Below are 71,623 nucleotides of genomic sequence, written 5' to 3'. Positions count from 1 at the left end.
AATAAATAATGCTGGGATAATTCATTATTCAAATGGGTGGAGGAGGGGAAGTAGATTCCGATATCACCCTGTATTCAAATGTCAGTTCTGTGTAGATTAAAGACAAAAGCAAAACTCTAAAAGTTTTAGGGGAAAATATAAGAAAATATCTTAGTGAGTCCAAGGTTGGGAAGAATGTATTAAGACACAAAATAACAACAACAAAAAAGAAGACACAAAATGCCCAAAGCATTTATCCATTAATTACTTTATTCATTCATTTTACAAATATTTACTGCGAATCTACTAGATGCCAGGCACTGATGTAAGCACTGGGAACAAGAAGAGGATAAGATAATTCTTCGTACCAGAGAACTTAGAGTCTAGTGGAACCGTAAGTCAAGGAATAATACATTTAATTACAGGAAGATGGAAAAGCTTCTAAAGAACAAAAGATGTTACCAACAAAATGACAATGTAGATCATAGGCTGGAAGAAGATACTTACAAGTTACAAAAAGGACTAGAATCTGGAATGTATAGTACCCTTTTCTAATCAAAAAGAAGAAGACAGACAATCCGATAGAAAAATGAGCAAATGATACAGGAAAAGAAAGCTAAATGTCAATAAACATGAAGAGATTTTCAGCATCATTCATAACAAGGGAAATACAAATTATACAATCACAAGATACAATTTAATGCAGAGAAGATTAGCAAAAATCACGTCTGACAAAACCACGTGTTAGCTGGGTTGTGGACCAGTGGGGCTGCTTATGAAAGGCTGAGGAGAATGCAAATAAATATGACTATTTTGGAGAGCAACCTGGCGATTTATATTAAGGCTAAAAATACTCCTGCCCTCCCATCCAGTAATTCTACTTCCCAGTACGCACCCCAGTGAAATTCTTGTACACTGGTTCAAGGGGAAAAACACTGATTATTGCAGTACTGTTTGTGAAGACACGAAAACAATAAACATCTTCACCAATAGGAAACTGAATGAATAAATACACTGTGAGATGTTCGTGCTGTGGAATAATATTAAATAGTTAAAATGAATGACCTTGAGTTGCCTGTACCAAAATGGATAAATTTCAAAAGCAGTTTTGAGTATAAAAACCAAAACCAATAATAAAAACAAACACCATATACTATGTTTTGGAGTTCTAAAATTTGTAGAACAGTGCTGTATCTTGTTTATGAATATAAATACAGATTATAAAAAGATAAAAACATACAAGTGCATGAAAATATTAAATTTTGGGGGCAGGGGGAGACAGGAAATGGGAAAGAAGAGGGATCTGTAATTGATTATAGTTGTTTCAAAACAATCAGAATGTTGCAGAAAAAAATTGAAATTATAATACAAACATTTTAAAATTTGACTCATTTAAGAATAAGTGGTTGATCTTGAATCTGTTTTCCATGAACCCAAATGAGGGAGCAGGGATTGTCTGCAAACAGACACAGGGGAATATTTTGGGATGATAGAAAAGTTCCAAGGTTTGGTTGTGGTGGTGGCTGTACAACTTTTTACATTTACTAAAAATTTTCAGACTGTTCGCTTACAATGGATGACTTTCATGGTATGCATTTATATACCTCAAGAAAACTGTTAAAATCTACGTATCTGAAAGGACCTTTTCCAACATGGTTTTAAGGCAGATTTTTGTAGGAGGGAACCCCAATATCTTGTTTCTCTGGCTGTGTTTCGTGTACGTATATGCCTAAGAACGTCCTCTTTGGGAATTCAGTTTATACTAGTTAATCATATGTGTATGTTCATGATATTAGCGTTTAACGGTAATGGACATGTTTGGATTTCCATGGATACTTCTGTAATAATTTCATAAAGTGAGAGTTTATGGAATACTGGGTTTCAGATCAAATTTTTATGACATTTAGTGTAAAAGTTAAGGAGAGGGGTGATTAAGCTTCATGGAAATTCGGAGTAATTGATTATTAGCCTTTCAGCAAGTAAAATCTCCATATTAGTGAGGAAAATTTTAATTATAATTAAAACTTACTAAAACTTTTGAGATTTGTGAAACCAATAAAAATCCATTTGAAAATTTCAAAAAAAAAGTGGTTGATGTTTTGTATACTTTCTATAAATAAGAACACTTTCCCATGTAACCACAATACAATCATCAAAATGATGAAATTAATATTAACATTATGAAGTTTACTGTACAGGAATTATGCTACAATAAGGGTGTTAAAAAATATTAACATTGCTGCTTTCTCATCTTCAGACCCCCTTCGAGTTGTGCCACTTACATCAAAAGGATTCGATTCAGAATCCAGCATTGCATTTCATTGTTGTGACTCCTAACTCCAAACTCCGCAGTCTTTTGTTGACTTTTATGACCTGTTGCTTTTGAAGATTTCAGGTCAGTTCTTTTGTAGAATGTCCTTTAATTTGGATTTTTCTGGTATTTCCTTGTGATTAGACTGTACATCTTTAGCAGGAATATCACAAAAGTGATGATGTATTTTTCTCATTGTATGTTGGATGGTGACAATTTCAGTTTGTCCTGTTACTAATGATGTTCATTTTGATCACATGATTACAGTGGTATCTGCCAACTTCCTCCACTGTGAAGGTACTCTCTTCTTTATAATTAATAGCTATAGAAATATCCCATTTCTCTTCAAACTCTCAAGTTATTCATTTATTTATTTAAGTCTATATGGACTCATGATTCCTGTTTTATTAAATAGGTTATAATTTCTTATTATTATTATTTAATTTTACCTTCAAATCATGTTCGTATTGACCATTGGGAGACCATTCAAGCTCACATATGGTCCTTTAACAGGTTCTCATCACTACTTAAGCAGTTTTTTTAGTTTCTAGCACAAGATGTTCCAGGCTTATCTTGTACTTTCCTTCTCAGTCCTAGTTCTAGAAGTAGCCAATTCTTCAGGAAGCCTCCATTGCTCTTAGTGGAGAATAGTGTGTAGAAGTCAAGATCTGAGCACTAGGTATGCTCATCTTTATTGAGGTGACACTGCTCCCAGCGAACAGAGCCAGGGAATATACATATGTACATGTGTATACACACATTTATATCTATATTTATTTTTTGTTGATCCATGCATATGGAAAACCATATGTTCTCACCAAAACACAACTAATTCCAAGCCAACACTATAGAATTTATTCTTGTTCTCTCTTTCCATTGAAACCTGGCTCCTGTTACTCTTACTATATTTGTTCCTTTGATCAATTCCTAGGAATATAGCTCATCTCCCATCTCCTCTATCACCCTTTCTCTCATGTGGAAGACCTCTCTCCTGTTTGGGCTCTGACTACCCATACCAGGGGCTGCCCTTCTGAGTAAGCACCCTCCTCACTGGTCCTGGGCCCTGACATTCCATGCCCTTCCCTTCATGTGGGCATCCCACATATCTATTGTGCGCAGACTTTGCTTCTCCGTGCTGGGCACTGTGGCTCCCTCTCTCCCAATCATGGTCTGTCCACTTAAAAGGAGAGAGCAGGGGAGGAGAAGGGAGAGAGGAGATGGGGAGGAAGGGAAGAGGAGGGAAGAGGGGAGAAAAGCAGGGGAGGGATATAGAGGGGAATGGAGGGAAGAAAGGGAAAAGAAAGGAAAAAAGGATGAGCAACGTGTAATATTTTATCTCATTTAAAAACACAAAGGCAAATGTGAAATGTTCAGACTTGACAAACTCTGGCTAATTAATGGGTATATGAATGTTTTCTACAGTATCCTCTGTGGTTTGCTTTTCAAACTACACGTGGTAAAGTTTTTTTCTTTTAAAATTTCCAATCCATTATAGCCTAATATCTTTGTAAATATAATAAAAATTACTATCTAGAAAAGTGAAACAAAAAACCCAAAGACAAAAAAATAGGTCCCCTAATTTTTATCATTAGAGTCAACAGACATAAGGTGACTGAAATGGCTATGAAAGTTTCTAAACGCTTTCTCTCAGTTTCCACACGCTTCTTGTTGTTGACCAGAGCACAGTTGTGTAAACAAGCAGCCCATCCTGCCCACAGTTTGAGTAGTGCCGTAGCCCAGACTTTTCTCCTGCTTGACGTGCAATATATGTGAAAAAAAAAAAAAAAAAAAAGATTAAAAAAAGTCGTAAACCAAGGGCCTGGCTTCTACTTTGAAAAGACACAGGTGTACTCTTGAATGGTGGATGTCTAGGTGAGGACTCTGGGTTGCCTTTTGCAGGCATTTATTCCACTATCAGAATACCTTGCCAAAAAATAATGGTGTTTAGGGACTGGTGAGGCTGCTCTGATCTTGATTTCCCAGAATCTAGGGAGGAAAGGAGGAAGGAGGGAGAAGATGAGAATGGCATGGCGGCAGGGTGGCAGACCAGAGCCATTAGAAAGCCTCCTACAAAACCGGAGAAGGTCTGTGTGGGGAGGAAGAGTGCACACACTTGGATTCTATTGGAAAAGCTGCCTGTGTGTCTCTGGAGCTTCCGTGAATGAGACCAGCTCCTTCCCAGTCCTGGTCTCAGTTCCTGAGTCTGAGTCACTGATGAGGGCTGGCGGCTGCTCTGAAAACCCCACCTTTGGCTCATTGGGATGCAGACCCCGCCAGTTCCCTGCGAGTCTTGTCTTCTGTCATCTGTGCAGAGATTCGACAGTCCCTGTTGTTCCTGGGACCCTTGTAAACAAAACCCTGGTGGAAGAGGAAAGATAAGGAACAGATGTGATCATCACAATCTGAAAAACAAAACGAACCAAAACGGTTTTCTCCACTGGCCAGTATGAATAGGGCTCAGGCCAGCTTGCTATGGAGTTTGACTTCCTGGCATGGGCGCTCTGAGTGCGCAGTGAGCGTCCTCAGCACAGAAAGAACTGGGCTCACGTCTGTGTTTCCTTTGAAGGTGTATGTTTTCAGAGCAGCTGTTTTCATTTTAAAAAGTGTCAGGCTTTCCCCAGGAGCCTCAAAGATTGTTTCTTTAAAGTGTGAGTTTTCCAGCAAAATATTTACCAGAATTTTTTTAAAGTACATTTAACTTGGAATTTTCCATAATAGTTGCAAGTATTTTTTTTTTAATGAACTTTTTAGTGCATCCATGTGGAAAAGATTATTTTTTATATTTCCTCTGCTAGAAGGCTTCAGATTGCATTTTCCTTCAGGCTAATGGTGTTGCTTGCTATTGGTGGCTGACAAGCCATCTTGAGTGGTGGCTTGAGAATCTTCTAGAGGCCAGGGTGAGGCCCGGACACCACTCCCAGGTGGTCTGAGAGCAGGGTGTTCAGAAGCCAACTCCTAGCATTTGGGTCTGGAATCATTTCTTAGAGCAGTACAGCTTGTTATATGGGACTGTTTTCCTTCCAATGTATGAACTGGGATTGTTGGCTGCATGTGCTCATTAAGAAAACCCATGTCACTTGTCACAAGTGTAAAAAGAATGTTTTAAATGTTGCTGGAAAACTTTCAGCTCGTTCATGTCCCTGCCTGGGTCCTCTCTGTGATTTTCCCTGTTCCTCCCCTGCCAAGGTGCCAAGTGGAGTTCTTTCTGATGCAGAATGATTGCGAGGTTTCAACCAGGTAATGGATGAAGTCATCCATGTGGATGACTAACATTGTAAAGTTCTTCAGGAATGGGTTGAGGGGGGTTCCTGGGCTGGGTTTCTGCTAGTGTGGCCAAGAAATGAGATTTATAACAACCCCTCAAGGACTTAATACTCTCAAGGCCATGCCCCCAGTGGAATTTATTAAATACAGAGGCTTATTCTAAAGCAAAGACCTTGATGGGTATAAAGGTAGAGGAGGGTAAAAAAAAAAAAAAAAATACCAGCCTTTATTTCTAAATATTTATTCAGGACAGGATTTTTCCTAAGGAACCTCAATTCATACGAAATTTTTCTGATGCTGTTTGAGCCTATTTATTTTAATTTCTAATTACAGCAGAAAATGTCTAATGAGATCCTTCTGCATTTGTAGCTAACATGGCTATGAACACCACCAACTGAAGACTTTGAAACTGTTCCGCATTCCTTAGGATATTTTCATCAGTTTTTGCCTCTTCCTTCTATGTTTATTTTGTGAAAGAAGCTAGCACTAGTATTGAAACAATGGCATAATGGAAAACTAACTCTAGGCAATAAGTATTAACTTGCATTCAAAATAATATGATTCCTAAGAGAGTCAAAAGACAAGCCACAGATTGGGAGAAGTTGTTTGCAAACATATTTGATAAAGGACTTGTATCCAAAAAATACAAGGAAATCTTAAAACTCAGCAATAAAAAAGCAAACAATCCAGTTAAAAAATAGGCAGAAAATCTGGAAATCCACCAAAGAAGATAAACAGATGGACTAAGCATATGAAAAGGTGCTTGACATCTATCTATACCATTAGGGAAAATTGAAAATTAAAAAAACAACAATGAGATATCACTATACACTTCTTAGAATGGTGAAAATTGAAAACACTGACAACACCAAATGCTAGTGAGGATGTGGAGCAACAGGAACTCTCATTCCTTTTTAGTAGGAATGCAAAACAGTACAGCCATTTTGGAAGACCGTTTGGCAGTCTCTTACAAAGTTAAACATAGTCTTACCAAATGGTCCAGCAACCACGCTCCTAGGTGCGTACCCAAATGGAAACTTATGTTCATACAAAATCCTGTACACAAATATTTATAGCAGCTTTATTCATAATTGGTTGGAAACAACGAAGGTACTTGTGACAGGCAAATGAATAAACAAACTGTGGAACATTATGCAGTGGAATATTATTCAATCATAAAAAGAATGAGCTATCAACTCATGAAAAGACATGGAGGAAATTTAAAGGTGTATTTCTAAGTGAAAGTAACTGATCTATAAAGGCTACATACTTTATGATTTAAACTATATGATATTCTGGAAAAGGCAAAACTACAGAGACAGTAAAAAGATCAGTGGTTGCCAGGGGTTGAGAGGTGTGGAAGTGAGGAATGAATAGGTGAAGCACAGAGGATTTTTAGGCTGGCAAAACTATTCTGTATGATACTATAATGGTGAACACATGACAGTGTGCATTTGTCAAAAGCCACAGAAATATATGACAGAATGAATTGTAATATAAACTATGGCTTTTATTAATAATAATACATCAATATTGGTTCATCAATTGGCCACACTAATGTAAGATGTTAATGATAGGGGAAACGGTTTGTCTGTATGGGAGGGGTATATGGGAACTCTGTATTATCTGCTCACTTTTTCTGTAAACCTAAAACTATCCTAAAAAGTTATGTCTATTAATTAAAAACAACAACAAAGATGATATGACCCAAAGTGGCCAGTTTTCATCATAAAGGAGAACTCTGTCTTCTGCTACATCTCATTTCTGTACTGGTTACCTGAGGGCTCTTGGCTACGAGGTGCCCAGTAAAGACTATCGAGTGAATACGTTCACCAAGGTGTAGGCAATAAAACTCTACTCTCATGTCTTTATGCTCTATTTAAACAGATAAATCTTGAACAAATGCAAACCACTGTAGTAACAGTTAATATGTGTGGACCATCCAATGTCTGCCAGGCATTTTTCTAGACCCTTAATATGCTGTAATTCATTCTGTCCTCAGAGCAACCCTGTGAAATAGTTATGTGTTTTACAGGTGAAGAAACTTGACCACGGAGAGTTTATGTAATTTGTCCAAGGTTACAGGACTAATAAGTGATAGAATCAGTTTCTGAACCCAGAAAGTCTAGCTCAGGAGGCCACGCTCTTTTGACAATTCTGCTAAAATAGGAGCTGTGGGAATAAGGACATGTAGCAGCAGGGACCTTTTATTCTTGTAGATACCTGTTCCTTAGCAACGGGCCTGGCACATGGTAAACAATGTAGAAACTATGTTTGTTGAATGAATGAGTAAATGAATGAACAAATGAGTGAGTGAATGAATGAATGAAAACCATAGTAACGTGAAGAGAATGGAAATCTGAGAATGGGATGTGATTCCGTGTGCCTGTTATTTTTGCTTGGGATTAATTCGCAGACCTTCTCCGCTGGGATCCTGGCTGACATACACTTGTGGGGTTGACTGGATTATATAATTGCTGTTTTCTGTCTCTGACTACTGTGATTATGACTCAAGTAGTGGATACATTTACGGTGCTATGTAAATAATAATTATTTTAATTATGGTTTGACCTGTACGATATATTCTAACAACATGGCTGACTGTGCATTTGTGTATATGCACTCTTGAGAGTGGTGGAAAAAGTCTCCTATTATGAAAGTACAAAGGAATCTCCCCTCTATGCCTGTGGTAATTTTAGAATTATAACATAGAGAAGTACAATACCACTGTAATTATAGCAAGTCTGCAGAAAGAAATGGCTTTGAAATAGTATATAATCTAAGTGTATTGCATTTTGATAATATAAAGTTTGATTTTATTGGCAATATTTTATTTTTGATGCCGGGAAAAACTAGTAATGGCAATTTTTCAGGCTCTCTATAATAGTATGAAAGTGCCTCGTAGGTTAAAGTGCAATTTAAGCAACATAGTTTGTGTACGGTGCTTAGCCAAGTGCCTGGCATGTAGTAAGTGCTCAGTAAGTACTAGGTATGGTGACAGCATACAGTCTAAGTAAGTGTTCGATGCAAACGATGTGCTGTATGCATTTTTAAAATGATCTTCACAAAGAACTCAAATTTGATCCACATGGCACCTGGGAGATCTTTATCAATGACAGTGACATTATTTTTTGCACTTGAAATGCACAAGGGACCATCTTAGACATTGGAGGGGGTGGAGAATGGTTGGGGCCCATGGGCAGGACCCAAAGGTGCACAGCAGAGTACCTGCTTCTGGGGAATGTACAATGAAGTGAAAGAGACAAGACACTCATGGACAGTCATAGAGCTCTCAGTACTCAACGACGTGCCAGGCGCAGTTCTAAGTGCTTTGCTCGTGCTGCCCCATCACGTCTTCACACAGGTGAGGAAATGGAGGCTCAGGAAAGGTAAGTGAGGTGTCACAGACAGCAAGCAGCAGATTCTAGTCTAGGCTGTCTGATCCAGAGTCCGCTCTCCTGACCTGACATTAAAGTGCCCTCCCCCTTAAGGGTATGCAAATAGCAGTAATACCAGAATAACCTTCAGGGACGGGTGAGAAAACCCACTGTGGGAACATTCTAGCCAAGCGATTGGGAAGACTTCTCCAAGGATGGGAATTTGAGTTGCATTTTGGAAGATTTGGGGAACAGAATATCAAGTAAGAGAGAACAGCTTCCTGGAGACAGACACACACCCTCCCACACACCCCCATTCTGGGGTAAGCTCCTCCTCTGAGCTCCTCTATCAACTCTGCTGTAACCCGAAGTACCTTTTACACCACTGCCTGTTTAGCTGTCCTTCCCCTTGTTAAATATAAGCTCTTTGAGGACAGAGATCTGCCTGCCTGGACATTCTCTGTATTCTATGCACCTAGGAGACCCTCAAGGATTTACTGATATGATCTCCCACCAAATTTTTTTTCCCTGAAATTAGCTACTTAACACAACAAAATGACTACATTTAATTTAAAATACCATATGCCCTACAGAAATGCCTGTTTATATAGTGTGAAGATATGTTGAACATGCAGCTCATTATTTGAAACATACTTTCGTGGCTAAATCAGTAGGATTACTGGAGCCAAAGTAAACCTTTTAAATGTACATGCCATGAGGGATGAATGCCTTCCAATTATCTGGAAAGTTAATTTTAAACGAAAATGACAATAAAGCCTGCTCTTGTTCTCATTTGAATACTCTGTACTTTCCGTTCTCCTCACATCCAGAGGGTGCTTAGCCTCTCCGGTCCAGCAGGAAACTTACAACAGTGGTTGTCAGATGGGTGCTATTAGATGAAGTAGACAATAGAGGGAAATCAGGTGAGCACAAGAGAGGCTGAACATATTTAAGACATGCACAAAATTACCAACTTATCATCATTAATGTATTCTCAAAATTCTTGCCAGGAACACTAATTTTTGCATTATCAAATTCTGTCCCCGTTGTTACTGAAATGTTAGAATATTTGAAGCATGTTCTTTCTTACACCAAAGTTACTGAGCCAGCTGACCCCTAACGCCTACACCACTCCCCAGGAATTATGTAAGCCCTTGAGAAAAGGGCGTTCCCTCTTGGAATACATTAGGATGCTTCTTGCGGGTATGGAGGGTTATTTGATTCTTTAAAACATTTTATTTCCTGGAATACCCACACCTTCCCCCAGGGACTAAGACATTTTACCTCTCTTTAGGTAAACTCTGTCTTTTTCTGGCAATTCCTCACTCATGGGCAAGCTTTGGGCTGCTTGCCTAAACGTTGTCGGTTCATCCGTCAAGCCCACTTCTGGTCATGTTTTTTCTGTGCACCTGCTTCCTTCAGTGGATGTCAAAAAACTCCACACTCAAAGATGATATTAAACACTACTTAACTCATAGCCTGAAATAGGCTGGAGTCATTCACTTGTTCTTTTGATAAACATTCGGTGAGTGTCCCGTCTGCCAGGCACAGGGGCTAGAGTAGTTTATGAAGCAGACGAGTTCCCAGTTTTCATAAACTTTACAGTCTAATGGGAGAGATAGAGAGAGAGGGAAAAAAAGGAAACACATGTGTAACAACAAACTGCTTTAAGCACTGTGTGATTAGCTCTGTGAAGGGAAGAGTATGAGAGAGGGGTCGGGGACTCACTAAGGACAAGGACAGACTTTAAATCTGAGATTTAAAGGGTTGTCAGGAAGAGTTGGGAAGAAGGTGGGATAGAGTGAGGTTTTGCAGGCTTAGAGAGAGCGGTATGCAGGTCCAGAGTGGGAAACAGCTTGATAAATTTTAAGAAGGAAAAGACTAGTGTACAAAAAGAGAAAGAGTGATATGCAGTGACACTGGAGGGGTTCGTGGGGTCATATTTATGAGTCTGGGTTTTGTTTTAAATTCAATGAGAAGACTCTTAAGTGGGAAGGGAAACTGGTCAGATTTATGAAAGAGCACACTACCCATGAAAATGGCTCAAATTAAACAAACATAAACATCAAGTGCTGGCAAGGATACAAAGCAAATGGAATGCTCACACCTTGCTAGTGAGAACATAAATTGGTACAACTACTTGGGAAATTGGCAGTATTTACTAAAACATGCACACCCAACAGAAATGCACACGTGGAGTCAGGCATGAGAATGTTTACAGCAGTATTACCCTTGATGCCTAAAAACTGGAAACTGTTCAAGTATCCATCAACAGTAGAACGAGTAAATAAATTGTGGCAAATTCACAAAATGGAACACGTCCCAGAAATGAGCATAAACAAATTACAACTGCAAGCAACATGGATGAATACCATTAACAAAATGTTGAGTGAAAGGAACCAGAAACAGAATGTATATATGATTCTCTTTATCTAAAGTTTTAAAGCCACCTGTGATGTTGGAAATTAGGACATGGGTACATTTGGAAGGCAGGCAGCATGGAAAAGGGTGTGAAGGGGTTACTGAGATACTGATCACAAGTGTGTTCGTTTTATGTAAAATCACTGAGTTATACAGTATGGCTTGTGTTCTTTTTGTATGTATGTTATATTTCAACAACATATATATTTCATTTGCATAAAAATTAAGAATTTACATTTTAAAAGGAGCATGCTGACCGTTGTGCAGAGGATGAATTGACAGTAGGCATGAGCAGATACAGAGAAGCAACTGGAGGGTGATTCCTAGTGAGAGGACTCTCCTGGGACCAGGTGGACAGAGTGGAGATTGAGAGGAAAGAACAGATTTGAGATACTCTTAGAAGGTAAAAATCAATAAAACTTGCTAATGGCCTGAATATGGGGATAAGGGAGAAGAAAGAAGAAAATGAACTCCTAGATTTGGGACCTGGGCAACTGAGGGCTGGCTGGCTGGCGTCATTATCTGAGATGGGAAAGACTAGGGGAGAATCAAGTTTGGGTGAAAATCTTAAGTTTTTTTTTAATTGCAGTATAGTCAGTTTACAATGTTGTGTCGATTTCTGGACTACAGCATAATGTTTCGGTCATATAAATACATGTGTATTCCTTTTCATATTCTTTTTCATTATAGGTTACTACAAGATATTGAATATAGTTGCCTGTGCTATATAGCATAAACTTGTTTATCTATTTTATACGTAGTAGTTAGTATCTGCAAATCTTGAATTCCCTTTTTATCCCTTCCCACCCCGTAAAATCTATAGTTTGTGAATGAAGATTTCCCACCACCTCTACTGATGCAAGGCTGGATCCCCAGGGAATTGGAGAAGGTCAAAATGGTTCGGAACACTTGGAGCCTTGCCAGTCCTGAACTCTCTGGATGGAAAAAGGAGGACCATTCCTACTCAGAATGACATACTCTCTTCCTGGGAGTCCACCGTCTATCAAATTTCTTCCCATCCCTGTAGCTCTGGATCTAACAAACTCCTGCCACCAGGAAGGTGGCAAGGATATTCTCAGCATTACTCTCCTAGCCAGAAAGTAGAAAATTCCCATCTCTTCCCCTAAGGTCATAGAAAGTTGAAATTAAGACTTTTACTTGGAAAGAAAGGAAAGGAACCCAAATACCCACCAGAGGACATGAGGGAAGAAAAAGTGAAAAAGAGTGTTTTCTGAGTTGTCCAGGTTCAACCCAAACAATGGATGTTGAAAGATCTGCAGAGCTAGAGTGGCTGGGTGCAGGCTAGGTGTCCAGGCAAGGCTGGGAAGCGCAACAGGCTTTATAGGCGATGCCAAGGATTCTGGAACTTGGTCTTCTTGTACTGGAGGACTACTGAAAGGCTTTGAGTAGTGCAGTCCGGTTTGCATTTTAGATGGCTGTGTAGGGCAGCAGATAAGCTAGCATATTCAGAAACACTTTCAGAAGGTGTAAAATGGCATGGCAGTATGGGGTCATTTACAATGGATTGGAAAAACAGAAATTAAAGAAAAGTGACGTGACAGTGTAACTGAATAGACTTCAATTTAAAAAATTAAATAGAGAATGTATTTTTAAAAAAATAAAAGTGACCCATCTTTCCAGTGGTTTGTCGGGATTTTGAAAGTTCAAAATAACTGTAACATTTATTTTTCATCCAACCTTCAGGTAATAATGTAGACTCAGGGCATTTGTCTTCTGGATGGTATATGTGATGGAGCTATAAGGGTGAGCCATTTGTCTCACAGCATTAGAGTGGAACTTGTAATGGTCACGGGAGGGCTGTGCATTTTAACCAGTCATCTGGGCAGGTCACTGTGTTCAGAGACCAGCAGCACCCATCAGAAAAGCTCTTCTCTCTTCCAGGTAGGGTGGGGGCAGGGAATTCTTGAGTGGCCAATTCTACTTTCTCAAGTGTTATTGGAGTCTTAAGGGAAAGCAAACAGAACTCAGGCAGATAAGATAACCACTACTTGAAGCATGAGCCTGCAGTTTTAAATTGTCTTTTATTGGGAAATACAGTCAATCTCATTTAAAGGCCAGGACAAAAGTTAAATATTTAAGCACCTTGCGATAGACAATTCACTTATTAAGTATGCAGAATTGATGTGAATTTCTGCCTGCAATAAGAGGCTAGTTTAATATGCTAGATATTAGGTTAAACTGTATTAATTCCTGATATCCAGTTGTTTGTGGACCTAGAGAAACAGCAGTTACAAATGCCAGAGTTGTCAAATCTAATCCTGATTCTGGCAAATTCAGGTGACCCACAGGAATCCGAAGGAATTTATATTAGCCATTCCTTACTTTTTGCATGTGTGATAGTCTGGTGTGTATTTAATTATCCAAGGAGTGTTGAAATATATCTTAAAAACAGATTTACTTTCATGTATTTTACAAATAAAATCATGCCATTGCACCCTTATTTAGCAGAAGATGGGTTAGTAGTAGAGAATGAAATTCAAAGATTGGAAGTCATCACAATCATATCTGAGTTCAACCAGAATGGAATAGGTATTGGATCTGAATGATCACGATTCTTCTTAAAGATGTGTGCATGTGTCACTTTAATTTCTAATGCTGTGAGACAAGTATTTGTGTCTGTGGTAACATGACTTAACCATCAAAACGTGAGTCTATCAGCTGGATATATCACTTTGGTTCAATTGACCTTAACACTCCTAAGTTACATAAGGGAGCTAACCCACAGTCACGATATCAGGTTTTTCACAGGTCTGCCATGGAAAATTATTTGATAAGAAATATTGGCTGGTACAAACTATTATGTACAGAATAAACAACGAGGTCCTACTGTACAGCACAGGGAACTATATTCAAAGGCTTATAGTAATGTGTAATGAAAAAGAATATGTGTATATATACGTTTAACTGAATCACTATGCTATACACTAGAAACTAACACAATATTGTAAAAAAATTTTTTTAAGTTTTTCCCTGATGCCTTCCAATTTTAGAGTACCGTCTTCCTGGGAGAGCCTCGGAAAGTTAAATCTTTTGGCTTCTCGATGCAGGAGAATTTTGTGAAAAATTTACTGTTTTTGCGGTAATAAATGCAGATCTTACTAGGACATTCCTCGCCAGCAGCTAAAGTTTTTGTTTCGGTGTTTGAGAATTCCAGCGACAGATGCAGACTGAGCATTATGAGGCACTGATTTTTGTTAGAGCAGCTCATTTTGGGCATTTCAAATTTGAGTTGAACTTACGTTCAGGTCTTGAGTTGTCTCTTTGAAGTTCCTGGGGGACTGCTGGATTTCAGTCTGCTCTAATGTTGGCCACAAAGTCAGGGGCTCTCAGCGCCTGCTTCTGATGGGGTGCATCCCCGACACCCGGATGCCTTTGCTGAAGCTCTTCCCTCTACCAGGGACATGTCTCTCACCTTTCTTCCCTGCTTATTTCTACTCACTCTTCAAATCTTAGCACACAGCTCCAGGAAGGCTTCCCCAGTCTCTGAGGTTTGGCAAAGTGCCTCGATTCCGTGCATTCACGGCCTTACATCCGTACCTCGGTGTTATCACTGAATTTTTCACGGAAATTACCTGTCGACCTAGCACAGAGCCTGACACTTGGTTGGGGATGCAAACTGTCCTTTGAATTACTTCTTGCGCCCTCCTCCCCTCCCCGTTGTACTGATGCGTAAAACTTAATATTTCAAGGATGACGCCAGACAGGGTCAGACCTGCTGGTGGAACCTCAGCTTGCTGAGGGCTGGACTGGAACTGAACCGCTTTCTAGGGGTGACTGGGGAGTCTTGGGGAAGGGAGAGGCCCTGATCTGGCTTCTTTCCAGAACACTGGGGAACACTTGGCTTGGTTTCAGGCACTAATTGTGGACGCACCCAGAGCAGGCTGAGATTCTGAGCTGGCCTCTTGCGCCCTCTGGTGGTTTCAAATCACAGCTGAGCAGAGATAGAGCTCAACGGACTGGCTGGGTTTTGGCCAAGCAGGAATCAGCATTAACCATTTAGGCTTTTACCACACAGTGAAGTCATTTCATAAATACGTTTAGGGAGCAATAAAATAATTAACCAAATGCACACAGTAAGGAACTTGGGACCTCTCATGGGATCCCTGTAGGGCCTTGGGTCCTTTATTTTGTAGCGCACACTCTAACAGTCTGTATCTACCCAGTGGATAATTGAAAATGTGCCTTAATCAAAGGCGATCACTCTGTCATTGTCAGCCTGTGAAACATTAGCTCCGGGAGCTGGATGACAGTATATGTTTCTCTATCTCCCCAAGACAACTCCACCCCCCAGATGACCAAGAAACCAGCTTTGCGACTGTCACAAGAGTCTCGATTATATTCAAATTTTGTGATAACCAACCCCAGGGGAAACAAATTGTCTCTTCTGAGCAAGGACAGTTCCTTAGTTGAGGGTGTTCAATCATTCTGTGATTCAGTTTCAGAAGATTACTGTTCCCTTGGGGGCACTGAAAACTGTCATTTTCAGAAACAGGAGGGTGTGCTTTGCTACCTTTGTAACCACCCAAAGCATATACTTCTTGTGGGACCTACCTTTCTGAATGACTTAAAATAAGCGCAGAACATAGCTACTTTCCTCAGACTTGCCTGCAGCTTAAAATATCACTTTCCCAGGGAAGGGCCTTTGAGGCACTGGACCAGCTGAGGCCTGGGAGGCTGGCCTCCCGCAGCACCACATGACTGCAGAGCCCTCGTCAAGCCTGCCTTTTAATCAGGGCCTGGTCTGCTCTAGGCCTGTCTCCCCCCACCCTCAGTGCAGAGGTCTCGTTTGTGTCTCCAGCACAGCATCCCGTGTCTCGCACAGTGCCTGGCACACGTGGTGCTGAGTAAACATCTGTGCCCTGACCCACACGATTCAGTGGGCTAAGTGCTGAGGAGACAGGCCACAGAAGGAAGCTGATTTTGATTCCTATTTTAGGGCTCTGAGGGACGCTTTCACTCAAATGGTGAGCAGAAAAATTATCTGATTAAAGACTCAATGACAGCTGGGTTGGAGGCTGAGCTGGGCACCCAGATGCCTTTGGACATCTGTAGCCACCTGAGGGCAGGGAGAGGACAAACTCTCTCAGAGTTTCGCTCATTAAATGCTTGAATCAATCAGAAACCTTCATCTCCTTGCTTCCTGGGGCTGCATCTCTCTGCCAAGAGCCTGGTGGAAGTTGGCCTAAAGTCTGTGGATGGTTTATCTGCAGGATTGTTCTGTGACCTCAACATGTGGGCATGAAGTTGACCTTTCTGAAGGCATATTACTTTTTTTTTGAAGGCTTATTTTTAAAGCACTAAAAATGAAATGAGGATGTAAAGATTTTGAGGATCTGGGATGCAGTAAAGACAGAAGGCCAGAAGCGTGCAGGCTGTAAGAATATAATGCAGGGTAAGAACAAGGTTATAATGAAGAATGAAAATATGAGACCAGGAGAAGGGATATAAAAAGAGAGCTAGTGTGGACTTTCTTTTGTCTCCTTCAAGTTTCCCTTTGTGTCACTGACTATCCAAAGACAAATTAAGTTGAACAAGCAGTGTGTCTGAGTGAGTGTTGTAAAATACACACACACACACACACACATGCACACACTTAGAATCCCACAGGATCATCGTAAACGTGAGCCCATGGGCAGGGAGACATCCCGTCTCGGCAGTCTTAATGGGGATGTTGTGCAGCTGTGTATGTGTTCTCAGCCCTTCTCTCCCCAGACGCTTTTCAGTTTTGAGTAAGCATGGTTGTGTTTGTGGTTAGAACGAGCCAACCCTTTCTGACTTCATCTGTTAGGATCAAGCTTGGCTGCAAGTAACAGAAAAATTCAAAATAAGAGGCTTAACAAGATAGGGTTTTATTTCTTTTTCAAGAAGACAATAGGTAGTTTATCAGGGGCTGTTTGGAGCTTCACCGGTCAGGGACCTTCCGTCTTATCGCACAGTGTGTAGTTTCCATTTTCAAGGTTGTCTTATCATCTAAGGTGGTGGCAGAAGCCTGTTAGGCCCCTGCATTCCATCCAGCAAAAAGACTGGATTGAGTAGGATGTGCCCTGTATTATTAAGGACACTTCTTGGCAGTTGCCCCTGCAACTTCTGCTTACATCCTATTGGCCAGAACTTTTCTTCATGACTACAGCTACTTGCAAGAGAGACTATGAAAGGAAGATTTTGTCAGGAGGCAAAAAAATCTAGAGGCTCAATTACCAAGTAAGAAGGGAGAATGATCACTGGAGGACAATATGCAATCTTTTTTTTTTTAAGGTGGCTATTTTTATTGATTTATTTATTTTAAAATTATTCTTTTTTCTTTTTTTTTTGTTTTGAATTATAGTCGGTTTACAATGTTGTGTTAATTTCAGGTGTACAGCATAGTGATTGAGGTACACATACATGAAATCTTTGTCCCTGGACTCATACATAATTTTTTGTAAAGTTGACTGAAAGTGAGTCCTGCCTCAGTCCCTCCAGGGCTTAGCAAGGGCCGGAAGCTGGGGGGTACAGAGCTAGTGCTGAGTATCCTTAGGACCAGAATCTGGAGTCAGCCCGTCTTGGGTCTTTGGGTGATCTGAAATCCAAGAGTGAATGCAAATGTATATTTAATAGTATGAATGAGGGAAAAAAATAATCTAGTATTGTTAGTCATCTAAAAAAGCTCTCATGTTTTCACAGAATATTTGTAATCTCTCATAAATACAAAATCACCAGGTATGTCTGGCCACGATTATTAGACCGTAAGGGCAGGCAACTCTTTAAATGCAACTAATGCCAACTGTGTGGATTCAGAGACAATAGCTGCATATTCAGGAGATAAAGATTCCGAGCTGTTTCTCAGCATCTTCTCTGCACACCGGGAAATGCTCGGGACACTCAAGATTCTCGCTGAATTTTCTCCTCGTTTTAATCCTTCCCTTCTTGAGTTTTTTCAATGTATCATGCTGAAGAGTAAACTCATCATTTTCCTTCACAAATTTGTGTTCCTTTTGTCCCCCAACTGAGTCAACAGCACCAGCTATGACCTAAGTCAGGGACTACACTTTCCCTCACAGCTCACAGTCCACATTCGACTTCCCTCTGTCTGATTCAAAACCCCTGCCCTCGGCCCTGGGGCCAGGGAAGCATCGCTCTTGCTAGGTTACTTGCTAGCTTCCCTGCCTCCTGGCATCGTCCAGGCTAATCTTGCCTGAATTTCATCCCCTCTCCAGTCCTGCCCCTCCTTAAATCAATTCGAGGACTTCCAGAGAATGAAGTCCAGACTCTCAGCGTGGCCTGTCTTCTCATTTTCGGTTGTTTTCTCTGATCCTTCCTGGCTCCTTCTGCCTTCCTGCCTGGAGTCCATCCTTTTGAGAGAGCCTGGGACATTGGGGGGGTAATAGCTGGGAACCAAGCGGGATCTGGACTTTCACAAGTGCCAGTCATTCCAAACCTCTTTCGCTTCTGACAGCCTCATGCTCTCTCACCGCCAAGCCGGTGCACGTGAGCTAGATTCTGTTCCTCTTAGGTTCACAGAGATGTCCCTTCCCTCTAAGAAGCCCGCTCCGACCTCCAGGCTGACTCCTCCTACGTGCTCTGCCATCACTGTGCACCCCTAACACTGGCTTACTGCACCATATTGCAGCTTTGTGTTTAATTGATTGTTGGCTCAACTAGTCTATGAACTCTATGCAGGCAGGGCTGAATCCTTAGTGCTTGGCACAGAGTCATAGGCATTTTAGGCTCAGTATTTATTATGTTGAATTGGATAAAGACAAGCTTCTCCCAGGCCAGCCTGGAGATCCCAATTGCACACATTCTGGAGAATTTGGGGAGATTCTGTGACCCCTGATTCAAGACTTTGCCTGGTCTGCCTCCTCGAGCTGTCTTCTTCATAACAGTCTCATGAAGAAATGAGTGTTCCAATGCAGCTCTCTCAATACTGAGCAGTGAGACTGCCATGGGGGACACTGGTGGCTAGACAAGAGGATTCTAGCAAATTCTCTGAAGGCAAGGACCATATCCATTCTGTTTCCTACTGTAACCCTGATGTGTAATATAGAGCCAGACACAAGGCAGACGATCAACGACTGCTTCTTGAATCAGTGAATCACTCTCCAAAGTGGAGAAGAAACTCTGACGGGCACATGCTTTCAGTTTTTGTTGAGTTGAAAACTGGAAAAAGAAACTCTTCCAAAATCAAGGCTGGGGGAAGTCTGGTGGGGGAGGGTGGCTATGTGTGAGATGCATGCGTGGGACACCTTGCCCTGCCAAGTGCCTCCTCTCAAAGTCTGGGGGTCTCGTGCATAAGCCTGCAAGACACATCTAAGGCTCCCTCACTGAGCCTCACCCCGAGTTCCTCGACTGAGGCCTCAGCTCCCCTTTCTCCTTGTTTCTTACAGACTCTCTAGTTGGTGACGCCAGACCTGTCTTCTCATTTTCAATTGTTTTCTCTGATCCTTCCTGGCTCCTTCTGCCTTCCTGCCTGGGGTCCATCTTTTGAGAGAGCCTGGGACATTGGGGGGTAATAGCTGGGAACCAAGATGCCATGTCCCACCCTTCATTGAGAATATGAAATAGAAAACTAGACTGGCCTCCACCCAGCTCTTAAGACCAATCCAAGGGAAGCAGGAAACTGGAGATGAGCGTGATTGGCTAACTCTATGGCAAAGCCTGAAGAAGGAAGAGAAAGATAAAAAGTATTGAGTACCTTCCCGGGCTTCTTATACACCATCTCATTTAATCTTCACAACTATCTATGAAGGGATGTAGTGCAGGCATTTTGCCCATTTGCACAGATGCGGAGACTGGGGCTCAGAGACATGACCTGTCTTGACCGGATCATACTGTCAACTGAAGCCAGGTCATGGTCAGGCAAATCCTGGCACTGCTACATGCAAATTGCTTAACCCCTCTGACTTTGTTTGCACATCTATTAAATTGGGGTAATCATGCACAACCCACAGGGTTGTCTTGGGGATTAAATAACAATATCCTGATTAAATAATGTGGCTCATATTCAAACTTATGTACTATAATTAATGTAGTTGTGGAACCCTGATTCTACTGGCTTTATACTTTACAAGGTTTCTGCTGGAAGTTTTTTGTTTTTTTGCATCACAGGGCCTTGCTGTACTCCTGTACTCCTGGGACTTCCAGAGGACAAGGCCCTTTCTTCAGTCAAGCTGACCTAAACAGAGCCAGCCCCCCTTCCCCTCCCAGGCCACAGCTGTGTGTTGGAGAGCTGGATGCAGAGGCCCCTAATAAAGAGCAGACCTCCCAATCGCCTCGTTCCCTCCCCCTCCCCTCATGTGGGTTTTCAAATTAAAAGTAACTAAAAGCTAAGCCCCAAAGAGAAGGAGAGGGGAGTAGGAGGCGCAAAAACCTCCCCAAACTGAGGGAGCAGGGCTCTCTCCCTAGGAAAAGGGTATCCTCCAATCCAGATCCAGAGGTGCCCCAGTCCTCCCCCATCTTTCCCAGCTCTGCAGAGCATGGTCTCCCCTGGGCTGGGCTGGCAGGAGACCCAGCTCACAGTCTCTGGTCCTCAGGTCAGCACGCAGGCTGAGGCGTTAGGAACCCTAGGAGAGGGTGCCTCTGGTCTCAGCTACAGGAAACTGCTTTCTACTGCTCTGGAGACAAACCCCTGGAGAGCCCCAAGGAATTCAGAAGAGACCCTACACCCTTAGCCAGCCAGCGACGGAGAAGTGGAGGTGTTCCAGAAGTCCATGAGGGGGTACCTGTCACCCCAAGTTCCACAGGCCAGTCTGGACCCTTTTGGAGAACTCTTTCTTTTTCTAAGACGTATTCCCTCTGTATTCTGAGCGTGCAGAGGCTGGGAGCAAGCTTCCAAGCGTCAGCTGGGGCAGACCCGAGGCAAGGGTGGGGTCCTCGCCGGTCTCCCCGCGGGGACCCCACATCTGTGCGCCACATCCACAAGTCTTCTCCTTGCCTCCCCGACGAAGTTCCCTTCGCTAGGCCCAGGGAGGCGTCTCTTCCAGGGTCAGTCAAGAATTGAAGGGGGTGGGGGAAGAGAGCGTTAGCGCCTCCCTCAACCCCAACCACCAAACGGCCCTTCATTTTCATTTCAGGAAGCTAGAAATGTGCCCCCACCCCATCAACTTCATTTGAAAAAACAACTGCAAATTTGTTTAAATGTGATTTTCGCAACTAACGGCTTTGGTAACTGCTGAAACCATAGGTCTTCTAAAGCCTAAGGACCTTCTGAATCCTCCGAGGAAAGCAGCACTGGGGTCTGGAGCTGGAGAGCAGGGGCGGAGTAGAGGAGAAACAAAAAGCCAACTCAGCGGGAAACGCCCACCAAAACCAAAGGTGTGACGCCCGGAGCTGGAGCGGCGGTCGCCCGGCAGTGGGGCGGGGGCCGAACGCGCGAGCCCAGGAGGCAGGGAAGGGGGAGATTTTGTTTTTTGTTTTTGTTTTCAGTGACCGTTTTGATTTGGTTGTAAAAACTTTGCAGGGCTGGCTCTACGATATCTCTCTATACCCTAGCCCCGAATTTCATAGTCGCCTGCGGGCCTAGACGCGGGAGGCCACGCAAGAACCGCCACACTCTCCAAACGTGCCCGCCCAGCTCAACTCCCGAGTTGGGACTCCTTCCCAGAGGGTCGCAGCCTCCCAGACTCCGGGTTTGGGGAGAAAATCCCAATTCTTAACCTCATGATGATGGCTCAAGGGAAAAACACAAGAAGTTGAAAATCAATACCCGAGTGCAGGCTGGGACCTTGGCACAGCTGCCCAGGCTGGCGAAGGTCACTCCTCGGGGCGCACAGGGTGGCCTGGTCCCCTGCGATGCCCTGAGCAGAAACCAACGAGACGAGACCCCCTCAGTTCGCCTCGCCCAGGACATGCTTCTTGCCTGCTGCGGCTCCAGGACCACCCAGGACCCTAGGCATCAGGGGAACAATCTGGAAGGATCTTAGAACACCGGGAGAGCGAAGCTCGGTTCGCACCACCTTCCTGCGACTCCGGGGGCTGACTGACGCGCACAGACCCGACCTCTCCAAGCCTTGGACCCGCGGAGGGCGGACGGCAAGATTCAAACCCGCCTATGAGCAGTGGGAGGGATGGGTATGCAGGACTCGTTTTAAGGAAAGAACCGCCTCTTTTAGAGGGCCTCCAGCCTCGAGGTTGCTCCTGACCACTGGGTTTATTTTGCTTTTGCAGGAGAGACAGATGTTGACCTCAATCCGGTTTTGCTCGCCCGACTCGGCGAAATCTTTCCCCAACCATTTGCTTCCCTGAGCCACCCCCCACCGGTGCTCTATCCCGGGAGTCGGTTCCCCAGGCCTTTAAACCTTCTGGAATGTCACACATGGAAACCTTTAGCAAATGTTTGTTAATGATCATAACAAAGGCATCATTCAAATTAGGCAGGTAATTACTACCAGAAGGACAACTGGGTGCTCACTTGCTCATCCATGCTCTCAGCTTTAAACTCGAGAGGAGTTATGGCCTGAAGACACCCCCGCCCAGGCCGCTTTTTGGGCCCCTTTAAGAGTCTCTGAAATGAACTGTGAAGTTACCATTTGTGGGCGGGGAGCGCTGGGGCCCTGCGTCCTGGAGACCCCAGGCTGGGAGTTTCTCATCGACAAAGCAGGCCTTCCTGGGTAGGCTTCGTGCCTCGCCTCCTACCCTCTTGAGCACTTAGTATAAAAACGTATATCTCAGCTTGTCTTTATTACTAGCATGAAAGCCGGCACCCGCTTTAACCCTGTTATTGCGCATTCCGATTTTTTTTGGGGGGGTCTTTAACTCTTGTTCATTATCTACAAACATTACGGTATCCTGTTAGCATTCCGAACAAGGGGCTGCTCATATATTTGCCTTCAATGATTTCCTGAAGGAACATGTGGAAGTAATAGTGAGCAGTGCAGTCATCCGAAGTGAAGATGCACGAGAGGCCGTTGCGCAGAAGGGCTGGGGGAATGGGGCCTCTAGCCCAACCTCAGGCGTCTTCCCGAGCCTGACACCCAGGAGCCCGCCCCAGTTAAATACAGCACTCTTTGGAGTACTTCTCTGTGACCATCCCCTGCAGGCTGTCCCGTGTCCACCTTAACGAGGGAGAAGGTGATGGCTGTCCCACGTCTCAGTCCAAACCAGGAGGCCCTGGCCATTCTCAAGAGTGAGTGTGTTAAGTTGTGGGGGAGGGAATGAGGGGTGGGGGTAAGGGTGAGCACCCCCACCCAACAAGAGCATTCAAAATTAGAGAAGGCGGGGAAGGTGAACGCGCCCCCTCCCCCTCCCTCGCTTGGAAGACTCATTCCATCCTCGTTTGGTTCCTGGAGCGTCAGCGCCCCCTTTCCTTCGTGAGCAGGATCGCTCTCTCCTGGCGCTGTCTCTTGCCTCGCGCGCCGGACACAGCGTTTCAGCTCCGCTCTCTACCCCAGGGCATTAGTATGGTCCGACCCCCGCGGCGGGAGGGAGCGCGGGGAGAGTCAAATCGCACCCTCTGCCTGAACGCGGAGGTGGCAGGCTGGTTGTAGACGATTCCTCGAACGCTCAATCTTAAGCCTTTTTGTGTGCGTGATAGAAGCCAGGACAACCTCGCCCTGATAACCATGAAAACAAAGGCATGACAAGATAAGTACTCCAAGGGAGTAAAGGTCGTTCTGTCGGAGAACGTGCCAAACCTCCTTAGACCCTCGACTCTCTGTACCCTCCTTCAAACTTGTTTTCAAAACTATACAAAACCCCAAACCAAAAAACACCCATCATCTTCATATTAGACTCAACAGTTTGCCTAATCCCGTTAAAGGATTAGCAACTACACGGCACTTTCCCTAAAAGACCCCAGGTTCAAAACGACGCAGCAGCTTAGAGCCTCTTCCGACGGCCTCATTTCTAGTTGGGCTAGGAATTTTACAGAAGGGACACTCTTCGATTCCAGATTTATATTCCCTCCAGGCATTGACTGCAATTTTACCTTTTTTTTTTTTTTTTTTTTTTTTTTTTTACTTTCAAAGAGGCTACAAAGCAACATAGCGTAGGAAAATCAGGAGGCAAACTCATTCTGGAAATGATGGGCAGTTTGTATTTTCACGAACCTCTTTCCCGGCAGAGCATCAACACCTCCTCCTTCCACCACCCCCACCCCATCTGGTCTCCTTCTCCCCGCCCCCAGTTGTTGTCGAAGTCTGGGGGCTGGGGCTGGACCCCCTGATTGCGTAAGAGCGAAAAACGAAGGCGCAATCTGGAGGCTGGACGATTCAGAGCGCACGGAGTTCGAGGGAAACTTTTATTTTGAAGAGGCCAAGGGGAGGGGGGGGGCTTCATTTCCTGACAGCTATTTACTTAGAGCAAATGATTAGTTTTAGAAGGATGGACTATAACATTGAATCAATTACAAAACGCGGTTTTTGAGCCCATTACAGTTGGAGCTAGAGGGAGAGAAACAGAGGAGGGGACTACAGGAGAGGACTGAAGGCTGTGGACACAGTTTTTGCTCCATATGTAGGATTATCATTGCGAATTGACATAGGAGGAGAAGGTAAGGGAGGAGAAAAAGGATTTTTGTTTCTAAGAAGCCCCTAAGCAGGCCCTTTGGGCTAGAAGTGAAGTAACTTCACTTAAACTTTAGGCGATGAGAAAAAAAATATTGGTGTCGAATTCCAGTTGTGTGTCCAGAGAGTAATTTATTTTGAATAAACTTCACTTGGAAGGAAGATAACCATAGAGTTCGAAAGTCTAAGGATTTTTAAAAACACATTTTCCAGAGCTATTTTTAAAAAGCAGTGTTTTTCTAACAACTCTATAGCATCCCAAAGAAATTGTTTAGGCTTACATTTTTGAGGTTTCTTTTGGGATTGGGGGTGGTATTCGTGTATACTGGGACGAGCACCAAGTAATGCTGGGAGTCGGAGCAGAGGTGTTTGTCCTCTTCTTGGCAGTGGGTCCTGGAAGGCGACAGGTTTTTAATGAGTATTTTCATTCCTGCCCGCGGTTTGGCGGGACCGCGCTGCAGCGGGTGGTGTGGAGCGCGGCTGGAGGACGGAGGGAGGTGGGGAGAGAAGAGAGCGGAGTGGGGCGCAGAAGGAGTTGCAGGGAGCGGAGGCGTGAAGGGCTTGGCTGGGGAGGGCCGGATCTTGGGTGCCGGATGGGTGCACATGGGGCTGACCCAGGGCGCGTAATTACTGGACGGCGCTGCGCCCGCTGCGAGCCGGGCCAGACTCAGCACAACCGTGGCGGCTGCGAGACAAGCAGAGGGGGCGCGGATATGGGCGAGGGTTTGGGGAGATCCCTAGTGGTTTGTGGGATCAGTGAAGTGTGAGGAAGAGCGGGCGCCAGCCCCGCAGTGCGCTCAGGGTGCGCGCCCCAGCGCGGGGGCGACGGCGGCGAGGGCGGGCAGGCAGGCAGGCGGTCTGGAGTAATGACAAACACATTTGGCCCCGAGTGAAGAAGTCGTCGTCGCCTCGCATTCCAGCAACTAGGATTTGAGGAATTCGAACAGTGCTCCAAGGGGATCTCATTGTGCGCGGTGGTCTCCACCCCCATTCATTTCTGCGCGCCCCCTTTCTCGGTGGAACCGTTTCTGCAAAGACCGGGACTCTGCTGCTGCCCAGTCCTGGCCGCGGGAAGGAAAGAAGGAAGGTCGCCAAAAAAAGTGCAAAACTTCTTGTGAGTGAAGTTAGGGACAACTCGAAACGGAGAAACTTGGCTTCCAGGTAAGACAGAAAGGTGGGAGGCGAGCCGCCCTCACTACCTCCCTCGGGGCAACCGAGCCCCGCACCCCTCCTCTCGTGCCCCTTTCAGACCGGAGATGCGTGGCACTCGCCGCCTGCAGTCGCCCTGCACTGCTTCACCCTCTCTAGTGTCCCTGTTCCACTCTCTGTTCCTTCCTCTCTGCTCGCTTCGGAGCCGTCTCCTAGCGCCCCGCCTTCCACCACCGTCTATCCCCATGGAAATCGGCTTTTATACGAGAGATTAACTTCTCCAGGCAGCGCCAGGGGAGCGGGCGGTGTCCACTTGGCTCGGAAACAACTGGGATCAGCGGTTCCGTTAGGAAAGGGTCTGGGCCAGCTCAGAGCGAGAGGGAGTGTGGCCCGACCGGAGTCTAGCTGCTTGAGTGGGCCAGGAACCCGGACCGCCTGGCCAGGTGTGCAGGAGCTGCCAGTGCCCTGGCCAAGCGTCTCGGCCGTGGAAGAAGCGCTGGGTTGTCTGTCCGCTGTCCGTCTCTCCCACAGTCAGAGCGCCCGTACCGCATTTTACTCCCCTAGCCCTGCTAGGAACCCAGGATGTGCAGAAAGAGTGCCTGGAAGAACTTGCCACTAACTCCGTCTCTAAGGATGAGACGCAGACCCGGGCTGGAGAGGGAGCATGAATGGCCCTTATCAGGTCCGAACTGCCCCGCGCCCAGCCCAGCTGCCTGGAAAAGCCCCGGGCTGCACAGTGTGGGAAATGGCTTTTTGGCTCCGCAACCGAATTGCTCAACGTTTTGGACAGACTCGCTTTGCCGCAGTCTCTCTCGACCAGAACTAGGCAGCTTTTTAGAGCGGGGAGAGACATCCAGGGCAAACGGGGCACGACAACGAGCCTCACAGTTCACGGGACTAACACCTCAGAGCCCAGGGAGGCCCAGGGCCGCCGGAGGGGAGCAAGAGGCGCCCCGGACGTGCGCACCCCATTCGCTGCTGCGCTGGCTCGGGTTTTAACATTCCCTCCCATCCCCAACCCCCACCTCCCTCTGACCCTCCTGGACCCTGATGCTGCTGTTTTGCATCTCTTCCCTCTTGGCTTCCTCCTTTCCACAATCCTCACGATGAAGTGGGCCCTTCCTCCACTCCCCGACAGGCTCAGGCCCGATCAGCCTCACAGACCCCCTGATGAGTCCCTGCTTCGGACTCTTGGACACTCTTGCTTTTGGTTTGACCCAAGTGTAGCTGGACTCCAGGACTGGAGTCCCAAGAGCAAGCAGGGTGGCGGGTTGGAGACAGAATACGAGGTGGGAGGAGGAACCGGGAAGGAGCCCTTAGCTGCCCCTCGGCCCTTCCACTAGCCCTTAAACCGAGAGGGACGCGAAGCGAAGCCCGACTCCCAGTCTCAGGTCCGCTTTCCTCCAGGGGCGAGGACTGGGAGGGGGGCGGGGGTTGGGGTAGGGGGGAGGGGCATCGGGCCAGGCTTTCCAGCTGCAAACGCGTCTGGCGCCGAGGCGGGCCCGTTTTGTGCCTCCTGGGGACCAGCCGTGGGCGGCGCGCAGCGTCGGGACGCGTCCTGGGGACGTGGTGGCCGGCGCCTTCCTGCAGACCCCAGTGGGTGGGACTCCCTCTGGCCCCTGGGGGGCTATGACAGGGTTATGTGTTGCTGGTGGAAAAGCGGCAATTCTGGGGGAAAAACCAAAAGCCGGTTCGATGACCGAAAGGTGCGGCTCTCAGCTTCCTTTGCATTTGGTCTTGTGGGGTCCTCGCGTATCATCAGCCGTCGGGGTGCAAGTAGGGGAGGTCCTGCGGTCTCGCCTCCCGCGCGGGATGCAGTCAGGGCAAATTGTTTTTTTCCCCACTGCTCTCTAGTCCGGGCTCGCTGGTGCTTGTCTTCTGCTGAAGTGGCTCGTTGGCATTTCTTTTTGTTTTAAACTAAGCAGTGAGCCAAGGATCCGTTGGAAAAGTAGACTGGAGTGGGTAGAGCACCTCGGAATTGGGGTGCTTCCTTTCCTGCCTACTGCAGTCTTCCCGGCGAAAGGGGAGTGAGGGGCGCAGGCGGCGCGCGTGTGCGCAAGGCAGCCTCGGCAAAGCGAGCGTCAGGCAAGTGGGCGCTGGGGAAGACTGGGTTCTTAAATGCGGAGGGGGCGCAGCCTTGGTTCGAGCGGCCTTCTCCGCGAGTAGCTGCCCGCGGAGCCCGTGGCGCTTTCGGGCCCATAGGAGGCGCTGGCGCGCGACTGTAACCCTAAACCCCCCAGTCCTTCTCCCTCCACCCCGTCCGGCCCCCTCTGAGGTCTCAGCCGAAAACAATGCAAACACTAAGCTTCGTGCCTGGGGCGCAGCGGCCACCGCAGTTCTGCGGCTAGGAGTGCACTAAAACCGGGAGCCGGCGGTCATTGCTCCCAGCCCCGGGGTGACCGAGCCGCCGAGGCCGTGGACCGGCGGGAGGTGGAGTGGCCCGCTCCGTGTTTGTTTGGGTGTGGTGGGTCCCGAGGCCGGACAGTGCCAACGCAGAACCTCCCCGGCGAAGGTGGGCGAGCCGCGGTCCCCGCTGCGCTGTCGGGGACCCGGAGCCTGAGCGGCCGGCGGGAGCTAGGAGCGAGCCGGGTAAGATTCGTGGGGCTGCCGCGCCCTCTAGCGGGCGTCCGGAGCACCGTCCCGCTCTCCGCCAGCCTCTGGCGGTCGGCGCCGCCGCGGGATCGAAGCGCAGCGCTGAGACCCAGGGGCCCCAGGAAGACCAACCTCGGTCAACTTGGCGCCTCCTGGAGGCCTCGGATACACGCCTGGCAGGCACTGCGTGTGCCGGGGAGGAGCTGGGAAGGCTAGAGGGTCGGAGGTTACCGGGTTTAGGGATGTGGGTGAGGGCGCCATAATAATTAAATGTGGGGGAAGCGGGGGGAAGCGGAGGAAGGCGGAGGACATAGGGTTCCGGGCGCGTTTAGGGGTGCGTGGTCACCGATTTTTGTTTTTCAAGCCCCTCGAAAGTTCTCCTGCCGAGCAGGCGGCCATTTGCTGTTTGTTTGTTTTACGACCCTGTGTTATTGTGCAACAGGAACAGTCCTTTCCAACTAGCCCTCATTTGCAGGGCTGCCCGGCCCCCGCGGGGGGTTTACGAGGGGGTGACAATGGCCTGCTAACAGATTGGGTAGCGCGGCCGGGCCACGGCGTCGCGGCTCCCACCTACCACGGCCCAGGTGGTCTCCCTCCCGCGAGTGGGCGGAAACTTCGAGGTGGGGAGAGCTTTCGCCAAACAAAACCCTGAACCACCCAACCTCCTCCCGAGTGGCTTTTCCTGCTGAACCTTATACGCGACCTGGGACTGGCAGCGCCATTTTCCTGGCTCCCGAGGCCCAGTCGCCCTGGCGGACCCGCTGGCAGGGATGATGGTGATGGTGATGATGATCATGATGTCTGTCTCCCAGCGAATTCTCCTGGGGCCCTATGGAGTGTTAGGCCTTTTTCGTCGGCAGTTTTCCTATTCCTGCATCTATTCTGCGGGCTTTGAACTGAGGTCACCATGAAACCCAAAAGTACAACGCAAGAAGGGAAGAGTTTGGAAGTAAGTATTTGGGACATTTTAGCACAGAACTTGCAGCGGCATCTGCGTCCGCACACACCCGGGACCGCCCATCCCTTGAACCAACACTGCCACCTGCTGGTCGCATTTGAGAACAGCAACAATTCTTTGCTGGAATGGGCTTCGCCGAGTTTCTAAGCAAGTCGTCGCTTCAGGAAGATGAATTTTTCTCTTGGTAGGATCAAGTGAAAGATGATGACTCATTTTCTTTTCCTATAAAGTTGCAAGAATCATTGAGCTGACAACATTTATTTTATGGACTTTTGGGTAGTCTTTCGCCTTAGTTGTTAATCCGTTGCATTTACGTAATGAGCAAAGCACTGACCTCCCATATCTGATTATCAGAGCCGACCTGGGAAGGAGATACGTGGGCATTTGCATTTCCTTTTACGAGCGAAGCCCTAGGGCTAGGGGCTTGGTGAGCTCAAGAGTACTGGAAGATGCTGTACCTAAGGCTGTCCCATTAGGAGTAATACCAGTTTGGTGACAGTTAAAAGGAAATGTCATTTTAATCTCCCATGGTTAAAATCTGTCCAGAGAGAGCAGAAAGGTTTATGAGCTCAGATTGTCCCATAAAATATTCCCATGTAAAAATACTTCAGCCCCCACCCATCACTGGAATGTCTAAGGGAACTCAAGGAGATAAAAACAAAACAGGCTCTGATGAGGTGCAGATCCCAGTAAAAACACCCTCGCTGAAGTCGCCACCAGGGTAGACCAGCGTTTGGATTGCCTGGGCTGAAGTTACAAGACCGAGTAGAACGTTTGTCACAGGGAAAAAACAGCATATATAATTTTCACAGTTAGAATTAACTTGGGAGAACTGAAATTAACTGAACCTTGGAAATCTGAATCTTGAAGTCGTCAGTGGCTTTTGGGACTGTGAGAGAGTCTTCTGTGGCCTCTAATCATGCCAGGGTGGGGTGAAATTCAATATTCGGTGGCTCTGCCGCGGGTTGCATTGTGCAGTTGGTGATCAGGAAGCCAGCTCTCTGGCTTTATGAGAAGAGTGCTTGCTTTCTCTCCTGGAAGCAGTGCCCTTGCATTGTTTGGCCTGTTTGCTCTCTGGCTTAGCACGTTGTCTTTGATTTTGGAGTCACAGTTAATGGCCCTTCACTTCTGTTTGCAGGGAAGAGATGGCAACTTGTTAAAGAGAAAGAATAGTGGCTGCAAACAGATTTGTTTCTCTGTTTACAACTACGTGACTGTAAATATTGGTTCAACTTAAAATGGTCTCGATAGCTACACCAGTCTCCACTGCATACAAGTTCAGATCCGATTCTTCAGTATGCAGGTGGTGCAGGGCTGGTCAGGTGGCCTCTGCTGGACTACCACAGTAGTTAGAATTTGAAGTAGCCACTCTGCTGTCCCTCTCATCTAAAACATCCTCAGAGTCTGGAAGAAAAAAAAAAAGAGTCAGTATGAAAAACAGTAGGGAACAGTTTCTGAAGCCCATTCAATTAAAAGCTAGAATTTTGTCTTTGTAGTAATAGTAATACAGTAAGGCCAGCCGGCAAAGTCAGGTGTTCTTAGTCCTGGTTTACAGAAGGAGAGACTGGGGTTCTGAGAGTTGGACTAGGTGTCAGATGTGAGATCAGAACCTAGTCCAATGCCATTTCCATCATGTCTTCTGAGAGAAGGCTTGAAGGACAAGAGAATGGGGGTGCGGGAGTGAACATGACAGAAATCTCTTTTCTCTGATGGTTTCTCTAACCTATGGCAATGAGTTGTGATTATAGAAGGTTGACGCTGAAGTCCAGTATATCCAACATATAGTTGGCATAAGAGCTATAATTACAGTTAAAAAAAAAAAGATTTGGATGAAATCCATTATTTCTCCTTGCAAAGTGATTTATTCTTGCCGGCTCATAATGTGCAGTGTTTTTCTGAATCTGTAACCTCAACTGTTTATATTTGCACATCTGACTTTTGGATAAGCTCTAAGACAGGGGTTACTGATTAAGGATGAGCGTTTACTCCAGGGTAGAAAAGCACTGGAAGCAGCAAGACAGACTCCCAGAGAGTCTCACTCCAGGACAGCAGGGAAGGCTCCATTCTGTCCTGTTGTTTCCTGTTACCTCCCTGTAGGGCTAACACTCTGCAGTTATTCACCAGTAAATTGTCTGAGTTACAGATGAGTAATGACACGAAACTTCACATATACGCCTGGATTTCTAGCCAGAGAACCACTCTTATCAGAGAAGGGAGTTTGAAATCTTAAGCAAACACATGTTGGTTCTCAGTATTTGCATCATTATCGCTTGCTCTGGGACCCTGTTTTCATTGCCCACTTTGTATGTCAGTAAGTAATCCTTCCTGGCAGCGGGTCTCCCCTATCTGGATGCACAGTAGGAAATCTGGTGGGGCCTGGCCAGGGCAAAACGCTTCTCAAAGCCTGCGCTGTAAAAGCAGGGAGCCCCTCTCTTAAGCTCGGGAATGCTTTAAAGATGCATCATTGGCAAGGCCTGCTAAAGAAATGCAGGATATAAACGTGATAAAACCCAAGACATCAAGCTGGCTCTCGAGGGCTCCTTTGAAGTTCGCTAAGTGGATTATCAGTGGGAGGCTGATATTTATATGCACAAATACACAGGCCGTTACTGCTAATTGTGGTAAATCAGGCTGGCTGGCCTGGCTCTGGGGCCCGCTGTGCCCATCACCACAGCAGTGAGGAAACCCTGTACCCCGGGTACGTGGCAGGATCCTCTGAAGCCATCAGCCAGCCAGCACTGTGCAGATGACATTTGGATTCACAGCACACAGTGCTTCTCTCATTGCAGTGAGCAGAGAAGGAAGGCAGGGCCCCAATTTGCATTAGGCAATAGGGGTTGGGGGGTAGGGGGGTAGGGGTTAGCACACAGGGCTGAAACACTGACCTTTCCTAGAGAGACCATATGGCGGATTGGAGAGAGCAAGGGCTTTGTATCACACACACTTGGTGTTAGAATCCTGACTTTATTACCAGCTGTGTGATTTCCGGTGTTTTGCTAAACTTCTCTGAGCCTCAGGCGGCACTTTTTAAAATCAACTATGTCACAGGGTTATTATTAACAAACATGGCACACACATGACAACTTTGGCTTAGGAAATACTGATTTCTCATTCCTGCCTTGGAGAAAACAGAATTATCATTTTTTTTCCTGTCCAACCCATTCCATCCCTGTTACCAGCATTCCATCTTTTACTCTGTTTTTCTTCCTCCTCCATTTTCCTGGTAGAATTTAATGAGGCTGATTAAATCTGATGTCTGCAAGTAGGCCACCTGGCCACCTCCAAGCAAAAATATATGCTCAGTCTCCACCAAAAACTACTAGGCTACTATTAATCTACTGGATCCTCTCCAACCAAAAAACCAAAACCAATCAAACAAACCAACAAACCAAAAAAAGGGGGGTGGGCAAACAAGGGCTAAACCCGGGCATACATTGAATTTCTTTTTTTGATTTTGTTTTTTACATAGTTTACTTAGGAAGCATGTACACACATCTTAGTTTCCAAAGTTAGTGATGGAACAGATTAAGTCCTACAAACTCATTCCGTAGCACGAGTTGGAGTTTTGAGCCACTCAGGAGCCTGGAACAGCCCAGGCCAAGAGGCTCAGTGGAGCCTCTTCAATTGAAACTTGCGTGTTCAGTGGCCCCTACACCTGCAAGCTCATTCTCGACTTGGGGAAGATCATTTTTTCAATGACTTCACATGGGAAGTGAAGGGGGAGATGATAAAATGTGTGGGGTGTGCATGCAAAGACAAGGAGAAAGAAAAGGGGCCTTTTCAGAGGGTGGACCAGAAGAGACTCTTCAGTGGTTTTACTGCAGGGCAGTAGGATCTCTCCTTCAATTTTTCCCTTCCTTAATTTCCATTATTCTTCCTTCCTCATGCACTGCTTTTCCCTGTTCGTGTCTTAGGGACATTCACTGTCCATCTCTCTGTTTCTCTTCCATCCCCCAGAATTTGTTGCAGGACATCAGAGCGGAGAATTTGGTTTCTGCAGGTACTGTGTGTTACCTGTGTGAAAACGAGTCACCCAGCGAATTTTATCCTCTGGTTTGCTGCCTCCCCAAAACACAGGAATTTAGTCACAATTTTCTCTCTCATTTCCTCTCCCTTCACTTCCTTTAGTGTTCCTCCTTCCACGCCTGTGCCCTGGGCTTTCTGTGCTTTGTCGAGCCAGACTGTGAGTGCAGCAGGTCCTAGGAGAACTTGTGCTGGGAGCCCAGGCCTGAGCCTGGTACAGGCCTGTGTATCACAAAGTGTATCCTCCCAGTGACACTGCCTAGTGTGACTTTCACAACCTCTAGACCAGAATGGCTCTTAAATATTAAGATATTTGTTGGCAGCCCGAGCATCTTTCCCAAAGGTGGTAGAGGATGTGACCTTCATGTACTTTCTGTAGTGAAACACGAAGCAAATGACAACCCATTTTGAGCGAAAGCAGCTTGAATTTGGAAGTTGAGTAAATACATAGGTTTATTTGTTTTTTGCATTTTTAATTTAAATGGTTTAAAAAGAACAGTTCTTCTGTGCTTTTGGACACACTCCAAGACAATAAAGTGAGACTTTGCGGAATTTGAAAGCTGCATGCAATCAAAAGGGTTTTGCCTTCAGACGGCTCCTGTCATGATCCTGGGGCTGCACCAGGCTATCCCATTCCTGCCTCTTAGGCATTTGACTGTTTTAACCAGGAATCTTTTTTTTTTTTTTTTCTTTAGTTGGAGTATAGTTGGTTTACAATGTTGTGTTAGTTTCTGTTAACCAGGAATCTTAAGCCAGGATGTGTGTGGGGGTTTTTTTTCAGTGGAGGTACTGGGGATTGAACTCAGGACCTTGTGCGTGCTAGGCATGCACTCTACCACTGAGCTGTACCCTCTTCGCCAAACCAGAATGTTTTTGACTAAAATAATTCTGTTAACATTTCTGCATAGTGCAAAGCTCAGAAAGAACTAGGCTCAGGGTTCGTTTCATTGGCTAATCCTGTTTCTGTTTGACTTTTGACTTTTTCAGTTTTCCAGAACTATGGGGACTTCCCATCAGACACTTCTGGTCTTAGGCTGTCTCCTCACAGGTATGGATCCCAGTCCTCTCTGAGTTCCTTGTCCTGGGGAAGGTCTTGATCTCTAGGTTCTGTATTTGGGCGGGAGTCGGGGCGGTGGGGAGGGGTAGCTTATCTGTACTCTGCAAACGGTCCAAAAGAGGGAAGAGACGTAGAAACTACAGGGTGTGATCTAGAAAGACCTTCAGTCCCCTTTGCTGTACTGCACTCATTCCAATTCAAAAAGAATGCTCTCCAGTGGCAATTTTCGTATATGTATAATCACGGCATTGAAATATTGTGAGGAATAATGGTCTAAATTTGCCCACCACCCTCTTCTGTTCCCTGGGACATGGATTTCCAGTAGCGATGGATCTGAGAAATTCAGGAATGTTCAAAGGAAACAAATGCTAGAAAGTTCTCATCCAGGGAATCATACCTGCCTTAAGTTATACCTGTCTTAAGTGGAAGATGCTTTAATTGCTGTAAAATCTCAGAGCCACTTTTTCTCTTGAATTGAATTGAATGATTATTTGACCCTTGGGGAATCTTAACTAACTCTTTTCCACCAGGAGATCGCCATTGGGGCCATTTGTTGAAATATTTATTGTACCTTCTTAGTTTTCATCCAGATATTTATGAATTACAGATGTTCACCATGACACCAATGTTTTTCTAGCTCAAGGAGTCAACTTAAGCCCATTAGCATCTTCAGGTCTTATCTAGATGGAGATGGTGGAGTCGAGCAAGATCACTGATATAATAATTCTGAACTCCACTCAGTACACTCCATCTACAGGACCAGATGCACTTACAACTTCTGTCTTAACAAGCTGCACAGATCATAGGACACACTGAAGTTGGGTGGGATTCCCACATCAGGCTCCGAGGGAGGTTAGAGAACATTTATTGTGAGTGAATTGAGTCACAGTATCTCTTCCATCAGTTTTATCTACCGGGGAAGCTGGACTGACATTTTAGGTTCCAAGATGAGCTTTGAGTTTTCACTCTTGGGCTCGACTCATTCTTTTTTGAATTGGAATCCACATCATCCAGCTCTGGTTTCTGGAAGTCATTAGAGGGGAGGCATGCCAGAGTGTTGTGAGAAATGGAAGAAGCGGAATTCTTGAGCACAAATCCGCCTTGTGCTTTGTTCAGCCAGTCTCCCGGCCCCTGTTCTCATCCTGTTTCTCTGCAGGGAACGTGGACAATAAAGAACCCATATGTGCTAGAGCCTGTGCTGTCTTGGGATATTTTAGGGTTACACGTAAGAGTGTAAAATATGGAATTGGAGTCAGATGTCCTCTATCCATTTGAGTGTTTGGAGGGGTGAATCCGGGGCAGGGGGCAGGAGTCGGGGTGGTCGGTGGGGCTGCTGAGGCTGTTGAAGCGTTTGCAGCACTCAGATGCAGTGGCTGTTATAATGGTGGGCCTTTCATGGGCATCCCGGCTAACGGATTTTTGCGTAGAAATGGTCATTGTTCATAGAAACTGCTCTGGGTGAGATCGTCCTTTTGGGCTGCATCCTATTCAGAGCATGTTTCCTTTTCCAGGGCCCAGCCTAATCCTCTGCCAGCTTTCATTACCCTCCATCCTTCCAAATGATAACGAAAAGGTTGTGCAGCTGAATTCATCCTTTTCTCTGAGATGCTTTGGGGAGAGTGAAGTGAGCTGGCAGTACCCCATGTCTGAAGAAGAGAACCCCAACGTGGAAATCAGAAACGAGGAGAACAACAGTGGCCTTTTTGTGAAGGTGCTGGAGGTGGTCAGTGCCTCGGCGGCCCACACGGGTTTGTACACCTGCTATTACAATCACACGCAGATGGAGGAGAGCGAGATTGAAGGCAGACGCATCTACATCTATGTGCCGGGTGAGCCGCCTGTGTCCCTGGGCCATGCTTGCTGTTGGCCCGTCCCACCAGTTAACTGTATGAAAATTTTTTAAAAGAATAAAAATAGTAAGTATTCATTGGAGGAAATTTGAAAACTGCAGGCAGACATACAAGCTAAAATCAAGATCACTCATAATGTCATAATCCCGAAATACTTATTGTTAACATTTTGGAACTGTATTAAGTTTTGAACATCATTTTTATTGTGGCATCTTTTATTGGCATGGTGCAAAAAAATCTGAAATATACTCATCTCTATTCAGTTCAATCAAATGCAACAAATATTAACTGTATTTACTGAGTGTTAGAAACTGTGCTGTCAGAGACACAAAAATTAATTCCGTAGGCTTTTTCTTGGAGTTGCTTATAGTTCATAAAATAGCTCCCAAATAACCACGCTGTTTTTCATATTCAATGAAACATATACAGGCATACTTTGGAGATAGCGTGCATTCGGTTCCAGACCACCGCAATAAAACAAATATCACGATAGAGCGAGTCCCACAACTTTTTTTAGTTTTCCAGTGCATATAAAAGTTATGTTTACATTATACCATAGCCTGTAACTGTGGAATAGCATTATGTCTACAAAAAGTGCATGCTTTAATTTAAAAATATTTTATTGCTAGAAATACTAACCATCATCTGAGCCTTCAGCAAGTTGTAGTCTTTTTGCAATAGTAGCATCAAAAATCACTGATCACAGATCACCGTAACAAATATAATAATAATGAAAAAGTTCAAAATATGACAAGAATTACCAAAATGTGACACAGAGACATCGAGTGAGCAAAAGCTGTTGGAAAAAATGGCACGGATAGATTTTCTTGGTGCAGTGTTGCCACAAACTTTCAGTTTGTAAGAAATGCAGTATCTGCGAAGGGCAATGAAGCAAAGTGTCAGTGGGGTGACACTTCTGGATATATGTGTGAAGGTAAAATTCATACCTGACATGATTAATGCCAAAGGGATAAACTTTTGGCATGTATGTATAAAGGTGAAATGGGGCCCTGATATATTTTTCTTTCTTTTTTAAACCTCAGACCCAGATGTAGCCTTCGTACCTCTAGGGATGACAGATTATTTGGTCATCGTGGAGGATGATGATTCCGCCATCATCCCTTGTCGCACGACTGATCCGGAGACTCCAGTGACATTGCTCAGCGGTGACAACGTGGTGCACGCCTCCTATGACAGCAGACAAGGCTTTAACGGAACCTTCACCGTTGGGCCCTATATCTGTGAGGCCACCGTCAGAGGGAAGAAGTTCCAGACCATCCCATTCAATGTTTATGCTTTAAAAGGTACTTGTACCCTCTTCTTCCCTCTTTAAATAAGGGTTACAGACAAAATAATTGGATGCATGTAGGATTGTAGGATTTAAAAAAAAAAATCCTAGTCCCCAGTGATGGAAACTCCAAATTCTGATATGGGGGCCTTGGGACCCCACCTTTACCACACAATGTTAGGCTGACCTCTGTGGCTGCAATATTACGAAGCTTAGCATTACCAAAGGAAAAAGCTTTCCTACCCCTGTGGGAGTTTGTGTTTCATCAGTTGACTTCAAAATGCTGTAAGGAATTCTTTTCTTGCCTAAGCCTCTTACTGTTTTGGTCACATTCCTGACTACAAAGGCCCTAACAACACACACACACCTGCGGGGATTGGACGTGTCGGTTAATTTTAGTAACTTAAGAAACATGATTTTGATTTTTTGGAAAAGCTTGTAGTTGTCGACTTCATCTCTTTGATGTGAGTGGTTAATGCGAACAGGAAAGTGTACACCATATTTGGGTCAACAGATTTATCAAACACTTATGTGTAGGTATGGCGTTAGCGAGAGTGCACTGCTTAACTCTTGTGAAGGGTTTATTTTAGGCCGGGCCCTGTGCTAGGTTCTCAAAGGGCTTAGAATAACTGGGGGGCAGTGTGGGAGAGAAGAGGAGAATAAATGATGGGGCAAGTCCCTAGAGGGGTGCAGGTCAGTAAAGACTGGCTGAGTAATGAGTAAATCCATCAATAAAGGTGATTGCAAAAGTCCAGTTGTAATTAACCCAAATGCTTGGGAATGAGATTGTGGTGTTCTGTCCAATTGGAATTTATTTTTACTACTGTTATTGTTTGTTTGTGTGTGTGCATATGTGTGTGTGTGTGTGTGCGCGTGCCATTTTTTATTATAGCTACCTGCCAAATTATGTATGTCAACACGAATCAAGGCTTCTGAGATTTTAATAATTTTGTCTTGGTCAAAATGGTTTGCAAATTATTTTTCAGGGTTTTCTTAAAAAACAAAAAACCCAAACTTCGTAAGATGCCAACTATACTATGAATATTTAGGCCTTTGTGTTTGTTCTTTTTTTAAATAGCAACATCAGAACTTGACCTGGAAATGGAAGCTCTGAAAACTGTGTATAAGTCAGGGGAATTGATTGTGGTCACCTGCGCCGTCTTTAACAACGAAGTAGTTGACCTTCAGTGGACTTACCCTGGACAAGTGGTAGGTGGCCTCATGGCTCCTGGTGGCATGGTGTGGGCACAGCAGGGCTCCCAAGACCCGTCATAGGTGGGGCACGACACTGACCTTTTTAGACCTCAACTTCCTGTTTCTACATTGAGCATGCGTGACGAGATGACTTTATGGCTCCTGGAGCAATGGGAGAGCCTGAGATGATGAGGGCTCAGCCAGGCCCTTCAGAATCCATGGAAATTTCCCACTGAGCCTCCCTTCTCATAAGTCAGAGAGAAACAGGAAGGTTCTATGGCTGCAAGATCACAGCCCTACAATTAGAAAGCAAAGAATGAATGGATTTTAAAATTTGCTAATTGCTGAGAGAGCTATGAATTCTCCTTTTCTTGGCTCCCATGCCTTTGGGTTTTGAGGCATTGGATAATGTTGATTGCCTGCTCTCTTCTGTTTCTGCTTTGTGGACACCCACAAGAATTCTGCCTCCTGCCTGCCTAGTCTTCCTTTGCATGATTTCCCTTCAGGGAACAGGCATAACTTGAATCATTCAACAAAGATTTAGTGATGTTTGCTAAATCCCAAGCGTGCTGTGAGAAGCTGGCCCATGCACAGGAAGAGGGCGAAGGCAGGAGTGGAGATGGACATGGGGATGGGGAGCCACTGTGCTCTCTGGTCACTGGGGGTTTGCAGATAGGGTCTCATTCATTCTGATGTATTGTGGTAGATATGTGTGAACCGTGTGTAAAAGGCTATGATGGTGCCACGCAGATACAATGGACAGTGTTTAACGTGGTGGCCTTATGGAGCACAAAGCCCAGATATGTATATACATGGTGATTTTTCTTTCCTTCACTCCTGGTTTGCAGCTTTCTGCTCCTTGCTCTTTTTTTGACATTTGATAATCTCTCCTTTTATCCATTCCCCGCCCCCCTTGCTTTTGCTGCCCTGTTCCTTTCTCTCCAGGGCGTGTGGTTGGAAGTTGGGCGTTTTCACATACGACCTTATAAACCTCATGTACTGAAGAGACATTCATAGACCAATATGCATACATCTTCCCTGAAATATGAAGCTATTTGATTTTTCTGTTCATGCTGGATTGTCTTTAATCCTTAAAACATAAGCATATCATTTATTGGAGATAGACATATCCCCACCAAAAACCAAAGTACATGTTGTTTGGCCCAGAATATATAATCAAAGTATTGGTTTATAAATCACATTTTTGGCTTGATGTTAAAAATATTGCAGGTTTATTGTTGTAACTTCATAAAATTTAGAGAAACAGGAAAAGCCACTATTTAGAACACCCTCATTATAATTTTAGGGAGAGAAATCTTTTAAATACTCTGTATACATAGATACATGTAATAATTAATAGGATTGTACTTTAAATAGTGCTTTGTTATATATTTTTCTTTTGGCAGTATAGCACAAACACATTATGTTATTAAATATCCTTTTAAAACAGGATTTTCAAAGGAATAAGCTTTAAAAAGATTTTTTTATTAGACTATTTTTTGGAGCGGTTCTAGGTTCATGGCAAAACTGAGTGGGAAGCACAAGGCTTTTCCGGTAACCCCTGGGCTCACCCCTCACCTATCACCAGCTTCCCCACAGGGCAGTACACTTGTTACAACCCACGAACCTGCACCGCTGCATCGCGATCCACCAGTCCGTAGCTTACGCGAGGGTTCACTCTGAGGAGCTAGCTTGTTAAAGTCGGCTTTCCTCCCCTCCTGCTGCAGAAGGGCAAAGGCGTCACGATGCTGGAGGAAACCAAGGTCCCGTACATCAAATTGGTGTACACTCTGAGGGTCCCCGAGGCCACGGTGAAAGACAGCGGAGATTACGAATGTGCTGCCCGCCAGGCCACCAAGGAGGTCAAAGAAATGAAGAAAGTCACCATTTCTGTCCATGGTACATTCTGCTTTCTAAAATGTCCATTGGCCGTGCTGCTCGGGGTCCGCTGTGTGGTCATCATTGTTTAATGGAAATTCTCCCCTGTACAGAGAAAGGGTTTATTGAAATCAAACCCAACTTCAGCCCATTGGAAGCTGTCAACCTGCATGAAGTCAAACATTTTGTGGTAGATGTGCAGGCCTACCCACCTCCCAAGATATCCTGGCTGAAGGACAACCTGACTCTGATTGAGAATCTCACGGAGATCACTACGGACGTAGAAAAGATTCAGGAAATAAGGTAAAGAAATACCCTCCGCAAGTATGCCTTTTTGTTTTACTGGGCATCCCTAGATAGACTGAGGATTGTGGGTGTCTTACAACCCAAACCAAGAAAATCTAGCGATCGGAAATAGGAGATACTGGGACTCAAGGACCTTTGACGATAACATTGCAATGTGTTCATAGTATGTTGGTAAGTATTTAACAACGAAATGAGAAGAAAGAAGAACTGAAAATCTCTGCTCCCAATGAAAGACAGGTCCCTGGATTCAGCAAGGGGTGGAGGAAAGAAAGTAAAATTGAACCCACTTGGACTGAATATATGTTCCCTGATATCCATCACCCATATTGCAAGTAGAGATGTATGGTGATTCCAGTTCCAGGGCAGTTATCACACAAAGCTACATGAAACAAAGCATCATTGGCTTAATTTGAAATGCTTTTGCCCCAGTGAGGCCTCCACAGGAAATAAGAGCAATGTCTGGCTAAATTTGGTTAGGAGGAAACAGACAATGGGTAGTCTAGATCCCTGCCCTCTGATGAGACCGTAGACCACTCTCATCTCTTCACTAGTGGTGGAGTTTTGTGTAAGTCACCCTTCAGCCTCAGTTTCCTCATCTGTAATGTAGGGTTAGTTACACCTTATGTCCTTCAAGGTGAGGAACTGGTTCAGATGCTATTTTGAGGTCTCTTGCAGTTTTAAGCTCTGATTGGAATCTAAGAGTAGAAGGTACCTCTTGAAGGGCCCGGCTAACCCAGCCCTGTGCCCTTGTCAGAAGCTATCCCAGGGAGACAAAAGTCACTCCTCTATTTCAAGCCTTCAGGGAAGAAGAGACAGAACCTCTCTCATTGGTTCACTTAACCTCAGGATTTGCTTTCTTCTTCATGAACTAAATTTCATGTGTAACTGAGAAGTGGCATCTGGGGAAATGGAGTGTGACAACCTCTGTGGAACAGGGATGGAAAAAGTGGGATACTGACTCAGGAAGGCTTTCTGATGGCATGAAATGGGGATGCACAGAGAGGTGGGCAATGCCGAACTTTCCAGGAGACTGTGAGGCCTGAGAGGACTAGGGGGAGCCTGTCTGCCAGCTGTCCTTGGTAGCAACGGCCAGACTGTGGCCGCTAACTGAGCGGTTCAGGAAAGCTGCCTGAGGTGCTTCGTGGGTTCCTCCAGCACATACTTTTCTGGTCCCCATGACAGCCCAGGGAACAAGGATGCACATGATGGAGGGTATCTGGCTTACCCAGAACTGGTGGATCCACCAGTTTTCTTGAGTGAATGAACACAGAAAATGAATGACAGAAATCTGGTCCTTGGCAGGAGGGGTGCTTAGGGGACCCTAAGGAAGTCCACTTGGGAAGTGTGTCCAGTGTGGTGCGGCAGAGGGAAAGCCAGCCCAGCACACTCTCATTGCAGGTTCCAGCACCTGGCATCTTGGGGTGGGAGACTACATTTGCAGGGTATTTCTGAGCCTCTGATGAAATGTTTTCATGTAGATTATTTCATTGAATGAATTCTCACAATGACACTGTGCCTTGCATAGTTATTCTATGCTGCACATAAGGAGACTGAGGCTTGGAGAATTTCAGTAATGCCCAGTGTCCTCCCTCCATGACCAGTGCTCTTCCTCTCCACCCCACCTGCTGTTCCAAATTTTTTGTTTGTTTGTTTTGGTTAATGGAGGTATGGGGAATTGAACCCAGGACCTTGTGCATGCTAAGCATGTGCTCTACCACTGAGCTATACCCCCACTCCCCACTGTGCTTTTTTGTCATCAAACGGGTAAATACTTTATTGATATGTGCGTGCGCGCGCGCGCGCGCACACACACACACACACACACACTCTCATTCATGGCCAAATGTCATTTATAATATGTGGAAGAGATCTTTTGGGGAAACTTCCCTTTAATAAAGTATGAAGGAATATTTTTCTCTATTTTTTTAAAGAGGTGAATCCTCTGCTTTAAAAACATCCAAGCATAAAGAAGGTGCATTGTAAGAAGCCTTACTCCACTCCTGTCCCCATGTGCCTGGTCCCACTGTTCCCCACCCACAGGGGAATACTTCTATTAGTTTTTTAACATTCTTATGAAACTTTCTAGAGTTTCTTTAAGCAGGAATTTTATATCCCAGCGACCTCTTCCTATCAATACAGAGACTGTGGCCTCATTCTTTCTTCCAAGGATGCTCTGTTGTTTAGCTGACCACTCAAATGATGGATAGAGGAAGCAAGTTTTTTTTTTAAGATAAAAATCAAGGGCTTAAAAAAAGTTGGTTGCATGTGTTTATTGCTGTTTAAAGGTCAGGCCTTAGCAGAGCTGACTGCTCTTCTAGTCACATAAGCCACTGTTCTTCTCAGACTGTCTGGTCTTCTGTTTAAGAATTAAGCATCTATGACTCAAGACATTCCATGTGCAGAAAATGTATCAAAAATCCCAGTAACGTGGTGATAAGAACAAGGACAAAAGACGTTTTTACTTTTTTATGAAAACAGAATTTAAATTGGAGACGGACATTGCGGTTGGAATTTAGTTGGCTACTCCTTGCTGAAACGAAGTCCTCTTCTTTTAAGGTATCGAAGCAAATTAAAGCTGATCCGGGCCAAGGAAGAAGACAGTGGCCATTATACCATCGTAGTTGAAAACGAGGATGACATGAAGAGCTACACGTTTGAACTCTTAACTCAAGGTCTGGAAGGGCCGTAGGAAGATGATGCCAGCTCGGCGAGGGGAGCCTGGCATCTTCTCCCAGGTCGTGGAGGGAAAAGCTGCCCTTTTAGGGGAGAAGTAGGGACCGTGGATGTCCCGTGTCAGGGACAGCTCCGAACTCCGAGGCTCCAGTAGCTTCTTTGTCACCACCTGCTTCTCAGTCTGATACCTCTAGTTCTGGGAAGAGTGAAATGATGCTTTTTGGTCTACATGACCTTAGACTGTTCTGGAGTGTTTTGGCCTTTTTGCTTAGCTTTCATTGTAGACCTCATACAGCGGCCCTTACCAGAAAGCAGTGCCCAACTCTATTTAGATTCCAGTGCTGAGCACACCTGTTCCCTGAGTACCTGCCTTGGGCCAGGTACTGTCTTAGGTGGGCTCTTCTGCCCCTTTGTCAATCTGTGATACAAGTACCAGCATATTTCTAACTTATTTGGTCACAGGTTAAAAACAAAATCTTTAAAACCTGGTAATATCCCACAGGTGCACTTTGGTAAACGCTGCTTTAGATTATACCGTTTAGATGAATCCATTAGATGAATCCAAACTATCATATAGTTTTAAGAGCCTCCTCGCCTTTCCACCCAAGTAACTACAGGGCTTTTTGCTTTCTTCACTCCAGATTTAAACACCGCAGGGCACAAATGCCAAAACACTCAAACTGTGACCATGCTTCTACCAAGTGGGTCTGTCCAAACGGGAGTGTTACTGTGCACACGACCGGTCCCAGCCCCCTCCCGGGTGGTTACTTGATTTGTCGGTTTGAGTGTCACATGGACAAGTTCTGAACTCGTTCCATTTTGTTGTGCCCACAAGTTCTGGGACAGGAACCATTCAATGCCGATTTCTTTTCACCTCTTGCAGTTCCGTCATCCATTCTGGACTTGGTCGACGACCACCATGGCTCTAACGGGGGACAGACAGTGAGATGTGCAGCTGAAGGGACCCCTCTTCCTGACATTGAGTGGATGATTTGCAAGGATATTAAGAAGTATGGAAACCAGATGTTCCTTTTTGTGGTCAGAATGTTTCTTCCTTGGCACAGAGGACTTCAAATGCATTTTATTTCTTTTGCTGCCCTCCTCCTTTTTTTTTTGCATTTATGATTCTTATTTGGCCTGAGTCTCATAAACTGCAAGATAGGGTTCTGAACATGGAACTTGTGCGTGTGTCTGTGCACATATGTGCACTCTGTGTTCATGAATAGCTGTAAGAAGGTGTATAGTTTTCATCAGATCATCAAGAAAGGGTGAATTTAAAAAACTGTGGGAAGAGGATTGTTACTACCCTGGCCCACATTTCCACCGCACATTTTGCACATGGTGAACTTTATTTGCTGGCTAGATTGGCGTTTGAATGAAATTGCTGCCCAGATGACTTCTCATTACCTGCTGCATGGTGAGGGTTACCTGACCGGCTCCTCCTTCACCTGCCTTCCTCCACCTTCCCCCAGGGGCACATGAGCTGCGTGTTCATACCTCCAACCCTGGCATGGCGACTGCGGTGCTCCGAAGCCTCGACTGCTTCTCCTGGGGGCCAAGCCTCCTAGACCTACTCCCTCTTAGGCCTAAGGCACCGACCAGACTTGGATCTTGGCTGAAGCTGGACTCTGTTTCTCTTAACTTAGCCAGGGCATTGCTCCAACCCTAGTGACACCTGAAGGGGTCTTCACAGTGTGGGTGGAGAGAAGGGTGGGCACCAGGCCTTTTGGAAGGTGTGGGAAGTTGGGATAGTTAAACGTTCTTGAAGACTAGCTTGTTTATGGGCTCAGGGCTTGTGATGGGTGGTTGTATTTGATTGAACTTGTTTATCTCCACCTTGCCTTCATAAACAGCTAACTTTTAATTATCCATGTGGAGGTTATGCTCTCTTGGAGAACAGGTTTTAATGTTAATCTGCACATAAAATAAGAAAATCAGGCTGTAGCCCCTCCACCCCAATGCAGACAAGGTCATGACCACTTGCCATCTTAGTTGATTCTAAGCTCCACTCACCCCTGTGACTCCCTGTAATTGGCTCTATATCCATGTTCTTTTTCTCTCTCCAGATGTAATAATGAAACTTCATGGACGATTTTGGCCAACAATATCTCCAACATCATCACGGAGGTCCACCCCCGAGACAGGAGCACGGTGGAGGGCCAGGTGACATTTGCCAAAGTGGAGGAGACCATTGCAGTTCGATGCCTGGCAAAGAACCTCCTTGGGGCTGAGAGCCGAGAACTGAAGCTGGTGGCGCCCAGTGAGTGCTCATGAGTCAGGACAACACTAAGTCACCAGCCACGCCCTTCCTTCTTCTGGTGGGACTTTGAATCCCAGAGGGTCCGGTGGGAATGAAGGTCCCTTGGCAGAAATTCAGCTCTGGATGCTCTTAAAGGGCCTTCTCTGGGCATCCGTGTGGGAGCCTTTTCTTTCAGATTCAGATCCCAAACCATATCCTGTAGTGGCTCCTCAGCATTTTGCTTGTCTAATTACCCAGTCTCTTTGATCTGAGTGTGGGGACAGAGGACAGGGAAGGAGCATCTTCTCCCTTGTTGCTCCTTATAACAGTTAAGACAGATTGAATTCTTTAAAAAAAAAAAAATCAGTGAAGCCAAAAGCAGTATGAATAAACTGCCACCTTTCAAAGTAAACTGAACTTAAGTTCCTGAACTAATGGTAGCTCTCAGTCTCATTTACCAATCTTTGTATTCCAATTCACATTCTGTCCACAAGGTTAATGCTGGAGCAACTTTGGAAAAAGTACCGTGTTCCCAATTGAATGTTGTCCCTTTCCCTTCTAAGGGAGGAGTTGGCGTAGTTTCATGCATGTAGGTAATTGAGAGCTGGTCTCGTCCATCCCTAAAATAAGCCAGGCAGCTCTCATACTTCCCTACCAGCAGTGAGAGATTTCTGGCCCAGAAACAGCCACCCGGCCTTCCTGCCCTCCTGCGTGTTCGTACAAATTCTCCACCATGCCTCTCTCTCTGTCTCGTCCTCCAGCTCTGCGATCTGAACTCACAGTGGCAGCTGCAGTCCTGGTGCTGCTGGTGATCGTGATCATCTCCCTCATTGTCCTGGTTGTCATTTGGAAACAGGTAGATATTTTCTTAGAGAGTAAAAATCTCTGAAACCAATAACAAGAAGAAAAGCATCCTAGTTCAGTGCTCGGCACAGAGGAGGAGCCCAGTAATTACATGATGAGTGCATGTTGTTGAATCCACCATGTCCAGTCACTTTGGTGCTGTGGTACATTTGGATGTGGGTAATTTACCAGTTACCTGTCCTGGTCATTTATAGAAACCAAGGTATGAAATTCGTTGGAGGGTCATTGAATCAATCAGCCCCGATGGACATGAATATATTTATGTGGACCCAATGCAGCTGCCTTATGACTCGAGATGGGAGTTTCCAAGAGATGGACTAGTGCTTGGTAAGCTCTTACCAGGGAGATCTCCCAAGACTCCCTCTGACACAGCTTTACTCTTTACAGGCCTGCGGTGGAATAAAGGATCTGAACTTGTGCTTAGTAAGAGCTTGGCATTAGAAATCGGCTTTCAGAAACATTTCTGTCTTGAAAATGAGTTAATTGAATCACTGTAATGATTTTTTTAAAAACCTCATCCATAACAAATTATAGTTAAACAGCATTTTACAAAAAGAGAAGAGAATATGAGGAAGCGTGCCAAAGATACCCATCAAAGTGGCTTTGCTTTGGAAATGGTACCAACTGAATATGAGATGAATTTCAGTGACTGAAATGGAACAGATGAGATGAATGAGAATAATTGCAAAATATATTTTGATCCAGTACATCCTGAGGATGTATTAGATACTACTTTAAAATACAGAGTATAAAAAATAAGTACATCTTAAAGCAAAATATGAAAAAATAGTCATGCCAACTTATCACAAACTTTTCAAGTATTTCAATCTTGGGTTTAGACCAAGTGCATGAAGCTTTAGTCCAAGGGATTTTTTTTTTTTCAATCTCATTCTGAATGAATGAAAACAGGACAAAGACAAGTGAAAGTTAGATCTAGAAGTTGTGTCATCATGAATATTCTAATAGTGTGTACTTTGGAGGATGTCAAAGGCATTTTTAAATTATCCACTTGTCTCATTCCAAAATACAGCAAAGGTGGGTCTTCTTAGAGAGCTACTTAATCTGAGATCGAACAAGACACCCTGGCTGCTCCCATTCAAATACTTACACCTGAGAACTAAGCTTTATTATATTTTCTTTCTTGTTTTACAAAAAGGGATGAGGAGCTTAGGGAATAAAATACAGAGAAAAAGGGCAACCAACATCCCGAATGTGCCAAGAGGCATTTCCGCATCGCTCTGCTCCTGTGTATTGTCGAGTTGCTGGGGAGGCAGTACCCTTTCAGGAATGATTTCCAGCCATGCAGATACGCAGTCACAGGCATTGTTGGCTGTCAGTGTCCTTTATGAGTGGAATCGCTCCCTGGCTTGGCTCTATGTGATGAGACTGACCACTCTGGGAAACGTCCCTTTAGGCTGTGAGCTGTTTAAGAGTGGCGATGACAGCTTCTGTTTCATTTTGTAGCTCCCAACATTGTGGCAAAGTGTGTTCCTTGGGTGTGTTTTAGCCTTTGCTCCTCCTGGTCTTCCTAACAAACGGGAAGCAAGGGCGCCAGCCCGAAGTTTATTTCATCACTGCTTGGAATCAGTGATGTCTTGAATATTGAAGAAGTTCCAGTGGATAAGGGCTTATTGATGCAAAAGATGCCCCTGTTTGCGTGCAGAAAACAGAAGGGTAGGAGGTTTGGGCGAGAGCCACAGAAGGCAAGTGCTTTCTGAGCGCCCACGATCTGGCCCAGCTCTCTAGCTGGGAGACAGAGTGCTCACGCCAGGGAGGGCTGCACCCTCCTCTCTCCCGTCTGTGTTTTCCTTTCCTTTGCAAATGTTATTTGACAAAAGCAATTATACTAATTTCCTTCCCTGTGGGCTCAATTCTGGTTTTGACATGATGACTTGGAGGGATCATTATGCTTCCTCCATACGGGAAAAACACCACCCAGCTGTGCACCCACGAGCGCTGGCCATGGTAAAGAAAGCTGATGAGATGCCTGACTTCTGTGCCTGTTGATGGTTCTGGTCGCCCACAGGTCGTATCCTGGGGTCTGGTGCATTTGGGAAAGTGGTTGAAGGAACTGCCTATGGATTAAGCCGGTCCCAACCTGTCATGAAAGTAGCTGTGAAGATGCTAAAACGTAAGTGCCCCTTTCTGGGGACTTTTTGAATATGGGGAGATTAAGTAAATGGCTCAAAATCACACAGCCAGTAAATGCCAAATGTAGGACTAGATCTTGGTTCTTTTCACTCTAGGTTTTATGTGTATTTAGATTCTTTTGTCAGTTAGGTTTATTTAGATTGTTCTTGTTGCCTGTATGTTGGAAAATCAAGAGTTATTTTTAGTGACTTCTTTTTATGTTAAAGCCTGGGGATGAGCTATTATGAGTCACTGATCTGTTTCTCTTTTAGACCCTTGGTAAATAAAATGATATCTAGTCATAGGATTAGCCATGTTTTGGGCTTTTTCTGGGTAGTAGATAGCTTGGTTGAACTGATATGTGATTTATTTCTTCAACAGCCACAGCCAGATCCAGTGAGAAACAAGCTCTCATGTCTGAACTGAAGATAATGACCCACCTGGGGCCACATTTAAACATTGTGAACTTGCTGGGAGCCTGTACCAAGTCAGGTAGGCTTGCTCACCTGAGACTGAGGATTTTCATAGAGCGCTGTGCTTGTGAAAACTGTCCAGGCTTTTTCACCCCCCACCCTGTACCTCCAGACATGGCAGTGAATACAAGTTCCTTGGATGGAGTCCTTGCCTGGATTCCATTACTTGAGGGAAGCTCACTGTTTGAGCAATTTCTCTTGCCCAGGCAAACACAGCGACTCATGGCTTTTCTGTTCTTTGTTTTCATACTGATCTCTGGCTGGTTTTGGTCCCTCCAGGTCCCATTTACATCATCACTGAGTATTGCTTCTACGGGGATTTGGTCAACTATTTGCATAAGAATAGGGACAGCTTCCTGAGCCGCCACCCAGAGAAGCCAAAGAAAGAGCTGGACATTTTTGGATTGAACCCTGGGGATGAAAGCACACGGAGGTAGGTGTGCAGAGAGGTGCTGCTGTGAATGACGATCTTACGAGCCTCACCAGCGAGAGAACCCATGTCCTGATAGAGGCCATGTCTGAGATTCAGAGCCTGGTGGTAGCAGGACTTAGAGTCCCCGTCCCTGCTCCGTCATCCCATAACGTGATGCTGATAGATACCTGGTGTCTGCAGGTGTTTTGGACCAGGTTATCATGTTGGGGATAGGTTTGCTGATAGGTTAGAATGAGAGTGAGAGTTGGAATCATTCTGGGAGCCATATTGCTGTTTATGTGTGGTCTACTCACGACCTCCACATGCGTCTCCGCCAGGGATGTCTCAGTGCTAGTGTCCTGTGGGAATCTGAGGATTTCCAAGCTTAAGACGCAGGTCCTTGCTGAACCTGGGCCTGTAAGTCAAGCCAGTGAAGTGATGATCCCCACTGTGGAAACCTATACGTGTCTGCAAAGATCTCTGTAGATAGGAATTTCTGTCAGATCAGACAGTACGTGAGTTCACTTCATATTAAATTATTCAACGGGCACCAAATTGCTGCTAAACTTATTGAGTAGCAGGAGTTGTCTGCCCAAGCCAGTTGGTCACATGGTGCAGGTCCGTGGCCTGTAAACCGGAAAGCAGAGCACAGACACAGCTGAGCTGAGCTGAGCTGCTCTGCGTGTTCGTGTGGTCGTCGCCGAGCGCTCGTCCCCCCGCTAGACCCCACGGGAGGGCGCGGCTGGCTGTGCTTTTGCTCCCCCGCCGCCCCTGCGCCCACCGCTGCCTTGCACAGCTGATCACCATCTACCAAATGTGGGATGATCGCTCCAGAGGGGCACCCTGGATAAGGTTTCTTTTTGTGTTTTTACAGTTACGTTATTTTATCTTTTGAAAACAATGGGGACTACATGGACATGAAGCAAGCTGATACTACACAGTACGTCCCCATGCTGGAGAGGAAAGAGGTGTCTAAATACTCAGACATCCAGAGATCACTGTATGATCGCCCAGCCTCGTACAAGAAGAAGTCGATGCTAGGTAAAGTATCTTTGTTCCTGTTTTGGGTGTTGCGATTGTCCAGTGATTTAAAATGATGCTTAAAATACTCCAAAGATAGTGAGCAGGCAGGGTAAGTAGGACTGCCAGGCCACAGGGTCCCTAACCGCAGATCTACAAGGCCGGGCCCGGGACATGTTTTTAAAGGTCTGCAGCCTGTGAATTGAAAAAGAAGAAAAAGAATAAAGACAGACCTAATGTAACAAATTTTTCAGACTCTAAGTGAAATTATTTTATTTTATTAGTTTAATTTTATTGTATATTTTTACTTTTTTCTTAGTTTTTTTTGAGATATAGTTGACATATGGGACTGTGTAAGTTTAAGGTGTACAGCGTAGTGATTTGACTTACATACATCATGAAATGATGACCACAGTAGATTTAGTGAGCATCCATCATCTCATATAGATACAAAGTAAAAGAAAAAAAATTATTTTCCTTGTGATGAGAACTCAGTATTTACTCTCTTACCTTTCATATAAAACATACAGCAGTGTTAATTATATTAATCCTGTTGTATATTACATCCCTGTAATGTGTCTTTAAATGTAATTGTTTAAAGAATTATTTGTTTGAATATAATGATATTCTTTTTTTGGGTGTTAACATGTTTTTTTATTTTTCCTTTAATTGAAACTATGGTGATGACTGATGTTTTTTCTCAGTGCCCTTACTTGGCAAAATTAAAAGCTGACAATCTTACATTGGATCCTAATGTTATTTTTTTAATTTAATTATATAAATCCCTAATATCTGTGAGTTCTATAGCCTTTGCTTTTAGCTTTGCTGATATCCCAGTTTGTGACAGAAACTGGAAAGTGGACAATTTGAGGTTATATTTTCTGACAAAGGGGTTGAGTGTTTCTACTGAATGTCATTTGAAGGAAGATCTGTCTGTTTTCAAAGCAGACGAGCATGTGGCAAGGTTGAATTGATTTATAAACTCCGGGGAGCCTAGCTGATGCCCATACCAGATGGACCACCCTACATCTGCTGCGGGGGTGGCCCCTCCAGGGTTCTAGTCTAATCACAGGCTTGGAGTCGGGAGGAGGCTGTGAGATGGAGCTGGTGGTGACTTGCTCCCTAATCTTGTATTACTGGGTCTGAGTCCTCCCATTGGTCCATGCAAAAGGCATTGAGCTGCCATGGAAATTGTTTTGAAAATCACTGATGTACTCTGAATGCTTTCAGGGTTCTTAAGTGAAAGGTACAATTCATTAAAAAAAAAAGAAAAAGAAAAAGAATGTGCTTGTTTTGCAAAGCATAGTACATAATAATATTTTCCACTCCTGCAGTTCCAAGTTCCACTCACTTCTCATTGCCAACTGGGGAGACTTCCAAGCCCTTTTTAAAGATTAGCCAATGAGACTTGTCGGAACCAACACTTCCTTTCCCTCCTGTATTGTTAAAAATAGTTTACATTGCTTCCCAGGCTGGACCTGGCTTCAGATGTAGGGGGGACCTGATTCATGCTCAGCCCAGGCCCAGTTGGCAGGCAGACCATTGCTTTCTGGCTGGAAAAATGTGAATGGCTGCAGCTACTCTGCAGTTGCCTGAAATTTTTCAAAAAACACTGAGAACTGCTGGCCTAGAGCGCCTCCTTCCTCGAAAACCCTGGGACCCTTCCAGATGGGACCAACTGGGGAAGGGGAACTACATGCAAAGTCTTTGGCACTACTCGTTAAGATCACCACCTCTAGTGGCTGGTGGCTAATTTTATTCATGAAGTAAGCCAAGTACTACGAAGGTGGCTTTAAAAAGGAAAAAAAGCTATTCCTAGAAGCTGCTTTTTTAAAGAGCCTTCATGTACATTCATCATGGGAGATTGGGGCACATGTGTGCGAGTGTGCGTGTGTGTGTTTTAAAAGTGGCTGAGGGGATTCGTTAACTAAGGTTGAAAAAAGAAATTTGGGAGGCAAACGGCAAAATACATGTAAGAATCTTGAGACTGGTCCTCATAGAGATACATATGTATTTAAACCAGGTATATGTTTCTGTGGATGTATTTCTTTTTAAAGAGAGAACTTTTGCATAGTTGACACACCCACCTGTGATGTCTAGAAATTCTAAAAGAAAATACTTTTGGTATGTTCTTTGAGTAAGCCTCCACAGCCTGAGTGGTCCAGCCGTGAGGGAGTGTCACGGTGGGCGATGTTTCATGTCATCCGCCAGCTCCAACACGCTTAATTCCTTTCCTGCAGACTCTGAAGTCAAAAACCTCCTGTCAGATGATAACTCAGAAGGCCTTACTCTGTTGGATTTGTTGAGCTTTACCTATCAAGTTGCCCGAGGAATGGAGTTTTTGGCTTCAAAAAATGTAAGTGTGCTCAAGGGGGAAATCTCTCTTGAGACTCAGGCCACAGATCTGAGTGAGGTCAGCGTATGAGGGAGATCTTGGAGAAGCCACTAGCAAAGGTTGCATCTCTCTTCCTCTTCGCCAAAGCAGGGCAGGGAGTTTGACATGATCAGGTGTCTACTTTTCTCCAGAGCTCTCTCCTTCTTGGTGGTGGAGGGTGAGGATTGGGACTAAGGCCGGGAGAGGTGAGCTCTTCATGCCAGGACAGCCTCCCTGAGGTCTGCCTGGCAGCTCCAAGCGCCCCCATGAAGTGGCCAGTCTTGCAGGGGTGATGCTGTCCAGCAGCAGATGGACTGACCTCGGCATTGTTTCTTCCCATTTTCTGTGCAGTGTGTCCACCGGGACCTGGCTGCTCGCAACGTCCTCCTGGCACAAGGGAAGATCGTGAAGATCTGTGACTTTGGTCTGGCCAGAGACATCATGCATGATTCGAACTATGTGTCGAAAGGCAGCGTAAGTGCTCTTGCCACCTTTTGCGTGCTCACCCTCCCCGACATGAATCTCTGAAAGCAGATATTGCTTCTAGCCTTTCAGAGCCCAGATCTTTAACACGGAGCCCATGAGCTTCACAAACAGACTCCGGGGGTCAGTTATGAAAAGCGCAGGTTCTGCAGATGGGCTGCCCGGCTGTGGGCAGCAGCCCCAGCACTCACTAGTGTGGGCACTTGGGGCAAGTGACGTGGCCATTCTGTGCCTCGATTTCCCTTTCTGTATCAGGGAAGTGACGTTGTACCTGTCTCTTGAGTTGCCGGGGGAATTAGATCAGTGGATTCAAGTAAAATGCTTAGGACAGTGCCTGGCCCACACAGAGCACCCAGTAAGTGGTAACTATCAATGTGGAAATTGTGCATTTATTTCCAAGGAGAATGCCTTTAACTTTTATCAAAATCCAGATGGCATCCATGACCCCTAAAATGTTGAAACCATTTGTGTTAATACATCTTAGAAGCATAATTTCCTTAAAGATACTCATTCTGGTTTCCCCCTCGCCCCCCTTATTGGAGGCACTGGGGATTGAACCCAGGACCTCATGCATGCCAAGCATGTGCGCTACTCCTGAGCTATTTCCCCAACTCCCAAGGTCATCATTCTGTACTACACTTGAACCTTCTCCCCACCATGTCCAACTCTAAGCAGAGGAAGTAGCTTGGGATACATCTGCCACCTGTAGGTACAATTCCAAATCACCCCACTGCACTGGTTGTGAGTCTGCTCACGGCGTTGCTGCCCAGCCCTGCAGGACTCTGGTCTCTGTCTGTGCTCTGCATGTTTTATGTACTGTGTGGCCATGACCTGTAGCTTTAGGCATCTTGCACAAATCAATGGACTGTTCTAAAAGGTCATGGATCTCTGTTATCTCCTCACAATCTTAGGCGGCTGAAGGATGCTACTTGTGGCTACTTTCTATATCTACCTCAGTTTAATATTTCCACTGATGTTTGGACCAGCCTCTCAAAAGAGGCTGCAAAATTATCATAATATTATATTTTTGTATTAGTAGGAAATGATTCTTACAGTTCCAAAATGTAATTAGCTCTCAGATCACTGGGTCTGTTCTTAATTTTATTTCTAGGAACACCAGAAAATAGGGGACAGGTCCATTTAGGGCTCACACTTTTTGGGTACAAATTCAGGATGAAGTATCTTTGGATATTAGTCCTTGGGAGGGCATAAGAGGCAACAGTGACCATCCATCATTCATCAGATATGTACTGAGCACCCATTAGGTGCCAGGTACTCTTCTGGGTGTGGAGAATACAGACGTGAACAAAACAACAGAGACACGCATGTGGGGCAAGGTTACTAGGGTGTTCTTACTAGCGTTATTATTAGCCCAGAGAGGACGCCTTTCTGCTTCTGCTGCTGTAGATCACTGGTGCGTACACCGGGTTTAATGTCCTCCCCTCTTCCCTGCAGACCTTTCTCCCAGTGAAGTGGATGGCCCCTGAAAGCATCTTCGACAACCTCTACACCACCCTGAGTGACGTCTGGTCTTACGGCATTCTGCTCTGGGAGATCTTTTCCCTTGGTACGAGCCTGACATCTCTGCTTGTTTGGGTTGTTCTGGAAAAACACTAGGAGGGAGACACCGTGTTTTCCCCGCTCCAGGGTGTGAACAATGTTATGATATCTGGTGTGAGTCAAGTGCACTGCAGCCGATTTACGTCATGTTGTGCACTTAACGATATCTATGTCTGCCGGTGCGGATGGAGAAGGGGTCTTGGGCAGCTGCACCCTCACCCCTGGCCTTTGCACCTCCTCTCCTTTGGGCTGCATCAGAGAGACTTTCTCCTACTGGAGATGCTCTTGATGACATCCACTGACTGTCTGCTTCTCCGTCTTGGACTTTGGGTTGAGTGGGTTCACCAGTGAGAGTCGCCCATCCCTCACCATGGTGAGGGATACTTGGTGAGAGGTAGTGCAGTGAGGGCAAGGGCACGGCTCCCTTCCTGGTCATCGCTCTGGAGGAGAGAGACCTAGTCATTCAGTCAGTCAGGCCCCAGGTCCTGAGCAACACAGGTGCCCCGAGCTGCCAGGTGAGGGCCCTGTGCGAGGGGTGATTCAGGGTTCTGACCTCCGGACACTTCACCTGGGGAGGTATGACTTACCCACTTAGTGGTCAGCTGTGTGGTCCTCATTTAAAATTCTAACAGAAGCCCAGAGGAAAGAGGAAGGAGTCCTGGAGTAGTTTTGGAAGGAAGCTAAACTTGACCTGGCCTTGGCCACAAAAATGTGAAATGTTTCATGAATTTACTGTCATCCTGATGTGATAGTAAAGGGCTTCCCTGCCTGGCATCCCTTTTCTGTCCCTCCATTGAGGTCACTGTGGGTCATCCTAGGGTGTGGTGTAACTGAGGCTCATGTTCCATTAAAAGCAGAGAATTATCTAGACATTTCAAGACTTCTGCCTTAATTATTTGAACATTTCTGATGAAAATGAGTTTTTTGGCCTCAGTGATTCATAATTTCTCTGGCTTTTCTATTTTGCTTCGTATAGATAGATCCAGGAGTCAGAAATATTGAAAAGCACTCTTTTAGACATGTAGAATTTTTGCCAGGGGTGTCTGAACTCGACCAACCTAGAAATGCTGGTTAAATTTAAGAATTGGTGGGGGAGGGTACAGCTCAGTGGTATAGCGCATGCTTAGCATGCGTCAGATCCTGTGTTCAATCTCTAGTACCTCCATTAAAACAAACAAACCAACAAACCAAATTACCTCCCCACCAAACAAAAACCAAAAAAGAATTAAATTTAATTTAAAAAAATAGTTGGACAAAAGTTTTAAAAATTAAAAAAAAAACAAAAAAAGTTGGGCAGGGCTATGAAATCAAGGAGATGATAATAGTTTCCTTGAAAGAACCAACGCCTTGAAGTGGGGATCCCCAGACGATTTCTAAAGATGCTGTATCCCCCTAAGTGTTTCAGCAACTTACCACGTGGTTGTCAGTCCTGCTGTTTTCTTCTTGGGCTCTCAGGTGGCACCCCCTACCCTGGCATGATGGTGGATTCTACTTTCTACAATAAGATCAAGAGTGGGTACCGGATGGCCAAGCCTGACCACGCCACCAGTGAAGTGTGAGCCCCCTCCCCATCCTGTGGGCCTGTGCTCATGCCCAGTGGGTCCGTGGGGGCGGGCGGTGCCCGGGCGTTGCTCCCTGTGCCCACTCTGAGTCCTGTGCCTCCCCAGCTACGAGATCATGGTGAAATGCTGGAACAGTGAGCCGGAGAAGAGACCCTCGTTTTACCACCTGAGTGAGATTGTGGAGAATCTGCTGCCTGGACAATATAAAAAGGTTTGTCTGGGCCTCAAAAGATGGATGGGTGGAAAGGAATGGGTAAAGGAAGGGGACGATAGCCGGTCATTATGCTGGCAAGCAGTACTGTTCAGCAATGTTTTAAAGAGATGTTTTCAAAGGAGGAAAAAGATTGTGTGATTCAGTGGCTGGAGCTTCATGGAATGCTCCCCGGGGCCCCTGGTAGTAAGGATGAATGAAGACTCTCCCCTTCCTGAAAGGTTCCCTTTCATCCTAAGTGTGCAACACCTGTGAGCACTTTATTCTCCACATGTTTGAGTAGCTGAAGCTACTGTGCAGTTAGAAGTCTCAGGGCATATGCAGCCATTAAATGGCTAATTTGAATGCACTTAAATCCATACGAAATTGGCTTTTACCAGCTGACTGGAAGGAACAATCTCAGCTGTTATCTGTGGCTCCAGCTGGTTTTTTGTGGAATAGGAAGTATTGTTCAAAGGAACAAATGTAATTTCATGGAACCAAGCAGGATATGATAATGAATGAAACAACTTTTCTGCTGAGATGCTGAGAAGGAAATCTAGGCACACTTGTATCATAAGCTCAATTTCTTACATTCAGATTAGTCACCATGTAGAGTTTCCATACTTACTGCTCTTCCTTCTTCTCAAGGAGGAGCAGTGTTATCAGAACTGGAAGTTAAATATTTTTCTTTATTGATGATCTCACTGCCCAGTACAGTTGCTGTAAGTGAGGCAGAAGGACATTAACCATAGGTTAGTCAAAGACACTCTGGTTGGTGAAGATGTGTTGATGGGGATGGACTGGTACTATTGTTGAAAATAAGGTCTTTGTAGATCAATGGTCCCTAAGTTTTGAGTCAGATTTCCCCAGTGTTTAGGGATCAGAAAGGTTTCAGATTTGGTGCTCCCAGTGGAAGTCCTCATCACCTCTTGGACCTATCCAAACCCCTGGAGTGACTACGTGATATGTAGAAGGGTCCATGCTAGTCCCAGAAGAAGGCAGTGTGTGTGTAGGGGGCATAGCTGTAGCTACTGTCTGAGAAAGGGTTCTTGGTATCTTAAGACCTGCCAGCAGGAGATCTCTGCCATTCGTGGCCCTTTCTTCATGTCCCACATTTCTGGGGACAGCTGACATCTGACTCTCCTTCAGTTGTCAAAACCCACATCTGTTTGGAAACACAGGCAGTTAGACAATAGTAAGTTCTGAGGGTCTGCATTCTTCTTTTTAGTTCTGTCAATTGCACTTGAGTAACTATATGAAATGAATGTTTACAGAGTTACGAAAAGATCCACCTGGACTTCCTGAAGAGCGACCATCCCGCCGTGGCACGCATGCGCGTGGACTCCGACAATGCCTACATTGGCGTCACCTACAAAAACGAAGAGGACAAGCTGAAGGACTGGGAGGGGGGCCTCGACGAGCAGAGGCTGAGCGCAGACAGCGGCTACATCATCCCCTTGCCCGACATCGACCCTGTTCCTGAGGAGGAAGACCTTGGCAAGAGGAACAGACACAGGTAGCTGGCGCGACCTCAGCTTCGGGCGGAGCCCCGCCCCTGCCCCAGCACACCTGAAGGGGCGACGCCCTTGCCCCTTGTGAGGCCCTCCCCGGGGCGAATCTGTCCTGGGGGAGCCAGTGCAAGAATCCCCCAGGGGTCTATTTAGTTTTGGAAATGCTTCCCAGATGATTTTTTTTTTAATTAAGAAAAGTTTATTCAAATATAGTTAATTTACAATATATTAGTTTCAGGTGTACAATGTAGTAATTGATTTTTTTATAGATTACACACCATATGGAGTTATTATAAAATACTGAACTATGTTCCCTGTGCTGTACTTTACATCTCTGTGATTTATTTATCTTATAACTGGTAGTCTGTACCTCTGAATCCCCTTCACCTACTTTGCCCCTCCTTCCACTCCTCTCCCCTCTGGTAACCCCTAGTTTGTTCTCTATACTTGTGAGTCTGTTTCTGTTTCATTTGTTCATTTTTTTTGTCTTTCAGATTGCACACATAAGCGAAAACATACAGTATTTGTCTTTCTCTGTCTGACTTATTTCATTAAGCATAATACCCTCCAGGTCCATCCATGTTGTCACAAATGGCAAGATTTCATTCTTTTTTATGGCTTAGTAATACTACATTGGGGTGCATGTATCTTTTTAATTAGTGATTTCATTTTCTTTGGCTAAATTCCCAGGAGTGGAATTGCTGGATCACATGGTAGTTCTATTTTTAATTTTAAAGGACCTCCATACTGTTTTCCGTAGTGGCTGCACCAATTTACATTTCTACCAGCAGTGCATAAGGGTTCCCGTTTCTCCACATACTCACCAGCACTTGTTATTTCTTGTCTTTTTGATGATAGCTATTCTGACAGGTGTAAGGTGATATCTCGTGCTTTTGATATGCATTTCTCTGATGATTAGTGATGTTGAGTATCTTTTCATGAGCCTGTTGACATGTATATCATCTATATGTCTTTGGAAAAATGCCTATTCAGGTCCTCTGCCCATTTTTAAATTGGATTACTTGTGGGCTTTTTTTTTTTTTTTTGATACTGAAGTGTTTGAGTCCTTTATATATTTTGGTTATTAATCCTTTATCAGACATATTGTTTGCACATATCTTCTCTCATTCGGTAGGTTGCCTTTCGTTGTGCTGATGGTTTCCTTTGCTGTGCAAAAGCTTTTTAGTTTGATTAGATTTCATGTTTATTTTTTGCTTTTGTTGCTCTTGGCTGAGGAGACTGATCCAAAAAATATTGCTGACACCAATGTCCAGGAGCGTACTGCCTGTATTTGCCCCCTGGAGCTGGCAGAGATGTAGGACAGGGAGGGATGTGCTTCCCTGGTGGAGAATCTTTGATCTAAGTCCTCAGGTAATTTGATCAAACTGACACAGCAACTGTGATATTGAAACTGTATAGGCCTCTCTTTCTGTTTTCTTACTCAGTCATTGAACTGAGGAGAAAGCTGGGAGTCTGGCTGTACTGGGCTGTTTGACACTATATCAGCAGTTCTTTTTTTTTTTTTTTTTCTTTTTGTATATATATATATTATTGAGGTATATAGTCAGTTTACAATGTTGTATCAATTTCTGGTGTACAGCATAATGCTTCAGTCATACATGAATGTTCATGTATTCATTTTCATATTCTTTTTCACCACAAGTTACTACAGGATATTGAATATAGTTCCTTGTGCTATACAGTATGAACTTGTTGTTTGTCTATTTTATATATATATTAGGTAGTATCTGCAAGTCTGGAACTCCCAATTTATCTGTTAAATATTTTGTTTATTATTTAAATGACTTTATTTTGATTGGGGGGTAATTAGGTTTATTTAGTTTTAAAGGAGATACTGGGGATTGAACCCAGGACCTCATGCATGCTAAGCACACACTATACCACTGAGCTATACCCTCCCCCTGTCAGCAGTTCTTACTCCTTGCTGCAAGCTGGAACCACCTGGGGAGATTTGGAAGCTAATATCCAAGCCTCCCCCAGACCAACAAATGTGAATCTTTGGGAGTGAGGCCCAAGCACTCTCTGGCTGATTTGTTCTTTCTTTCTAACTTTGTAATATGGGAAATTTCCAACATGCATTGTTCAAATAGCATAGTGAACTGTCAGGTATCCATCACTCAACTTCAGTGTCTATGAACTCATGGCCTGTCTGCACACATAGCCATATCTACTCCTTCTCTACCACTCCCCTCTGGGTTATTTTGAAGCAGATCCTAGCCGTCACATCATTTCATCCATAAATATTTCAGCATGTATCTCAAAAAGAGGCTCTATTTTTTAAAATAACTAGTTATTAAAAATAACAGTGATACTATTATTTCACCCCACCTCCACATCCACAGTAGTTAAGAACATCAGATATCCAGTGTTCCAATTTCCTTAATTCTCTCATAAATATTATTTTATGTTTGGTTTGTTCTATTCAAGACCTTCATAAGAGTCACACATGGCCCTTGGTTGGTAGAGTTCTCTAAGTTCGTCCTGCCTTTTTTGGCCCCTTTGCATGTTATTTGTGTAAAAACCAGAGCATTTGCATATAGAGTTCCCACATTTAGAACTTTGCTGATTGCATTACCATTGTGTGTTTTATCACATTTTTGTCTCCTATATTTGTTGTAAACTGGTAGTTAGTCTAAAGGCTTAATCTGACTTGGCAGATTTTTGGCAAGTGTGCTTCAAAGATGGTGCTATGTACAGGAGGTGCATTCTGTCCAGTTGTCTCTCTTTTTGCAACAGTACTAGCCATTGGTGGTCATACGTTGACTCATTAATTTATTACCAAGGTGATGCTAATGCACAGCCAGGACTAGACCTAGCGGTGTACATGGGCCAGACGAAGGGGCCATGCCCCAGTTCTTTGTCCTCTATGCATCGCCCCTGGACAGAGGCAGGAGAAGATGATGATAGAGTGGCCCCTGGTTCAAGGCCCAAATTGCTTATGAGTCTCTCTTTTTTTCCCCCTTCATTCAGGGTGTTGCTTTCTCTGCCCCATTCAGCAGACTACATACAATTATTTAGGCAGAAGCACATGGCATTATTTTGGAGGCTTAGAAGTGTGATTTCTCTCAACCAATTTAGGTATAAGATATAGACAGCCCTTGTTTATTTGTATGCAGTGGGTAATTTTAAAAGTATAATTTTTGTTTGTTTTTGTTTTTGGCATGTGTTACGAGATTTGGAGATGGGGAAAGTGGCCTGACTTACCTTTCTACTTATCCTTTGCTCAGAACAGTTTTTAAATGTACTTATATTCCTTTAGCAAACAGTGTTTCTCCAAGCTTTGGGTAGTTCTGGGGTAGGGGGCAGGCTGAGCAGTGGGTCTTGGAGCCCTGTCCCCCAGATTTGTCATCTATTTGGTTACTTTGTGTTTGGGAGCTCTGACTATTTCAACTGTAAAAGAGGGTTTTGCTTATAAATAAAGTTAGAAAATTACATTGGGATAAATAACATAAGAAAGGTGCCAAGAACTTTTCTAGGGGTGCACAAGGCTGGTCTTTAGAACTTGACACATGTTCCAAGGGAGAATAATTCTAGTTGACAGGTAATTGTTGTATTACATAACTAGAACTTCTGCAAGGGTGATGATACATTTGATCTTCTTTGAATCACACGAAGTATGTCCCAGATAACTATACCAGGTCATACTGTGGCCCAGCTGGGCTGAACGTGGTAAGGGTCTTAGCTTGGGCTGTCATAACACAATACCACAGACTAAGGGACTTGAACAACAGGAATTTATTTATTGTATTTCTGGAGGCTGCAAGTTCAAGATTAAGGTGTTGGCAGGTTTGGTTTCTCCTGAGGCCTCTTTCCTTGGCTTGCACGTGGCCACCTTCTCACTGTGCCCTCACTTGGGCTTTTTCTATATGTGTATTTCTGGTGTCTCATCCTCTTGTTATAAGGACACCAATCCTGTTGGGTTAGTGTCCCGCCTTTATTACCTCATTTATCCTTAATTACCTCCTTAAAGGTCCTGTCTCCAAATATGGTCACAATGGGGGTCAGGGTTTTAGCCTATGAATTTGGGGGGACACATTCAGCCCATAAAAGTGAGGGGGGATCCCAGACTTGGGCTGCTCTGGGTGTAGGCAGCCAGGAGTGAGCATGGTGGCCCTGTGGAACCCTCTCCTCAAGGCTCAAGATGTATGGCCTTGGGAGGGGAGTGGGCCTAAGGAATCAGGACTTGGGGGTGCTAGGTCAGAGCCTATCAGGAGCCAGGCCCTGGGCTATAAGGTGGGCACTGTGGCTCAGGGACCAGATATAAGCCCAGTCGTCAGCATGAGGAACCGCTCTGAAGCCTGACGAGCAGCAAGGATGATGTGGGGCTGGGTCATGGGGGAAGTTAGCTCTCTCTGTGCCCACACTCCTGCTTTCCTCTGTGAGATGCACTGGCAGAGAGAGGAGTAAGCCAGGCCCAGGGGAGCCAGTGCCAGGGAGACTGACTCCGCCACAGGGCCCAGCTGTGGAATTCATCCCAAGAGGGAGGCTGGTGGTCCAAATCACAGCATCCAAGGAAGTGTCATCAACACAGGTCCTAGCTGGGCTGGGGTCAATATAATATCCAAGGGTTGACTCAGGCCTCCAGCCATTGGCCAAGATCCCAGGAACTGGGCCTCCTGGGAAGAGGGGTGGTCAGGACTAGTCAAGACCAGCTAAGGGGACTGGGGTTTAGTGAGGCCCTGGGACCAGGGCGTAAGTTGGGAGGGAGGGTGGAGTACAAATAGGAACTGAGCGAAAGCTCAGTCCTAGGGAAGGGCCCAATCTGGGGAGTTGTGAAGGGGGACCTCCGTCCAGTAGTCCCATAGGTTCTAAGGGTTCTCTGGGCTGCAGGGGCCTGGGGGAGGATGGAAGCAGACTGTTTCCTGTGGGCTGGGCTCAGTTCTCTGCTTGGAAACTGACATGGAAAGGAAGGGAGAGAGGCTGAGGGTCAGGCCTGGCCTGCCAGGCAGGAAATAGCTGAAGGGGTCGAAAGCCCCTATTTGATGTGTGTGTGTGTGTGTGTGTGTGTGTCTGAGGTGCCTTCCCACCTTCACCAGCCGACGCTATGGCTTATATGCTGCGTGTACAGCATTGTGCTGCAGCCTCACAGGGGAGAGGTGAAGCATGGTCCTGCCGTCAGCAGATGATGATCACTCAGAGCGAAAAGAGATCCATGCAAATTTAGCAACACAAGACAAGATAACAATAAGACAGTAAGAGTTCAGAGACAGGAAGACCAACAGGCCATACTGACAGTCTGGAGATTTTAGAGAAGATTTAGATTTTTGTGAAAATTTTTAAATGTCCAGAAAAAGTGAAGGAACACATCTACCACTTAAATTTAGCAGTTGTTAATATTGTGCCATGTTTGTCTTGTCTGTCTGTCCATCTGCCTACCTATATACATAAAATAGGTGTCGTGTGTATCACACACTCATACTTTTTTTTTCTTGCTAAATCACTTGAAACTCCACACATTTCCTAAGAATAAGGATACTTTCCTATGTAGCCATAATAGCATGATCACATGTGAGAAAATTAACAGCTATTCCCTAATATCATCTAATATCCAGGCCCTATTCACATTCAGGTAAGAGCTTGAATAATAATAGCGATGTCATAGCTAACGTTTACTGAGGACTTACTATGTGCTAGGCACTGTGCTCAGTGCTTTATGGCTATTACCTCATTTAATCACTCCAACAAACAGGACTATTGTCAGGCACTGTTGTCATGCTGTTTTTGAGGCAAGGGAGCAAGTTCAGGAGGTTAAGTGACTTTTGTGATGTCCCACAACTGATATGTGGTTGACCATTCTAGATCTAAGGTTTTCTGACTCTAGAACTCCCCCCTCAGTAAGTAAAGAGCCTTCACCTAGGCCTTCAAGACTCAAAGAGGGTGGATGTAGGAGGAGAGAAGAAGGGGAGGAGGGGAGAGAGGGCATTTCCCGGGCCTGGGTGAGATCCTGAGACCACAGTTTAGACATTCAGGAGGTTTCAGAGCGAGCAACCTACTGGCCTGGCTGCACTTCGCCCCTGGTTTCATCCTTCTGCTTTTTCTTTCCTAGGCTTTTTGTTCAGGCCTTGCTTGTTTTCTGTTCCACTAGGATTGAGTAGAGAATGTAGAAATTGTCACAGCTTGTTAGCAGCTTTGGTGAAAGGCTTGGCAGAAGAGAGGGGGCACTCAGGAGTAGGGATGCCCTGTGGATCCGGGTTTCCCATGTGGCCCGCTGCAGTGCAGTGGGCGATGGGTCTGGCTTGGTGGCAGAACCTTGCCCGACTGGGTAGCCTGAGTTTGAATGCAGAAGGATCTCACAGGAAGAGCTCCTTTGGGGGAGCCTTTCCAGCAGGCCACCCTGGAAACGTCTCCATGGTCTCCTTGGTCTGACCTTGACCTTTCCTCCTCCAGCTCGCAGACGTCTGAAGAGAGTGCCATTGAGACAGGCTCCAGCAGTTCCACCTTCATCAAGAGAGGGGACGAGACCATCGAGGATATCGACATGATGGACGACATTGGCATAGACTCCTCAGACCTGGTGGAGGACAGCTTCCTGTAACTGGCAGATTCGGGGGGGACCCTCCACTCTCCTGGAACCACCTTGGATCCTTTTAAGAAAACCACTTTATTGCAATGCAAAATTTGAGAAGAGGACTTGGATGATGTGTGAAGAGGGGTTCCCGGCCAAGGGCCTCAGGGAACCTTCTGAATAGGAAGGAATGGGCTATTTTGAAATGAACTTTTTCAGCGTTGCCTCTCGCAATGCTTCAGTAGCATCTCAGCGGCGTGCGAAGTTTGGAGGTAGATAGACAAGGAAATCATGGGCCACGGAAGACGAACTTTGTGTTTCAAGGGCATTGGTGAGATTCCAACGTACACAATTTTTACTGCAACAAAACTCCAGCATTGTAATTATGTAAATAACTCTAACCAAGGATGTGTTTTGATTTGTATTAACTATCTTCTCTGGACTTCTGAAGAGACCACTCAACCCATCCATGTACTTCCTGCTGGAAACCTGGTATCAGCTGCTGTTGAACTTTCTTGTGAAGTACATGCAAAACCACTTTTGAACCTTAAAAGGTACTGGTACTATAGCATTTAATTTTTTTTTTTTTTAGTGTTAAAGAGATAAAGGATAATAATTAACCAACCTTGTTTATTAGATTTGGGTCATTTATAAACCCGACAACTCATTTTCATATTGTAATCTACGTTTATAATAATACTACTGTTATCGGTAATGCTAAATGTGTAATATGTAATACGTTTTCCCTACAAAAAAAAGCACAATTTAAAAAAAAAATCCTTACTAAGTAGGTGACAAGTTTGACAGTTTTTGACATTTCTATTAAATAACATGTTTCTCTAGAAAATACGGTTATAGCTTTAGTGGATTAAATTTAGCTGAACATAGAGAACAAAGTAAAAGTAGTGTCTTCCAGGAAGTCAGAGTTTTTAACCGTGTACTGAATAGCTTCCCTAATCCATTGTACTAAAAACAATTAACTGCCCTCTGAAGTAATGGGATTTAAAATAAATAAACAAGCCCCTAAATCCTAAATATTAAGGCATGAGTCTACGCCTAACATGACTTGTCATGTTATTACTCGGTGGAAAAGATAATCATCAGCAAAAAGACTGGATTTGCAGAGGTTTTTTTCATACCTGGTGATAACTCTGGTGGATCTCAACATATATATATATATTTGATTCTGTGAACCCTAAAAGAGTCAGAAGGATTCCCTGAACAGGAGCCCCCTTCCTTCATCTCTTACCCCCAAGAGAAATAGTTTGAAATTCTGAGACAATAAAGGCGTTCACAGTGAAGGCTGTGTGCCTTAGCCTGGACTCGGTCTCCAAATGTAACTGTCAACCAGGATCACCAGACTCTAGGTCCTCATCCCAGAGATTCTGAATGGTGAGGTCTGGGGGAGCAGAGACTTGTATTTTCACAAACATCCTGGCTGTTCTGATCAGCCAGACTTGGGAAACACCAACATAGACGGCAGAAAGTTGCCATGGGAAAAAAATAATTTGAAATTAGGAACTGGGCTAGAAATCAACCATGTAGGAAACCTACTGTTTAAATCTTGGCTCTGGGTCAGTGACGTTTAATGCCATTTATCTATCAATTGCTACCCTTCATTTAACTTTCCAGTCTTAACTGAGGCTGAGCAAGTGAAACCTTGGCTTTTCAGATCTTCTCACTACATGAGGGAACTGAATTCCCTCCCCACCAACTTCCCCCCAAAGGGATGTGCAAATGTTGCAATTCAGTGTACCAAGTCTCTAAAACCAGGTCAATATTTTGGTGCAAAAAATGGAAAGTTTTACTGGTATCTTGGGGTTAGATGGGAGGACAGATTGTCACATCCATCCAAACTGTCAAACCGGTTGGTGTGGGTTCTTTGGCATTCTCTGCAATGCCGCTTAATTGCTGATACCATATGAATGAAACATGGGCTGTGATTACTGCAATCACTGTACGTGCTCCTGGCAGGTGATGCGTTGGAAGATGTAGAAGCAATCACAAGGTACTTGACTACCTACTGGTATAATCTCAATGCAAGCCCCACCTTTCTTACGGTAAGCGTGAAGACTGAGCCATATTGGGCAATTAAAAAAGAAACCCTGACTAGGTTCTGTAGAGCCCATTAGACTTGAAATACATTTGTGTTTCTAGAATCACAGCTCAAGCACTCTGTTTATCTCTCCCTCTCCCTTGTACAGCCTTCTTTTGTTGGTGCTTTGCACTTTGATGTCCTTTGAGTCTTGAGTGACATCATGAAGCTGGATGAAAATTCTCAGACCATCAGGGTCTAGTCCTCACGAACGCTCTCACCTGAGTTTGTGTGTGACTGCATTTTTTTTTTTTTTAATGTAACAGTGTTTTCAGTGTATCCTAGATTTGTTTCCTTTTTGGCCTCCTGCAAAGTCCCCAGATGAAAATTTGTCAATGCTTCCTGCTTTCTATTTTTATGAAGACAATCAAAGTTGGCCTGAGAAACACAATTTGTGACTTTTCAAATGATCGATGATGTCCTTAAAATGTGGTCTGCCAATCTGTACAAAACGGTCCTATTTTTGTGAAGAGGGACGTGAGATAAAATGATGTTATACATCAATATGTATATATGTATTTCTATATAGACTTGGAGAATACTGCCAAAACATTTATGACAAGCTGTATCACTGCCTTTGTTTATATTTTTTTAACTGTGATGTTCCCCACAGGCACATTAACTGTTGCACTTTTGATTGTCCAAAATTTTTATTTTAGAAATAATAAAGAGAAAAATACGTACATGTTCCCAAACAGTGGTGTGGTGAATGTTTGAGAACTAACTCTATAGGAAGGGTCTGCCAATACAATTGTATTACAAATGCCCCATTCATGTTTTTGTTTTAAGACATGTAAATGAAGATCTTTATATTTCAATAAATAAGATATATACGTATAATTTAAAGTTATGCTAAAGTTCCAGCATTGTTGTCTTTAGTTTAACCATAAATTACAGCAATCCTGTTTAATTTACTTTCTTAGCAACATTCCAGTAGGACTCTGTATTGTGGTTTTCATGAAGCTGATAGGAAATTTTAGATTTAAATATTATTTGAGCTAGTTAGTTCTCAGACCCAGTATTTGACTTCAAGATGACTGGCCCTTGGCTCATCCTTATCCTGTCTTTTCTTTGTTATAATAGTACTTTCATGTGTGGTATTTTTTCCCCTACACAAGTACAGGGTTGCATTTACTGTGGACACCATTCAGACTTTGCAGAAGGATGTAAAGTAAAAGGTTAAAGTCTTTTTTCACCATAGCTTCTTCCCTGTCTTGGTCCCAGTTCCCAGAGATGGAATTGCATCTTTTCTCTTCCTTCCTTCCTTCCTTCCTTTTTATTTCTCTTTCTCTCTCTCTTTTTCTCTTTCTTTCTATTTTTTCAGAACTGCGTCTTCTGTGTGTTTTTATCCTTTCAGCCCCTTTCGGTGCATCTGCTTATATACATATATATACATCTCTATTTTTGCTTCATATTTTACCTAAATGAGATTGCATTTTATGTAATGCTTTGTAATATGCTTTGTTCTTTTTCTTTTTAAAAAAACAGACAATTTTTTTAGACCAGTTTTAAGTTCACAGCAAAACTGAGCAAAGGTACAGATTTCCCTTCTTCCCTCCACTCCCACACATGCACAGCTTCACATCCCCCCCAGAGTGGTACCTTTGTTACAGTTGATGAACCTACATTGACACGTCATTATCACCAGAGTCCACAGTGTTTTTTTCTTTTAATGCTGTATTTTAGAGATATCTGTCAGAAGATAGACAGACCTCCCTCATTTTTTATCAGCAGCATAGTATCCCATTATGTAAATATACCATAATTTATGCAATCATGTTCCTGTAGATAGATTTATAGTTTCTAGTCCTTTGCTATTTAAATGACTCATGAAAATCCTTGCACGTACATACATCCTTGTGCACATATAGTAGTGTTTTGTCAGGATAGATTCCTAGAAATCAACCTGCTAGGCCAAAGCAGGTGCAGAAATAAATTGACATTGAGCCCAAGCCTTCAGATATGATTGTCACAGTAAGTTCTTGAATGGCGGCACGTGAATCACCTGCTCTGCCAGTTCCCTGCCGTTTTCTAGGATTTCCTCTGCCTCACATTGCTCAGTGGGATGTGATGTGTGTGGCAGGATGTGGGTTTTTGTGTTCTAAAGCACGCCGAATCAAAAGACTTTAGGAACTAAAAAATCAAAAAACAAAAAACAACTCACCTCGTTTTCAACTCATGGATAATGGAAGTTGATTATGCTAATAATTGGAATATAGCACCCTGTTCCAACATAACTCCTTGTTGCCCAAGTTCAGGTAGCCTGCAGATCAAAGCACACTTCCTTGCAGTTAAGGCTGGAAGGAGCGTGGCTGCAGGTTGCGTATTGGATCAGCCTCTGTTCCAGCCCCAGGAGGGAGGCAGATCGTAGGGAGCAATAATCCTGCTGATGAAACAATAGCGGCCTAATCTAGCATCAAATCGGGGCTCCAAGCCTGTGGAGAGGTCTTTTTGTTCTCCTTTTTAATGTATAATTCTACCTCTTAATTTAATGCAGGCAGTTCTGCCTATTTTATACAGTATGGTAACAAAAAATGGCTTTTACTATTGGAAGATTTTAAAACTGTTTCAAGATCCTTCTCACTTTTGCTTATTTTGATTCTTACAATAGTGTGTTGAGGAAGGGAAGACTTTATAGCTGAGGAAATCACTTGATTTCTAAAAATCATAACAATTCCAGTAATGGGAACCTTGGGATTAGAAATTCCAAATACACTAATTCCAATGTTGTTTGCGCTACAACAAACAGTGGAAAAGCAAGAGTTACTGGGAAATGTCAGCGTTCAGAAATAAGTTGCTTTGCTTCTTGAAATATTTCAAAAGACAACTGATGGACTAGCCGGCCTGCAGAACTGTTTTGCATTTCTGTGTAAGAGCAATTTCTTTTCAGGCTCTACTACAACAGTTCTAATAATGGATATTATGATTTTAATAGCTATGTGGTTCATAAAATGCAGGTCAGGAAAATGGCTTAGAATATCTGAAACCATCATAAAACTAGGCAATTTTCCCTGGGATAACGGAGTGATAGAAATAAATGCTTCATTATCACTGACTTCAAATACATACAAGGATTAAGTCCAACCACATTGTTACAGCAAAATTAATATACTGTGTTTATAATAGACACAATTTTTTCACCCTCAGCCTTAAAATATATATGAAAATTATATATATATGTGTGTGGGTATATATATATATATATATATATCTCCTTAATTAGCAGATTACAGCATTCTGTTCCACCCAGTTACATAAACAGTATCCGTGTCCTGAAGAATAATGAACGCATCCCCCATGTATTCCTACATGGATAATGTTTCCATCATCCACATTCTTGTCTACATATATAGTGACAGAGACATCAAGGACACATGGTCTCACATGGCTGGGGGAGTATATTTGCTCCCTGTTTCTGGTAATAGGCTAATTGGAATTTTAAAAAGATTTGCCACATTATCCTGGCAGATGGTATTTTGCTTTATCATTATTCATGGGTATTAATGACTTCCCTCTGGAGCATGTGTATCCTGTCTATTTTGAATTTCATTACATTTCATGCTGACTGCTCCAAACAGAATCAGATCCAGTATTTTCTGTGCAGGGCCTTAAGCTGCAGATCGTTTGGTTGGTCCAAGTTTCAGGCTCGATGAGGAAGTAAGTAACTTTTCTTGGAAATGAAGAAAACCTTTCCCCCCCCATCTTGAGGATTGCATTACATTTCTTATCTTGTTGAGCTTGCTATCCCGCAGGATGGCGTGCGATATCTGGTGTATTTGAAGACAATTCCAGAGTGGGTGCATCTTTCCCTAGCCTGAGGTTATTGGACATCCTTTCTTCCTAGAGAGGCTGGGGTTTGGTTTTCTAAATGGAGAAAATGCATGAGAACATGATGCAGTGATCTGGCCCCAGAAAGTCATTTTTTAATTAATTCCTTCAACAAATATATATTAGAGAACAGCCTTGCCTTTGTTTTGTTGATCTCTAGAATGCTTATACCTAAATTAGGCAGCTGGCAGACTTTCCACCTGGCTAATTACCTGAGGGGAACATTATGTGACAGCAGAGCAGCAAGCAGAAAATTGTGGTGGGAGCAGGCCAGAGTCCTTGCTCGGGAGGAACAAAGAGCCTGGGGAGTAGGACATACAGTATAGCTTACTGGAGCCTTCTGATAAAACGAAAGCTTTTCTGCAACCAGAGTTCACAAGTGGTGTCCGAACATTTGTGAACGGAAGCTAGGGCTGGGGGAGCCAGACCGGGTGGCCTTACTTCCTGCAATCCCTGTCTTGGTTTGATTCCAGACAACATGGCCACCTTCACATCCATCCTCCCAAACTTTTATCCCTCTCTTCTTTGGTG

General features: G+C 44.6%; 1 protein-coding gene across 4 annotated transcripts; it reads left to right on the top strand.

The window, feature by feature from the left end:
* The first annotated feature begins 24,657 nt into the window (after nt 1-24,657).
* PDGFRA (platelet derived growth factor receptor alpha) lies at nt 24,658-68,114 on the top strand. 4 transcript variants are annotated; one of them, XM_010966092.3, is made up of 23 exons: nt 24,658-24,841; nt 34,564-34,624; nt 36,145-36,462; nt 37,527-37,787; nt 38,850-38,980; nt 40,693-40,864; nt 40,957-41,146; nt 43,706-43,821; nt 44,706-44,832; nt 45,889-46,082; nt 46,823-46,917; nt 47,120-47,252; nt 48,952-49,056; nt 49,437-49,547; nt 49,808-49,961; nt 50,815-50,981; nt 53,201-53,316; nt 53,686-53,808; nt 55,273-55,384; nt 56,833-56,932; nt 57,045-57,150; nt 58,407-58,648; nt 65,052-68,114. In XM_010966092.3, exons 2-23 carry the CDS (start codon nt 34,576-34,578, stop codon nt 65,197-65,199), a joined length of 3,270 nt encoding a protein of 1,089 aa, XP_010964394.1. In that variant the 5' UTR covers nt 24,658-24,841; nt 34,564-34,575; the 3' UTR covers nt 65,200-68,114. The 4 variants fall into 4 exon arrangements, with proteins under 4 accessions (XP_010964394.1, XP_010964395.1, XP_045380880.1 ...); XM_010966093.3 differs by lacking the exon at nt 24,658-24,841 and adding an exon at nt 25,458-26,015; XM_045524924.2 differs by lacking the exon at nt 24,658-24,841 and adding an exon at nt 27,633-27,709.
* Nucleotides 68,115-71,623: the final 3,509 nt, after the last annotated feature.

The sequence above is a fragment of the Camelus bactrianus genome, chromosome 2 (assembly GCF_048773025.1).
Source record: "Camelus bactrianus isolate YW-2024 breed Bactrian camel chromosome 2, ASM4877302v1, whole genome shotgun sequence".
Taxonomy (NCBI): Eukaryota; Metazoa; Chordata; class Mammalia; order Artiodactyla; family Camelidae; genus Camelus; species Camelus bactrianus.
The sequence above is the reverse complement of the archived record's forward strand: the minus strand, read 5'-3'. Positions and strand labels throughout refer to the sequence as shown.

What these genes read in the sequence shown, in the direction of transcription:
- PDGFRA (XM_045524924.2), top strand. Translation starts at nt 27,644, where the DNA reads ATGTGTTGCTGGTGGAAAAGCGGCAATTCTGGGGGAAAAACCAAAAGC. An exon ending in CATCTACATCTATGTGCCGG is followed by an intron (nt 36,463 to 37,526) that starts GTGAGCCGCCTG and finishes TTTAAACCTCAG; the next exon opens with ACCCAGATGTAGCCTTCGTA. An exon ending in GACCACGCCACCAGTGAAGT is followed by an intron (nt 56,933 to 57,044) that starts GTGAGCCCCCTC and finishes GTGCCTCCCCAG; the next exon opens with CTACGAGATCATGGTGAAAT.